This window comes from Ambystoma mexicanum, chromosome 7q, assembly GCF_040938575.1.
Source record: "Ambystoma mexicanum isolate Mex_15411 chromosome 7q, UKY_AmexF1_1, whole genome shotgun sequence".
NCBI classification, from domain to species: Eukaryota; Metazoa; Chordata; class Amphibia; order Caudata; family Ambystomatidae; genus Ambystoma; species Ambystoma mexicanum.
Genome location: NC_090941.1, coordinates 83,809,260 through 83,881,348, shown reverse-complemented (window position 1 = coordinate 83,881,348; position 72,089 = coordinate 83,809,260).

Below are 72,089 nucleotides of genomic sequence, written 5' to 3'. Positions count from 1 at the left end.
GTGGTACAAGGGAGCACTAATAGGTGGCTGTGGTGCATCACACACATTGCAAACACATACATTCACACTGGGATTAGAAGGGTAGCCTGACTCCGCTCCACCGACTCCCTTGATTGTGCCCATGTCTATCAGGGTGGTCACCTGCTCCTCCCAAGGTGTCATGTCTGGTGGTGGTGGTGGTGTTGGCCCTCCTCCAGTCCCCATGCTCTCGCTCCTGGGACAGGAGACCACGGACACAGACCTGCAAGCCATTCAGCTGCTTGCGGCAATCCTCCTCATCCCTGGGCACATGGCCCACCACTGACACCTTCTGGCTCACTTGTCTCCAGATCTGTGCTCACCACAGTGCATTTTTCTTGCGTTGTTGTGGCCCATACAGCTTTTCTTGGTGGCCTATCACCTCCTCCACAAGTACAGCAAGCTCCTGATCTGTGAACTTGGGTTTTCGGACCCTGTTCAGGGCTGACTTGCCCCTGGTACGTTCCTGTGACATTTTTCAGGCTTTAGAAGAGTGGATGGCTTACAGGGGCTGAGATTTTCAGTGGATTGTGATTTCCAAGATGGCCACCGTTTTATTTCCCTTGCAGGCCGATGACGCGTTTCCCGTGGAGCTATTAGCGCCGTATCTTGGTGGAAGCGCAATGCGCACTAGATTTATAGGTTCACAGCCACTTTTCCTGCTGGACGCTATTTGTGTTACCGCCAAGCATAGGTGTGTGTGCACGCCGACTCTTGATCTGGTGTTGTTTCCGCCAAACATGGGAAATACCGCCCAACTCGTGATGAGGCTGTTTATATATGAAAATGCCACATCATATACAAAATATAGTTTGTCTTAAGCTTTCCTACCAGTCCTTTGCTCCTGTTACCCTACTGCCCCCTACCCACACTTCCCTTTCTCCCAATCACGCCACACACACATGCACACTGTCCTCACACACAAAATGCCGACACTACTTCTTCCACATGCCCTCACATGCCCTCACTTGGCCCCCTCCTACTACACAATATAAGTCAAAAACACAAAAATAACAAGCTAAAACATCAAACTAAAATAGCAACCACTACTTCAACGTATACCCCACCCTAAATATATTGGGTACAGGAATTCGAGCCCTCTAGTTTTCCAGAGCCCCTACTTTCGTATCCTCTTTTTTTTTTTTTAAATGTGGCGCCATCTTCTTCCCTACCTCGGAAAGCATTCCACTTCTGCCAGGACTTTGAGCAGAAAAACGCATGCACACCCCTTTAACCATTGGCACAGGAATAAGCATTCTGACATAGCTCTAACACTAGGGCTCAAATTCAAGATGGCGTCTACCCTCTTAAATGAAGTCTAACTACACATGCGATACTAATACCAGGATTCAGTATGGGCAAACTCCCTCCGTTCTCCTGGCTCCCCTATAGCACCTCCTTCTATAATCTCCTCGTCCTAAAGCACCGAAGCACCGAGGGGCCTGGGACGTCTGCCCCTGTTCCTCAATATATGGTAGCTGGACTTAATTTCAGTCTTTCAAACTCTTTAAGAGTCAGCCAACTCTTGATGATGTAGAGAACTGGACAAAAGTACTTATATTTCAAATGTGAAATTAATGTATTATTCTCCTTCGTCTCTTAAGCGCACCGGTGCATGAAGTCAAGGAATCCTTACCTGGCCATACCAACTGCACGTCTGGTGGTTGTGCCGGCCTGGGATGAATGCATCCACAAGGTAGAAGCACTACAGGATGTTTGAAGCAGCATTATTTTATCCAACTACCAAATTTAAATTGTTTAGCAAAATGAAAAAGAAGATCATCGTTTTACTGCTGGCATCAACTGTAATGCTGCACTTTTCACTGCGCCCCTTGATTTCCCTCCTGTGTGTGCTTTGAATTTGCTTTTTTCTTTCCACTAACGCACATTCTTTTGTGCTTTTGCTGCCCTCGCAGCATTTCCATCATGGCCGCTGCCTTAACCTAGCAGCAACGGTTGTTGGTCTGCCTTTCCGGCATACGCGTTTCCTCGTGTGATTGGTCACAGCTGCCTTTGATTGCCCATTAGGGCCCGGCAGGCTTTAGCCAGCATGCCCACCTAAGGCCCACAACAGAGACCGCCGTCTACTCCCTGTCTGCTGCCAGGTAGCCCCCAGGTGAGATGCTGCTCTCCCTTTTGTATGCTTGCGCCCATTGAATTTGACCTTCTGCATCTTTTTGCTGTGGCCGCCCTGCATCATGGGGTTAGGCTCCACTAATGTGCCCATTGAATTTGAATTTCTGCATCTTTGTGCTGTGGCCACCCAGCAACATGGGGTTAGGCTCCACTAATGTGACCATTGAATTTGACTTTCTGCATCTTTGTGCAGTGGCCATCCTGCAACATGGGGTTATGCTCCTCTAATGTGCCCATTGAATTTGACTCGTGCATCTCTGTGTAGTAGCCACCCTGCAACATGGGGTGAGGCTACATGAATCTGCTCAACTATTTGACTTTTGCATCTCTCTGCAGTAGCCGCCCTGCAACATGGGGTGAGGCTCATTGATTTTGCTTACCTTAAACTCTTTTTGCATTTTGCTTGTGATGTAATTACCTTGTAAGTTTCTCTTCGATGTAATCGCTTTCTGAGCCGGCTTTCTGTAACCAGAAGCACTGTAACCAATCTCTTAAGCTTAAGCGCCTGGATACCTCTGTTTTTTTAGCTTTATAAATGAATTAATACAGAAAGAAAGAAAAAAATGTGTTACCTCTGATCGGAGTATGCAGATCGTTTTATATGTTTACCCGTGTTGGATAGATATTCCAAAACGTGCATATTTTGTCCTGTATATTCAGATGTTTTGAACTATTTTCTATGATACCAATATTAATGACAGCTAATATTATCTAACACCTAATAAAGTTTCCACAAAAACGGGTCCACAGCTCATCTCTTGATGTCGGCCTTGATGTATCTGAATGGTAACTCTGTTTGCCTCATAGATGCATTATTTGTGGCCTGCGGGAAGACTATGGTGCGTTTTGAGTACATTTTACACAATAATTCTCCTATCAATGTTAAATAAATAATTAAATAAAATACTTCCATGGTGTTCCCTGCATCTGGGTATACTGCTCTCAACATAGAGTCTGAATGGTGGTTTGTGTATGCCGAGAGGTGTCCTCTGGGCAAGAGGACACATTGCAGCTAGGGCGGCACTCCACAGATACATGATTATTCTCCTGTCACAGGAATCAACAGGCATCCAAGTATGTCTGGGTATTCAATGCTTCTCCAATAACTTGGCACAATCCACCAGGAAAACATTGCGACGTCATGTTGGGATGAGCAATGATTTTTCTGTGAAGGGCAATGAGTGGACCCATCTCTTCCTGGATGCCGTGTGACATAACAGCTCGGAGTGTGCCTTTGTTTTCTTGCTGTTGTGCAGCCATTGTACATGGGGTCCAAGACAAGGTTTTCTGCAAGCATGTGCAGCTATTTGAGAAGGAGACCTCCATAGGCCTCATTCTCAGGTGCTTGTTTTTGCGATGATTAGAAGAAATGAGCTGAAACAGTGCTTTGATTTAACTTAAGGACAAATTAAGTAGATATCGTCCAGTAATTAGAAAATGTAGATCAGTTTTATTTATTAAGCTATATGTTACAGAGTATGGACAGCCCACCAACGCCTCCATCATCCAGGTTGTTGTCTCGCAACAGACTTTCCTGGAATATAACCGTAGAACCCACACATGCATTCAATTCACACTACCATTCTCATATGAGATCACCAGTACCAACATACCTTATCAGCAAGGGGAAGAGGGAATGGCACACATCTCCTTCCTTACAAAGAAAGCACAACATGACAACCTCACACAAGCATGCAGGACAAGCAATCATTTGATCATCCTGCAGGCAAGTGACTACAGGCACAAGTCACAACCTCCAAAAGGCATGCAGATTCACCAATGACCACAAGCCCATGTGGCCGGCTTGCCATCATACATTTGAAAAAACAACCCCATTCTAATGCCATTCCATACGTACCAAATGTATATGCAGTTGGTATGTAGAGGGAAGGTGGTGACAAAAGGCAAAGGAAAGGAAGTAGAGATGTAAGTGCCTGCAGGGGCATATTTAGGCATTATGCTGCCCAAGGCCCAAATAAGTACATGCGCCCCACCTGCCTCCCCACTTTACTCCACCTCTACCAGTCTCTGGGGCTCGTTCCAAGTCGTGCGGTCCAGTAAAAAAAGTGCCGGTATTTGTGGATACCGGCACTTTATCAGTCCGCTTGACTACGGATTTGCTGGTTGGATACCTTGGCTTAGGTAAGGCAGGCGCCCTACCAGCAAACAAAGCACTTATTACCGGCAGCAGCAAAGGTAAATCACCTCATGGAGTTCTATGGGACTCCATGAATGGGGATTTACACCGCTCCACCCGCACCCCGGAAACGGTAACAGCCTTTGCCGCTAGGGTCTCTGCTGCCAGGATACCAGCAAGGTTGTAATGAGGACCTCTGTACCTTCACCAGAATCTGCCCCTTCAACAAACTGTGTCCGCATTGTTCAAACTGCACCCCTTCACTCCCATTTTGTCCCCATGTTGTCTCCATAACATTATATGGACGTTTTTAAAGTTGCAGGGATTGGAAAATTATTGCTTCCTCTATATTAATTCAAGCCTGTCATCTTCTATGTTATGCTAGTTGAAATGAAAGAGTGTTTTCAGATTTCCTCTATGCAAGATTTGGAGAAGGCAGTGTGTTCTACAGCTGAGTGCACTAGAGGTAATTGCCACAGCTCATTGTCTACTTTCGGTTAGATCTGCAAGCAATCCTTGAGAGTCAGTGATAAGAACATAACTGTCTGCCAACTGGACACAAGTGAGAGAAGGTTGGAGTGAGGAATCTTGGTTTCAATGCTTATATCTGGTTTCTCTCACAAATTGCCTGCTGTCACTCTGTGAGAAGCAGCTAGACTGTTCTGTAATATGAATGCAACATATCTACATTTCTACATCCCGTCTTGTCAAATGGTCAAGTGTACATATGAAATATATGCAAGTGGTAGAGGCACATTTTATATAAATGTTGAATGAAAAGAACTCAAACCCCTTCTCTTGGTTACAGCTCTGTGTTAGCAGGGGACATAATGGAAATAAGGCATGTTACCTGCTGCAGTCAATGTACCTCCAATCCCTTGGGCTGGAAAACCATGAATGGCAAAATCACAAGTGAAGTTTGTAAAGTCTGCTTGGGCATAAACGCCTCAGTAAAGACAGTTCAAAATACCAAACAATCCAAGAGTAAAATGGATGGGGCTTTCCAGGCAATATTACGTTTGTTGGTGTGGTTTAGACTATGGGTCTTGTCAGCTTGCGTTTAAGGTTATTTAAAATGTTTGTTAACTCCATAGAGTTGGTTGGACTGTATAACCCATAGGAACCTTTTGAGATTTGGGGGTAAACATTACAGTTTTGCAGTTGTTTCTCCTGGTAGTACTGAGTGTGAAACATAATGTCAAAGACACCTGATAAACCCGTCAGGAAGCCATTTGCCTGCTTAGCGCTGAGCTGCTTCTATAAAGAAGACTGAATGGATATCTTTACAGGACACCTTTACAGCTGTGAAACAGTGTGTATCTTTGACACACAGTTTATGTTCTCACCCTTGTATGGCTTTGAGTATCCTTTCATAGGTTTCTTGATGCACTTGCGCATTCAGACGATCTCATCACCATTTTAACTTCCCTATGATCTAGTTCTTGCGCTTTTTGGGCAGACAACAACCTCTGCAATATGGGGCCAGGGAGGAAAGTAGTGCTTGCTTCTGAACATCATTTTAGTGCAACCTGTGGGAACTCTGTGCTTGACTTAAGCATAGGCATGCGATTAATATTGTAAAATGTTGCATCATTTTTAACCTTTCTGTTTCTGATGGGAAACCCTCATTTTTACAACAGATTGAAAAAAGCATGTCGTCTATTTGAATATAAAAGTGATTGCTTCACACTTTGTATGTGTGTACTGATTAGAAAGAATTCCAAAGATAATGTGATAATGTGATAATGGTATACCCTGAGGAGAAAGGGTGAGTAGATACTGTTTGGCTGTGGCGAGTGGAGGTTTGTGCTAACCTGCCTTCTACAATCCGTGTTTCCTGTGTTTCCTGCAAGAGGTACCTGGAGGTGCCTGGAGGTGCCTGGAGGTGTCTGGAGGTGCCTGGAGCTGCGTGTGCCTTTAAGACTCCTAGTGAGTCAGACCATAAAAGGCCGCCTCCCACGCCCTTGCGGCGTAAGCCCTGAGGAGAAAGGGCGAGCAGATACTGTTTGGCTGTTTGGCGAGTGGCGTACGGTGTCTGTGAGGAAAACCTGCCATCTTACAATCACATGATGTCTGCTGATCCGGAGCCGGTTTTGTCATCACCCTGGACCAGAGCTCAAATAAAATACTCTGTTAGACAAGAAGACAGTGGGCCTCATTACACGGATGGCGGTAAGGGTTTACCGTTACCGGTATTTTACCGGTACCGGTAAATCCTTACCGCCTTACTACGAGGTCCCTTTGCGGGTTGGGGAATTTAATGCCTGCTTTTTGCAGGCGTTAAAAATCCAACCCGCAAAGGGACCAGGGAGCTAATTACGGTACCGCAATTTGCGATACCGTAATTAGCGCCTTCCCCATTCCCATAGAGCCCTATGGGGCAAAAATGGGAATGGGGAAGTGCAATGGTGGAAGGGGGAATTACCGCCCCGCCAACCTTGGAATAGGGCGGTAATTCCCCTTTCCACCAAGGCGGTGCCAGTATTTTACGGGCATGATCCATGGCGCTAATAGCGTCATGGTTCACCGCCATCCGTGTAATGAGGCCCAGTGTCTTTAAGCGCTCCAGACAGCATCAAGTAAGTCGTTACTACTCGTGTGCTTCTGTCATTGAGGATTTGTGTAAACCAGATGCGCAGGGTGACTTAGAGTTAACAGGGACTGTGGCAAACAGTGTAAACAGTGCAAACAGTGATAAAGTCTTAAACGAGCCAAACGATCTAAGTGGCCCCTTGCCTAAGGCCAGCCTGTCTAAAGACATGATTGGCAACCCCCCACAGGCGCGCTCTTCACTGCACCCTATACCCCAAGTAGTTTTCATCTGGACCAATCTGCTGATAGTCTCACCTCAATGGAATCAGGGGCCTCGGGGGGGCTGCTCCCGGCGCCAGCGTCGAGTTGTGATGCGGCGGTGCAGTCCCTCGGTGGTGTAGAGGGCCCACGGGGCGGCGTGCAGTCTCTGCGTGACTTGGCGCGGGTGGCCACCTCTCTCTCCTTTACGAGGCCATAAATGAAAACATGAAAGATGTAACAACTTTAGTAGCCCCAATGAATTCAAAATGGATTTATTTAGATGAGCTTCACAGCTTGCACAACAACAAACAGGACGAGGTAACACAAAAACTGCTGGCAGCCCTTTCTTCAGCAAACAACCTAAAACGCAACGATACATCGATAAAAAACTATTCGCGGAAGTGGCAAAAGAGGCCCTGGCTCTCTTCTGTAAGACTCACATGGTCACAGGAGTAAGTGATCAATCTTATCATGTAAAAGTGCAGTGTATGCCATCAATTAATCCACCCCTGTCTCCAAAGGCACAACCTCTGCTGTTAACTCAAGCATTGGATTCGGAGGCCGAAGCCTCAAAACAATGGCTAACTCTACTGGAAGATAATACAGGTAGGAAGGCCAATGGTCCGGACAGTTTAAAAATGGCACCTCCAAGACCTTCTGAGCTTGAGACAGAGGTACAAAAAGGCCCCCCAATTGATGATCCGACACTAACTCCAGTCAATGGTGACTCAGCTTGTGATAACCTCACATTAGAACACCCGGCAGAAATTTCATTCAACACTGCTTTTCATCAATCAAGCACTTCAAACATCAGCTCTCAACCTGGTCAGTGCTAACAAACCTGCGGCTGTCGACTCAGTTAAGTCAGCAGGTATGTTTCCTGTATTCAGTGGAGTAGAAGTCGTCCAACTGAAAAGTACGAATGTAAAAAAACAACAACTGCTGCTATTAAAGAAACCAAAAAATCTACCATGGCGAAAGAAGATCCAACTACGGGGTGCACGTACATTTTTGAGAAATATTAACGTGTCACAGATTGTAGATAATGCAATCAACACGCAGTCTCAAATGCATATACCAACCAACGTAAGCAACACCAAGTTAGTTGTTCCAACGGTTGCCTCACTTGATGAGGTAATGATTCACATCGATGACACCACATAGGCTTCTCAAGATGATCTCCTGAAACTGTCTGTATACAAGGATTTCGACTGTGGTGAAAGCGAACCGATCATGTCACAATCAGAAGAAATTGATACCACAAGAGTGACTGTCTCGCCCGAGACTCAGTGTGAGGCCAGACCTGCAACTCGTCCAGAAGGGACCAGTGCGAATTCCGAAATCAGGCCTGCAGTTTCTAACAGCAGCAGAACTTGTGCAATATTCCCGAATCCCGATACACTGCCTAAAAGAGATCCTGCTCCTGGGAGTCCTGTGTTCACTACGCTTTGGGAAAAAAGAGAGCAGCTAGTGGCTAGCTGGCAAATGAATCCCCCTGGGATCTTGAAGCCAAATCGTCTGTCTATGGACACTGTTTGTTTGGAACTAGAGAGAAACTCTCTAAGCACTTCAATTTTGCCAACAACAGCATCAATCTCTCGAAAAGACAAAAATCAGCAGATGAAAACAACTGGCAAGTGACAGAAAGTAAGCAAAGGGCACAACGCGGACCGACATCAGGACTACATTTTGGTGGTCAATCTTGTGTTGGAGAGATTAGAGTCATGCGATAAGCTGATTATGAATCGAACCAACGTAATAAGATTAATACATCATATTCCACGTCTACATGCACTGGGCTCTCGTGACATAAAAATTGTCGAGTTTCCTGATGAAAAGCGCAACGACAAGGTTGTACTGCATGTCGAATCTAACATAATTGCAAGTACAAGCCTTGATGCAGGAGAAGACTTATTGGGCCTCATTATACCACTTGCGCTCCCGGAATGAAGGGGGCGAGTACAGCACCGGCCCCTTTCCTTCCCGGAGCGCCAATTAAACCAGGCGTGCTTTCCGGGTCCCGCGAGGGGAAGAGGGAGGCAATAAAGGGCCAGATGTAATCTGTCCGTTATTACCTCCCTCCCCATTCCCATTGAGCCCTATGGGGGATCAAATTGGAATGGGATGGGTTCCTGCATGGAGGACTTACCGGGTCCTCCTATCTCAGAGTAACCCGGTAAGTCCCCATTGCAGGAACATGGTAATGGAGCCCGGAACGGAGGCAGCCATGGAGCTTATAGCTCCATGGCTACCTCCATTCTCGTAATGAGGCCCATTGTCTTTGGGATTTGACATTTTCAAAATAACGGATATGGCAACCATAAAAATGCCTGAGAATACGTCTGTAATGACGGCAGTTATATTGACTCACGAAACCCAATCAGTCACATCAGTGATGAAACAGCTTACTTCTCTGGTCGACCAACCATCTGTTGTCCATATTCCATTAAGCGAGCCTTCACAACAAACTGGGCTAGTATCCTCTGATCCCCACAAAGTTTCCTTGGTCGAGCCACTCTCAGCTCTAAGATCCAGTCCAATGGACACGATTTGTGTTACTATAAACAGTCACAGAGCTGTCGACAAGAGGGAGTCTGTTTTGTCAATTAGCCCTGTGCTCAAAGAACAAAGTCGGGACTGGAATTGGCTCGCGAAATCATTGAACGATAAACCCAGAAGCTAATGCCTGAAGAAAAGAGCCGCGCAAGTCTGCACTTTTGCATCATGGAACACGCGTGGCTTCCTCCTCCTATTCAATAATAACTGGCTACAAGATATCCGTCTCGCTTGTCTTCAAGAAACTTGGATGAGCAAGATGCCTGTCTCCTCAGAGTTTGAATGTGCCCTTAATCCTGCAAGCAAGGCAGAGAAGGGTCGCCAATGGCTGGCCTTCTAACCATGATCAAGCATTCCTCAGGCTATCGTCTAATAAAATCTATCAACTATTCGCCGTACATTCAAGTCTCGGAGATAGGCAAGATCAACCTCTCGAAGAACGAGGTGGATGTGATACAGGTGATAAACCTGTATTGGAATCATTGTCGAGCAGGTACTTATTCATTTATTGATCAAGTAACGACACTCATCGATAACCTGTTAGAATCTACACAAAGTGCCGGCATTGTATTATGCAGAGACTTGAACATTGATTATTTTAAGCCTCAGAAATCAGACAAAGCACAATTAGCAAAGAAATGGATTGAAGAACTAAATGCAAAAGGTTTATCGATGCTAAATGGCAGTACCCAAGGTGATATATCTCCGAAGTCAACGTGGCAGCGTGATGATCAATCATTAACCAATTACTATATTTTTACATCTGACACAGTGCATGCACGTGTGAAATCTTTGAAAGTCCTTTGCATGAATAACAGCAATCATGATTTGTTGCAAATGGAATTCCAAACGATCAAACCTGATCCAGGCTCCAAATGGTCAACGAAGGTCCAGGTTGAAGTGAACCAACTAAGACTGAGGTTGAACGAATGTCAGGTGGCTCATTTATGTAATCGATTTAAGAGTGAATTTCGGGAGGTTGAATATGCCTCTCTACTATCTCAGTTCAAATCAAAAAACATTGGTCTTAAACAACTGTCCTTTACAAAGACCCATTGTTTTGATCTTAAGGTCATGCAGCGCAAGAGACTGATGCGAGCTGAGATTCGTAGGAATAATCAAGGGCCACCGTGTGAAAGATCTGCAAGAAACCGAGCATCGAAACAATGCTATGAAAACTGGATAAAGAGGCACAAACATCTCTTTCAGCAACAAGACGCTGAGGCTAAGAACAACGGGAGTTTTGGCGCACTATTAACAGCATGGAAACAGACGCACAAGGGGGTGAAACAGGGGTGCCCTTTAGCGGCCGTAATCTTTATTCTTTTCATCTCAGGCATTGGCGATGCAATAAATTCTGTGTGAACATTTCCACCAAAGCTCCACCTGTTGCACGTTAGCTGGTTGCCTTATGCAGACGATTTGGTCATATTAGACGTAACCCCTATCGGTCTGCAACGAAAGCTCAAGGCAGTCCAAAATACATGACCCTTAATAAATTGAAGATTAATGCAGCTAAATGTGAAATCTTGTTGCTCAAAACAAGTGCTTCACAATATTCAATAGACTTAAAGTTCGCGTGGAAGCTCGGCCATGACTCTTTATGCATTTCTAAAAGTGTAAAATACCTAAGCAGGCTGTTAAATTCCAGCATTTACGACGGCCGTGGATCACGCAATCAAAGAGGAAATGTGGTCAATTGGTCTGTCAGGCACTGCTTTTACACAGAGGATTTGGAAAGTTCTCATTGATACAAGTACGAAACTTTTACGAACAAAAGGTGTCTCCAATTCTAACTTACAGAGCTGAAAACGCACTGGGTTACTCGCACGCTCATTGCGCAACTCTAGAAAATACTTTTTGGTCAAAAGGTTTAGGCTTTCCAAGTGGTATATCAACAGCGTGTATAATGTATGAACTAGCCCTAATATCCTTGCACGCACAAATTAGCTGGAACTTGCTGGCCCTATTTCGTAAATCACGAGCGAGTGAGAACTTTTTTCAATTCCAAATTCTTCATGACGCATCATCAAACAGAGCTGATATTGTCTTAATGTGGGTCAAATGCTGCGAAAAGCTTTTACTAGAGTATGACATCAAGTTGGAAACTCTTCATACTAATCCTACTTTGGCGAAATTGAAGATCTGGCAGGCAGATTGGAAGATCACGTGTGCTGAGAGATCTGCTTCTAGAGCGATGGGAAATTCACCCACCGAGGTAAGACGATTTAATGTTCTACAAAAATATCTGAAGCTGTTTCCGAATCCCAAAGCATGAAGACTTTTCATGCTGTTTCGCTTAAATGCTTTGAAAACTAAAGAGCGAACAAGTACATGGGCGTAGGCTTGAACCTTTCCTGACGTCTTTGTGCCAACGAAGTTCAGACACTCAAACATCTGGTGCTGTTCTGTCCTGAATTGAAAGATGTGAGATCAATTCATCTGGATCACTGGAGCGAAGAACATCCATTTTTGTGTGCTGAGGAGTGGTGGTCGAGAATGTATAACGGCACTTATATGAAACTAATAATGCCTTTGACGTCCCTGTTAGCAGTGATTGAAGCTAAGCTAATAAACATCTAGTGAGATCAAACTAACAGTGGAACAATAATAGCAGAGTTGAAAATGGTTTTTAACCACTTGGGGGGCAGCAACGTTGGACGATGAGATGGGAGGGATCTTTGTGTTGTGTGTTTTGTGTAAGATTTTAAGGTTTGTATGAAACCAATAAAATAAAAAAAATGTAAAAAAGGTTTTGGCTGTTTTGCATATTAAAGACCATTTTGGGAAGACTAGAATGACCAGAGAGCTTTATATTTGTCATATATGTCCATGAGAGTTGCATGACTAAATCACTAAATACCTTAAGCACGCTAGGTTTCCTTTTTATTTTTGTTTAATAAACAAAACTCATCGTAACAGTAAAGCTTTTGTAAATATCAAGCAAATATACAAGTATGGCCATGAAAACCTTTAGCTGTCAGAGTGGAATGACTGTGAACTGCTCAAAATTACCAACACTACTCCCAGTGTTGTGGATCAGCCAGACTAAGCTAAACATAATTGGCTGAATATTTAAAAAAATATAACCAGTAAACTACAATACAATGCTCCTCCTCAGACAATCTCCTGCCCTAGGCCTGGCCCTAATTGGACTTGTTGCACATAACTCTATGAGTGTCATGGGGTTGGCATCACCCCTGTCATAAAAAATAACCATTCTGCTCATTTTTCAAGGAGTCACAAAACAGCCAATTTGCATTTTCACAAACAACCTATGTAGGCATGTGTCAATAGGCATGCACAGCAATCCCTCACAGGAATGCAGAACAAGCAATCACCACAACCTCCTCCAAATGCCCCATTACAACATATGAAACACATGCACAAACTGTCCATCACAGGCAGTAAGCACACATCCCTCATGGTTACAGTTGTAAACTGCTCACTCTACACCTGGGTTCCACACCACAAACCACACCTTGCCTTAACTGCTGCAGTGTACAATACTGAAATGGCATAGTTACCAAAGGGGTGTTTCTCACATTTACTCAAATCAAAACATCCAAGCAATAGATTTAGCACACAAAGCCAACCATAACTGCAACAATACCAAGTACAAAGTATCTAATGCAATAAACGTTGAATAGAATTAACTCTGCATTTCTTAAATTGTCTTCCCACTTTGAATTGTCAATTCATTCTAGACTTCAACAATATTATACACAATTAGCACTGGTCTCTGGCAACATATATATAATACAAGATGCATACCCACAGGTACGGGTAACATACAATCACCTTCCTACCATCACCAACCTGACTGTACACAATGCTACAGAACTCAGAATTGATCCCAGTTTCAGCTCTGAGCACAGCACAAATGAGCAATATCCCAAAGCATCCATTAAGGTAACAACAATATGCTAATGCAACCTCTTAAACAGTAGCATTTTTGAAAGACATCATTTGGAGAACATTAACGCATTTAAAAGTCTATGGGATTCCAACAACATTAAAATAGCCACATGCTAATGTTCTGCGGTTTGCCTTAAAATCTCACCAATAAAACTACAAAAGTAATCCAAAAAGTAGTGTACACTGGGCAAGAAGTAACACAATTTATTCAGGGCCCCAGGCACAGATGGGAAAGCAATATTCACACAGAATGTGGAACAGAACTGCACGAAAAGCGCTGTCAAAGAAACACCCCTAAATCAAAATCTTTTATAATCATCTAAATGAATTAACATCAAAACATATTGACACATTTGATCCATCCTTTGAATGAAGATCATTGGAGCAAATGTGCCATTCCTCTAAAAGCCAATTAAAATGTGTGAGTTTATTTCTGCCAAAGCGGTATGCTTTGAGGCCTGTTTACAGCACCTCGATCTAATGTTGAACCCTGCATACTTACCTGTAACAGATCGTTATCGTTTATGTGCTATCTACTTGAAATTCAATTGTTTAGGGCATTCTCAAGTTTAATACCTACAATTATTTAACCATCAGTGAGTGCCCCTCCCCTTTTAGTGTGCTTTTCCCGCAATTGATATGTGTGCACCTCTTTTTCGCACATAGTTTGCATTTCCACCACATTATTCCCCCTTTTATTGATTCATCAATAACTACCTCTTTTTCCTTCCCCAGTCCCTCTTCTGCTAACCTCATTTTGTGTATCCATATATTTACTAATCTAGTCATATCACCTCTAACTTTTTCCCAACTCTCCAATGTGTCACATACCCATACACACCCCTGCCCATCCTTAAGACATGAGATCCAATATTCCTTGTAGTTTTCTAAATCCCCAGGCTCTGTTGTAACCCAATCATCAATATCATCAACTGAATTTTCCACTATTAGTTCATTAGTAAGCTTCTTTTTTTAATTAACTCTATCACCATTCAGGAGCAGCACAAACCTTCCTCTCTGTTTGTTAGTTTAGAGTCTTCAAATACTTTTGCCAATGCTGAAGGTGATGAACATGAAGACCAACGCGGGGACAGTCACTTTGAACATTCCTAAGAGCCAAGTAGGCACCCAGGCAAACAGTGTGTCGAGCCAAGTGTTTGATTGCACTCCATTTCCTTCATTTGACATCTTCTCATGGAGTGTCTGTATTTCATTAATAGCTGTTTGCAAAGTTCAATTTGGTGCATCTCCATTGGGCACTATTGTGTAGCAACTGCTGCCAATCTTGGAACATACCCCTCCCTCCAAGGCAGTATCAAAGTCCAAAACATAGCGATTTTGAAGTGCCAGCAGATGCAGTGCTCTTAATTCTTTTTTTACTGCATTCAGGCCTTTTGCAGTTGAGTTTGCCAATCGCAGTAACTCATACCATTTTGCATTGGCTGTAGCCTGCGCGCCTGGTAGCAATAAGGAAACAAAGAAAGTGATCGTTTTTGAAAATAGCCGATACTCCGCTGGAATCGCTGCCAGTCTTTTTGCACTCTTAAAGTTAATAATTGTTACTATGTTTCCTTCTACTACACACCCTTTGTATTGCTTGATCCTTATCATGCTGTAACACTTTCTCTTTCAACTCAATTGATTATTTTCTAACGGAAAGTCCCATATTGTTGTTGTTGCCTCAGGGTACCACCTGGGCAGGCCTGTGCAGTGAGACAAGCGCACAGAGGCTGCCCCAATTAGGAGGGAACTGGGCGTAGGCCTTCGATCCACAGGCCCACCAGATGTCCATTATCACTGCTGTCCCCTCTGCCACTGCTGCACTCCGCATCACCTTCGCACAACCATTGTTAGTACCTGAATGTATGGACCCACGGGACATTAAAACACAAAGGGAACTGTGGAAAGCTCTTCATGTAAACTGGTTGATGAGTTTCACTTAGCCAAGTCAATGCATGCAAATAATTTCCCCAAAATGACTTGCAGGTGTCATTCACCTTAGAAACCACATTTTCTTTGAACCCCATCAAACCTTCAGCATGACATTGCATTATTCCCCCCTCCCATTTCCCACTGTATTACACTTCCCCCTTTATTCTCATTAAAGGTCTTGTGTAACACAAGGGAAGACTTTGCCCCTGTTCATTAATGCACTGTAGTCGTTTATGTTCACTAATTAATTGCCCCCCCCCTTTTAGAGCCTTCTGTTATATATTCTACCATCGGCTTCTAGGTTTCACTTTTTTGGGCCATTCGATGTAGTTGCACATAGTTATCTGTATAAATGTCCTCCCCTTCATCTACCCACTCAACACACACACTTCTATCCCTGGAAAATATCCCTAGTTTTGTAGAGTGACGGATGCATTAAGCATCCTGCTTCCTTGTACGACACTGCCTGAGGAAGGAAAAGCTTGGATGCTCCTATCACGTGTGTAATTAGTGAGCAAACATAACATGTGCCGTTTAATCTTTCTCTTCCCAATCGTAACATTTAAATGTATCAAGCATTCCCAGATGTTAGCTCCTGCCCTCTTTTAGTCTCATGATGGAACTCCTCTTCACTTAACACATTTCTTTTGTTTCTTGTCACATTGGTTGTTAAAGGTATATCACCCTTTTCTTTACACAAAAAACATAATAACCATGTTAGTCCTATACTAACGCATATTAATATAATGACACTCCATAAAGTAGAAATTCTTTGTCGTCTTTTCATATAAAAGTGTCCTGAAAAACACCTTTTCCTTCTTCCCTTGGTGGACTTCTATAAAGTTTTATTGCTGAAAAAAAAGTTAATGACAGCTGATGTATACTCCCCATCATGTTGTGCCATGTACCTATACTACGGGGCAGCTGGTGCTCTTGGCACTGCGTACATCACTGATGTGTACCCATCCTCAGCGACCCTCTATTTTCACTGGCGTTGGTGTTGAGTAGATTACAATGTGTGGTCCCATGAAGCATTCCTCTTTCCACTTCCAGGTGTGATTTCTGATGAGATCTTTGTCACCAGGATATAGAAGTGCTGCCTATGGAAAGTCCCTTATTCGTTCATCTGCCTGCTCAGTTTGTGCCATTGTGTTGCTCTTTTGGATATATATTTAAGGGACTTTGTAAGTTCGGTGAGGTACATATGGAACTCTTCCTCCAAGATATAGCATCAGATATAGCATCAAAAATTGTACATGCCGAACAGTAAAAGTGTCATGTGTAGTGAGATGATGATCTCCTCCAGGTGAAGTGCGCAAAGCAAAGAGAGCAAAAGGCAAGCAGTATAACCAGAAGTTAGTTTAGCTAGGCATTTTTTTAGCAAGCCAGTCATTCTCTATGCCACAACTTTGGCCTGTGGGTGGTATAGCATCAGATTTGGAGGCACTCCACACGTTTCTCCTGATGAAGGCCACCTCAATAACATGCTTCAATCAAGCCCCCCGTGGCCAAAACACTACAGTGTCGATGATCTGTGACATAACTGTTTAACCCGTGTTGTATGTTTATATTTAGTGTTGTGTACACTGTCTGTTACATATACCTGGACTGACAGCAGTACTGGATAGCACTTTCTCTAGTTTTGTTTTACCGAATTGTTGTACTCACCTGTGCATTTGTCTAGGGAATTTTACCTCAATATTTCAGAGGTTGGAACACAATTGTACCCCCCATTTTAGAATACCACGTGTCCGTGTCACTTTCGTGCTTATCGAAAGTATTGTAAATATTTAAAGATTGTTTTGAAATAAATGTTTCCAAAACTACATGACTATATGGTGATCTCACGTTCTGATTTCTTTTGTTATTGATATATGTACCCTCCTGGGCATATCAGGACACTGCCAGGCACCCTTTAGATATATGTTTGCTGCACTAGTGTGCCATTGCTTCTTTTGAACCCTCCCCTCTCCCATCTTGCCAATCATGAGTGTACTGTAGATTTTACATATGCAGAATCCAAAAATATATTTAATGCATGTCCTTCTGACATGTTTATTGCCTCAATTAAGACCACTAACTCTGCTGCTTGTGCAGAGTAGTGTGCTGACAATCGCGGCTGGTATAAAAAGCTCAAACTCTCCTTCCTCATGTATTCCATTTATGTGCTCTACTACTGCTGAACCAGTAGGTCTCTGCCCTGAATTTGGGTCAATGCTTGATGAACCATCAATGAAAATCATGTCCCCTCCGTCAATCACTTCCTCTTTTACAAGGGGTTTCCCTTCACTTCTGTCCATGCATGCTACACAGGTGTATACTCTACTTCCACTATTGATTCTGCAATGAATTCTGCTGGATTAACTGTCCTGCATCTGACAATTTCTATTGCAGGATTTGTCAATATGGTTTCATACCCTGATGCTCTCTGAGTTGTCAAAGTTGATTTGAAACTTTCTAATACTGCAAACAATGCATGTTCCACGTACAAAACAACTGGAAATCCCATTATTATTGTCGATGCTTTTTCAAATGCGAACACAGCTGCAGCAAGTGTCTGCTCAGAAGGTAAGTGTCCTTGCATTACTGCATACATTGTCCCACTGTAATCTGCCAGTGGCATGTGTCCCTGTCCCTTCATTTGTGTCAGTACGTCAGTCATTACTTTACCGTCTGAGTGAGAGAACAAATTAAACTTCTCCTTGTAACTGAGTGTCACTGATGCATGTGCCAGTTCATTCTTGAGTTCAGAAAAATTCTGAAAAATTCTCATTCATCTCAGCTGTTCATTTTATCTAACCCATGCTCTGCAGTAATAACATTAGCCCAAAAACTGTTGCATTTCCTTCACTGTCTTTGGTTGGAGTGTTTTATGTATTGCTTCCACCCTCTCTGGTGTTATTTCTCTCCCATCTGCTGATGCAATCTGCCCCAAGTAATCCACTTCTGTTTGACAATACTGCAAAATGTGTCTGTGTCTACTTTGTACCTCTTGTCAGCTAGCAACGTTAGTAATGTCACTGAGTACTTCCTGCACTCATCTTCTGTTGTGCTACACACTAAAAGGTCATCCACATATTGTATCACCGTACTTGCTACCTGCAAATTGCTCAAATCCATTTGGATTACTCTGTTGAATATGCTGGGTCCCTCACAGTACCCTTGTTTGTTCAAATCTGGTCCCACGATATGTAACTATGGTAAGATACCTTGAGTCTGGATGCAGGGCAATGGAGAAGAAAGCATTCTTCAAATCCACTGCTGTGAAATACGTGCCTCTGCTGGGATGCTGCAAACAATTGTCGCTAGATTTGGAACCAGTGGAAATTCTGCTTCGATCACGTGATTGAGAGGGTGGAGATCCTGTATGAAACGCATTGGCATTTATCTAATTCTGACTGATACTCAAACTCTTGAGTTCAGAAATGAGTTTCTCCCCTTGAGCCCCTATTGCAGTTCAAACCCACGCTAGCATGTGCATGCAATAATGATGAGCTACCATTGAAATGCTAACATTCAGAGCCCCTCAGCTACTCCTACACTCCCTCCTTTTTTTACTGCTGGGATATAACCAAAAATCACTGCAGGAAAAATGAATCCAGATGCTCTAAAACACATGTGCCTGTCCCAACTGAATCCCCTCTTATCAGTTGAAAATAAATAACACGTAAATGATAAAATCCATATACGAGAAACATTATATATTTCCAGCATTGAGCAAAAGAATTTATCAAATCATTATCATTTTCAGAAAACATATATCCAACACAACTGTGTCATTGGCTTCAGTCAAATGCAAAAATCAGTAAAAAAAAAAAAAAAAAAATCAGTCTGTGATAAGAATGAATTTGTGATACACATAGTTTGTGATAAAAATAGTCTTTGCAAATACAGCCTGTAACAAAATAGTTTGTGATAAAAATAGCAAAAATAGTCTGTAATAGAAATGGACTTTGTAAGTAATAGTTTGTGACAAAATATCTCACACAGGAAACCGTTCTTGGTGAAACTCCTCCATTCTGGGACTACATGGGAGCTCTTTCAGGGTCATCTCCAAGTCTTTTGGGGTCATCCTCTTCACATCTTTTGGGGTCATCATCACCCCCTTGTTCGATCCAGGGGGATTTCCAGGGTCCCCAATACAGTGGTATCCTCCAGGGATCCAGCACTCCAGGGATCTGACGCTGACGATGAAAACAATTATTTTTCTAGATTAAAAAGAAAAAACACCTTAAGTGTGAATCACATCAAACCTTTTACTTTAATTTTTCACTGGAGCATCTGGAACTAAATTTAGTTATGCACACAAATATAAATTATAGAAATGACATAACATGCAGCCAAGACATTTTCCGAATTGCTATGGCAATTCTATATATTTTTTTTAATTCCCCGTTAGTTTCAACTCGCTCTAGTCTTTTCACTTCATGTTTTGGGTAAAAAGGTTTCATTTGATTAACATGGACAAATGGTGCAATGTTAATTGTCCCTCCTTTTTAGAAATTCTGTAGACCACAGGTGACACCTTACCTACAATTCGATATGGCCCTTGCCATGCTGCAAGAAATTTAGAGTTATTATGTTTCCCCTTCCCGAAGAAATTTGTAAATCTGGTCTCCTATTTCATATTCTCTCACAGATGCCTTCCTATCATAATATGTCTTTGCGGCAGCAGCCTTTTCCAAATTTCACTGCGCAAATGCAAATGCATGTTGCAAGTGCTTTTTCAATTCCTCCACATATTGATGAATTGTGTACACATTTACAAGCACCTGTTTATTTGTTCTGTAAAGTAAGTGTTGTGGCAGAACCATTTTTCATCCTGTCAATATTTCATGAGGAATGAGATTTATTGATTTAGAGGAGTCAACCTGATAGCCATCAGTACCAATGGAAGCCGCAAATCCCAACTAGATCCTGCTTAAGCTACAAACATTTTCAACATGTCAACTATTGATCTGTTACACTGTTCCACACCCGCTGAAGAGGAGAACCAGTAAGAAATGTGCATCTTTCTCTTCACACCCAGGATTTGCCATATTTGTGTCATCAATGCACTAGTGAAATGACTTCCACGGTCTGACTCTATTCTTTGAGGTAAACCAAATCTTGAAAAAATATGATTTGCAAGTAAAGTGGCTGCCGTTTGCGCACTGCAGTCTGGAGCTGGAATGCACTCCACCCATTTGGACATTAGACAAGTTACTGTCAGCATGTACTTCTTTCCCCTTGCTGATCTTCTTACGGGCCCGACATAGTCAATTTGTAAATCAGACCATGGGAGTGTCAAGCCCCTTTTCATCAACAGTGCTCTATGAGCAGGTGACGCAGGTTGAAACTGTGCATACACTAAACACCCTCTGGTGTAGAGCTCAACATCTTGGGACATGTGTGGCCAATAGGCGTAATCTTTTAAAATTTCTGAAGTTTTTTGTGAACCTCTGTCTCCTGCAGTTATGGAATCATGGGCATGATGTAACATCAATCCCCGAAATGGCAAAGGCACTACCCATTCTATTTGTCCTTCTCTAATCATCAGTCCATCATGCAACCTGATTTTCTGTTTGTTTCTTTTAATAACACTCTCAATTGCTCTTTCCCTCTGCAATCCTCTTCAGTCAGATGATTTCCTCCTGCATCTAGAAAATGGTTATAAAATTGGTCTAGAATAAGGTCTTCCTCTTGTGCTTTGATCAGGTTCTGATCTGGAGTATCAAAATGCCATTGTGCCACAGGCTGCTCAACTGCTTCTGGAGTCTTGGAGCCTGTTATCGCACCTACCTGTATTTAACCAAGAAGGTGTTAAATAGGAAATAACTCTCCCATTACAGCTCCAAGTTTGGCTAACTGCTCTGCCTTGTCATTTACCTTCTTGTCCTCACCTGCTGTTTTCAAATGACCACATATTTTCCTCCAGTGGATTATTAGGTCATTCTCTGACACAAGCTTGCCTATGGCTTGAATCACCTTGCCATGTTCAAGTGGCTTCTTGTTATAGGTGAACATGCCTTTCACCTTCCAGCCAGGTAAATACTCTACAAAGCTATTTCGCACATAATCAGAATCAGTTACTAGAACTGTTTATTTGAGTTTGTTTTCTACTGCTGTAGATATTGCCTCTAATACAGCAGCCAATTCTGCCACTTGACTACTTCTGGGACCTATCCTCATGCTTACTCTTGGAATGTTGTCACATTTAAACCATATGTTTCCTATTCCTGCTACCAGCTCTTTTTCTGTATCATTTTCTGCATGGTATGTGCATCCATCTACATACACAGTTAGTAGATCCTTACATGTTTCTTCATTGAATGCTTTGTGTGGAGATCGCTCAAATTCATTCAAACGTGTTTCTAGCTTGTGTCATCTTGTGTGGGGATCGCTCAAATTCATTCAAACTTGTTTCTAGCTCTGTGTCATCAGGTGCACATACAGCTGCACAATCATGCAACTCTGCTGGTCCTTGAGTAACTTGGCTCTTTTTATTTTGTCCATATTTCACTTCTACAGGAAATCCCGGAAGTGCTAATGTCCAGGAAGTAATTCTTGACAGGGCCAAATTCCCTGATCTGATTCTCTTACTTTGCAAAAATTGTAGAGGCTGGTGATTTGTTTCAACAATCACCCACTCTGAATTATGGGGCAGAAATGTTGTAACGTTCAGACCGTGGTCAGAAGCACTTTTTCGCATTCACTTAATTTGGTCTCTACATGTGACAATGCTTTGCTAGCATATACAATTGTTTTGTTATTCACATCATGTTTTTGATATAACACTGCTGACATGCATTGATCAGTGAATCCTATTTCTAGAAAAAAATCAAGTTTTTTTATTGGGTATGCTAAACATGGTGCTTTCATTAGACACGCTTTTAGCCTGGCTACTGCGTCATTTTGTTCATTTTTCCCATTTCCATGGTACACCCTGCTTCAATAATCTTGTTAAAGGTTGTGTAATCTCTGCATAATTCACAATACAATTCCTGTTGTAACTTGTCATTCCTAACAGGTTCTTTAAAATGTTCAAATTAGTGGGATCTTTTAGTTTATGAATCACCTTCACCTTTTTCTTTTGTGTGTTTAACCCCTATTCTGTTACTTCATGACCTAGGAAGTTTACCCCTTTTTACATCATTGTGCTTTCTGTAAAGACACTTTTTCCCCAGCCTTCTGCAGCTGACTAAGCACATGTCTAATCTCATTGAAGTGGCTTTTCATAACTTTATTTTTGATTAGCACATCATCCACAGAAAACTTGCTCAGGAATATCCCAAACTCACTCCCACTATTGACATACCCAAAAGGTGTCCGGGACCATGCATATTGTGATCTGTCAAAAGAAAATGCAAACACATTTTGAATATCTTCAGCCAGTGGCACACACCAGTATCAGCTGTAAGGTCTAATATGGTAAACACCTTTGACCCGTGAACCTGTGCAAGACCCAGATCAATAAATGAAGGAGCCAACTTGAAAGAGGTACATTTTTGTTTAATTCCCGTAGATCTGCACACAAGCGCCATTGGCCATTAGGTTTTAGCACACATAATATAGGGGTATTTGATGTACTATGAATGGGCGAATGATTCCTCGAGATTCTACATTTTGAATTATTTCACTAGTGATTCCAAACATGCCTGGGGTAACCTACATTGTCGCACAAATAATGGCTCCCTACCATGTCCTTCTGGTAATGTGGAAACATGCAAATTGGTTGACCCGCAATCATATGCATCTTTGGCAAAAACCTGTTTGAATTCCATAAATATTTTTCTCAATTGGCCTTTTTCTTCTTCACTTGTGCAATCATCTGCAGCTTCAATTTGCTCCTCTACCATTTTAGAAAACTCTGGGAAGTCCTCCAAAGGAGGAACCTCTGTACTTTCCTCTAATCGTGTGGCAATATCTCTTTGGAGGGTCGCTACACACAAATATTTTGGAACATTGACCTCCATTTCAATATGCTACTTTTCTCTTTTAGATTCACTTAATTCGAATAGAATACAATCATCTTGATGACAGCGCACTACTTCACTTGGCTCATAAGGGTACACAGACTGAACTTTAAAGATTCCTTTAGGCTTAGAATCCTGTGCAGTCAAATAGCTTTCAGGAATGTTCCCAATGACTATGTTACTTAAATCGGCAGTGTAATAAGATTTCTGTATTGCCATTCCTTTTGCTGAATTCTCTTCCAAAGGAATGTATTGACACCCTTTATTGTCCACCAGAATTTGAATGGGTACATCCCCAATCCCTATCAGTGGTGTAGATTTGCATTCTAACGCTTGCTGCCTCATGGATTCATTTGACAAAAAAGAAAGGAGAAGATTCAAGCTTTGAATCCTCCCGTCCCCTGCACACTATATAGTGTTGGATAAACCAACTACTGTAATCTGAGGATAGAGATTTAAATATAGAAAATAATTTTCAACAACAGTAATTTTTGTAAAACACATTTGTGTATATATATATTTTTTTGTAAAGAATACATTGCATACAAGAGACAGTGACAATGTTATTGCACAAAGAAGAAATAATTGGAAGAATTGTTGTCAGTAGTCCGTTATTTTCAAGTGGTGACGCATTTCGAGGGAAAATGCCTCTTCTTCATAGGCCTAAAAACAGACTATTAGTGCAGGAATGGAGATGTGTGTCTATTACTGCCACCCAAACTGGTGTGTACACGGATGTACCAAGAAACTGCTTCCGAAGTGATGCTGTAGATCGGCAAGGTGATTATAGTTTTCAGTAAGAATAAAGTAACAGGAGCCAGTTCAATCCCCTGCCCTCATATTCTGTCTTCCAGCTGAAACCTGCAGACTCCCGTCTTCCTGCGTCGCTGCGCAGGCGTCGTCTACGCGGTGTAAACCTGCACGGGTCCGAGCTCGCGTTCTCATGGATTCATTTGAGCATACAAATGTATCAGAACCTTGTATCTGTTGTCCCTTTCTGTATTTTAACACTAATGTAACTTGTCTGGTGAATGCAGGAATGGTAACGTCCCTTTTTACCTGCAGTTCATCTGCATATGGTGTAATTGGGGCGCAATGTTAAGCTTGTCTTTTGTCTTTAAATTCAGGCTCCACCTAACCTGGACCAAACCTTTTCATTTAGAAAGTCCAACACCATACACATTCTGTGCATGATGTCATTTCCCAAATAACATTTGTTTTGTGTCCCGCTCGCTATCCACACATTGGGATGAATACTCTTCAGACCAATTGCAATCTTTAACGTGCATCTTCCTACAATTAATTGTCCTGACTCAGGGTCATCTAGGCCAAAAATGAGTTCATTCTTTTTTCTGAACTTTGGGATGTCTTCCCTGTCAATTTATAAACTTTCTTTCATGCTCAAGCGCTAAAGTGGCTTCAATCATTTCAGGATGCCCATTCACATGGATATGAATCCATGGCTGCCCATCTCCCATGTGCATTTCTGAAATGGTTGAAATGTGCATTTCTTCATTTATCTCTGAAGTGATATTTGGTTTGCGTTTTTCTTCATTTAGATTAAAACACAATGTTTTTTCATCTATTTCTGTTTGCCATTTTTTCTTGGGGTCCAAATAAATCTCCAAAGACTGCTTCTCGTTTCCTCCTTGCATTTTATCCTGACACATGAGAATGACAGTGACGATGGGCACACAGCCATCTTGAAGATATACTTCTACAGCACTTTCTGTTTTAGCAACGGTATAGCATTCTTTTACACTGTTGTTTTGTTTCATTATTTTCTTAGGTCTTTATGGTTTTTTAGCCAAGGACCACAATACTCCATTTAGCCCATCAAACAGAGGCGACAAACACTTCAGGCAATTTATCCCCATGAGAAAGGTTATTTCATTGATGGATGTGATCAACACCTCCTGTCTCATCTGATGCTTTCCTATCTTTATGTCAACCTCAGTGATACCTTCGATAGGTTTTCTTCCCCATTGAAGTTGTGCACAGGGCCTTAATTTTGCCTCAACTTCGTGAGATTTTGTGGGGATTTCCCCTCATTGATACTTTTCACTAGTTCTTTTGACATTATTGTTGCTTGGGCACCTGTATCAATCATCGCAAATGCATTGCATTTTTCTTCAATAGTAATAGGAGCATAGTACATATCTTCAACCTCTTCTAGTACACATAAAAAGTGTCATTTCTGCTGATTTCAGGACTTACTTTCCTTAGCTCTTTTTTACTCTTTGCTAGGCAAATGGGCATATTAAATGACATCTTTCCCTCCTTTTTGCCCACTTCATTTTGAATGTGTCTATTCTCCTGGGCTCAGAACCGATTTGCAGTGTAGCCACTGACTGCCCCCTGACATGGAACCACTAGTGTTCACACCCCAATTTCTTATTGTACTTTTTTCATTGTCTGGATTCTCTACACTGCAACTATTTGACTGGATATTTTGACAAGTGTCGCGTGACAGCGTGTCAACTTGTGGCGCATGACACTTATCTGTGTTTTCCATGGAGCCTGTCATTTCTGACCCTTGGAATATCTGTGGTTCAAAATACTCCTCAGGCGGCTGACTTGCACTCTCCGTTTGAGATACTGTTTCCTCTATGTGGGTATCAACAGTATTCTGACCATTACTGAGGATAATCTATATGTTGATCCTAACTCTTCGCTTTGTGTTTTATTTTCACATTGGATGTTCTTTTCAAATCTATTTTTCTGTTCTTTGGGTTTTTCTTGTTCATTTTCCCCTTTCTGTTCTTCATTTTCACACACCTGGATAGTCTGGTTCAACTTTAAATTGAACCACACTCCCTTTTCGTGTGTGTTGAAAATCCCTGTCTCACTTTCATTCGTTTGTTTTCTTATTTTTAAATCAGTAATCAATTCAGAACCGTTATTCGAAGGTGATTCACGGGCATCTATGTTTTCATCAGTGCAGATATTATTAACTAGTCACTTATTCTCGGAAAGCACAAAATTGCTCCTATGACATTCTGCAGCTTCACTTGGTAGTTGCTTTTGAACTGCACATAACTTTCCTATCTGTTCAGACACCATTTTAACTTGGGCCTCTAAGCATTGAAACCTGTCCATGTCTCTAAATTCTTCTCTTTGTGCCCTGGACTGTTCATGATTAAACTCACCCTTATTAGGCCTATTCTGGTACCTCTCAGGAGATTGAGTTCTATTTGTGTTACCACTGAATTCTTGTGACATAGCAAGTGGAGAACGTGGACTGACCATCCTTTGACCATTGTCGACTGGTGGCGGTGATTGGTTATATTGGCGATGGACATCATTCATATTTTGTCTTTCATTTGGTAGAAATTGACCCCTATGCTGGTTTGCATTTTTAATGAATCCATCCACATATCTTGGTATTTCTTGGTGGCCATACTCCATTGTATTGGGGTCAAATCTACTCTGAGTCCCTAGTGTCTGGTATGGGCCATTGTATATTTGATTTTGATTGTCATTTAGACCTGACATGTCATGGTGAAATCCCACTCTGGGAGAATTATCCATATACCTAGGGCTAATGTAAGAATTCCTAATGCTGGGATCAATGGATTGGAATATAGGAGTTTGGGGTGATGTCCTCTGTGGAGGCATGCCCCTTTGGCTAGGTGTCAAGTTGTTTCTTGCCTGAGTTTGGGCTGATTCAAGTGGCATCTTTACAGATGTTACCTCCCGAATCACTGGCTCGGGTTCTTTAGACTTTGGTTTTGTCTCCGTATTCTAAGGACCTTACTCTTTCTGACCAAATATCACTTCATATAGTTTGGTCCTCGCTTCTATTATCCATTCTATTGTTTTTTCCCTGTCAAATTCACAAATTAATTGGGATACAATTTATTTTTAGAGTCTGTAAAAGTATGTAGTCTTAAATTCTAAAGAGTTAGGGTTAAAGGCTACATCAAAGCGTGAAAATGCTCTTTTCAAATGTTGAAGGTATTGGCAAGCAGACATATCAGGCTTCACTGTCATGGTATAAGCTGCTTTTTTGTCATCCTGTATAGACTGATAAGATGAGAACTGATGTCTAACCTCTTTCTCAAAGTCCACCCATGACAAATGTTCCTGTTCATTGAGAACACGAATGACACTAGCAGCTGCTGGATATAGGGTTAGGTGAAAGTACTGTCTATATTGTTCCCTAGGTATCTGGAGGGCTTTAGATATATCCTAAACAGTTTCTAAATGGCCTTCCATGCAACAATTGCCTCCCTTTTAAAAATGGTTTAATCAAAGTCTTTATAGATTTCATAATTTTGATAGGACATTCTGGTGTGTGTCTTTCTGTCGCTCATTTCTGTTCTCTTGTGGGCCAGAATGATTGTAAAAATTTGCAGGTGATTCAGACCCTCCCATTGGGTTATAACCAGGTCTAGCCAGAGGAATAGCTGCTGGTGCTTGTTTCCTTGGCTAGAGCTGTGACTGAGTTTGGTTCCATTGAATGTAGTACTTTGTCGCCTTTCCTGAGATTGGAGACTAAGTATTTGCTGTTCTAAGTTCTTGCACTGTCCATGAAGCTGTTCTCCCTCATGACAGAGATCAGAATTCTCATTCATGACCGTATTGATTATTACTTGCAATTCACTGGTTTGTGCATGACACTGATTAACCGCATTGTCCTTTTTGTCATTTTCTTCCAGTAATTTTAATATCTCCTGTTCCACAGCATGGAATTCTCATTCATTCTCCATTTTATCTTTTCTAAGGCTTTGTATTTCCGAGATAGCAACATCTTTGTCTTGGCTTATTTCATCTAAACTTGCTTTGAGTGGGTCAATTCTTGCTCACTTTCATTGAATTGTTTTTCTTTCTGAGCCAATTGAGTAGCCATATTGCTGCATTTAGCTTGCAATTCTGTGTTTAGCTCCCTCTGTTTTAATTCTGCTTTTAACTGCTGCACCTGATCACATTCATTGTCCAAACTGCATTGTAACTTGCTAATAACTTCACTGTCATTCCCTTGCCTCCTTATGTACCTATGTAGCAAACACCACAACTTTGCACAAAATCTGATGATGCAGTTTTTCTCCTCCTTGCATTCTGGTGCTTGAAATAGCCTCAGAAGGCACACCTGCACAATGCTTCCATCATCAAAAATGTTTTCAAATTCCTCCCGTTCTACCTCTGTAGTAATTCTGTCTTTCCATATTGTCGCATTTTCTGAGGTCCAACCTGCATAAATCTTTGCCTCAAGATATTTAGCCAATTAAGAAATCTCAGCCTGGATTTGGGACATGGTGACACTATTATATGAGTCAAATAAGTACACAGTACTGCACCACCTCACAGCACCAATTCCATTAATGAGTACATTATATGGTTATGCTTTAGAATGCAATGCTACGCCCAATAACTGTTTCAAAGTTTCCCAGTGGCCAACGCACCAAATATGTTGGATGTATATTGGGGTTATGTCTATCACTTTGTGTTTTTTTTTTATTATAGTGGTATTTGTTGGTATTTCTATAATGGTAATATATTGGAGTGCTCAAATTACAGGTTGAACCACAAAAATGACTAACAATGGTGAAAAACCATCTTAAAATCAATAATGAAGTTTTAATCAATTATTAACAGAGTTAAAAAGTTATTAAATCACAAGTTTGTCAAAACCAACACAAATGTGGCATGACTGGCATTAAGCATAGGAAATCGTTAATTTTAATCAACGATTAATATTCACAGATTAGCATGTGTACACCCTAGAAGACTATTATTTTGTACAAGTCTCTCCTTAATATCAGATAAAACAATGTATAACTCTGCTCAAATCCAGAGAGTTATCGCAACATGTTTCTGTTCATAAGCAATTAATCAAGAACATTCATTAGGAGGATAAAAGGTCACGAAAATCCTCGTTCAAAAAGCAATATCCAATTTTTATAGAGCTGGATTAGTCCAACCTGTAGGGTTAAAAAGAAAGGACAAAGGGTAAGCTCTATGTCGCTAGTTTACTTTGTTAGAGTCACAAATATGTGAACTGGAGAACCGAAAAAGGAAATTGGTACCTTCAATGGTGCTTGTGGGGGCTCTCAACTTCATTTGTTTAGTCGAAGTAGGTTGATTAGTAATCCCTATTATGAAACTGAACCTCACATTTTATTTATCACCTAGCGCATATTCAGCTTGCAAATTTAATTTCCCATTTAAAAAGCATAATGCATTTTCCAAATCTGCCTTCAGGCTATTTCTACATAGACTAATTTGCACTAAATGTAATTAAGGAATTCAGTTACATGTTACTAGGGTTGGGTTAGTATGTTAATTTATATTAGTATTAGGTATAGTGCAGCTCAGTCAGTTGAAATATCAACCTGAAGCAATGTACAATTTTAGGCATGTGCTCTGTGCATTGGCATTTATTTAATTCTGTCTGAGACTCACACTCTTGATTCCAGAAATGAGTTTCACCCCTTAAGCCCTTATTGCAGTTCAAACATGCTAACATGTGCATGTTAAAATGATGAGCTACCATTGAAATGCTATCATTCAGAGCCCCCCAGTGACTCCCACAGGTTCCAGCCTCCCTGACCTCGACATCTCACTCCTGATCACACCACTTATGAAACCCCTCACAAAATGCATCATCCTAGAAGACCTCATCCTCAGATATAATGATGCCACTAACCCGAAAGCAACTTGCTCTCACCGACATGACCTTCACCCAACTCTTAATGGTCCCCACCCATTCCAAAGGATGCAGCCTGGATTGGATACTCACGGCCAAAGCAAACATCAACAAATCTTCCATTGAACCATTTCTGTGGTCAGACCACTTACTTATTATCATGCATGCCTGCTCCAGGCACTCGACCTGCATGCTCTGATCAAATCTAAAATTCCTAAACCTCACAAAGGCAACAACACCTGGTTCTCCAAAGAATTGGTACTCCTAGAAAGGGAAAAAAAGAGCTAAAAAACACCTATGCAAAAAACATCCCTCATCAAGAACTGCCAGACTCTCGGCACTGCAGCCTTTAACAACAAGAAAACGGTCTTCACCTGCAAATCTAATAATTACAATGATAGAATTGCTAATGTGAGCTCCAACAGTAAAGAAAGATTTGCAATTCCCATAGAGCTGGAAACTCCCATCCCACCTATCGCTGGTATGTGTTCCAATAAAGACTGGTGTACCACAATAAAAGATGGGCTCACTCATAAAGGTGACTCACTACTAACTAAGATTAACAGTAAAAAGGCCCCACCCTCTAACAGAGCACCTGCACTTGACCCTGATGCCCCCCCTGATCGGAGTCCTCACAACCAATACCCCCTTTTTCAGATTTAGCCATCAACCCAGGAGCAAGTAGCAGTCTCTATCAGGACGCTTAAACCCTTGAATTGCAAAGGTGACGCCTGCCCAGCCAACATAATGAAGCTCTGTCACTCACATCACTGAGTTTGCTAATGCTTCTTTCTCTCCTCGATGCTAAAGGGATCATTTACACCAACTTTGCTGATGATACACACATTTGTATCCCTCTCATGGGTGATCATAACACTTACACTATCAAAATCAATGCAGTTTAAAGCACAATTCAGAATTGGATGGCCATGCATAACTTGCGCCTCAATGATGAAAAAACTGTGCTCCTCATTATTGACTTCGCACACTGTCTTAGACACTTGGATGCTATCTTCTCTTCTTTTTACATTGAAGGATCGTCCGTCCCTGTTCTTAGCAAATAAAAACAGTCAGAGTATACCTGGAAGCAGACCTATCCATGTCCAGACACATTAATGCCCTTGCATCGTCCACCGCCTACACAGCTAGAATTATCTCTCTGAGTAGACAGTTTCTCTCACCGAGCAACTGTCTCACATTTGCATGAGCACTGATTCTTTCAAAACTCGACAATTGCAACATACTATGCATGAGTACCTCGTCCGACAACTGTCCAAACTCCAACTACTCCAAAATAAAGCAACACGCTCTGCCCTCTGCCTCAAATGCTCTGATCACATCTCAGCCACCAGACACGACTCCCACTTGCTCCCCATCAAAGCCCAATTGAAATTACAAACCCTGTCCATCGCCTACCACTGCATTGACAATAAGGCCCCCTGTACCTCTACAATTGCATTATCCAAACTGCTCATGTGCGTGCACTTAGATCTAGTTCTAGGATCTCGCTGCGTACCACGCAGTAAAAGAGCAAAAGTGCAGGTGGACCCATCTTCTTCGTCGCGGCACCCGCACTCTGGAACTCACTGCCTGCCCTCATCCTAAACGATTCATTCCCCACCTTCAAAAAACTTGTTAAAATAAAACCTGGCTGTTTGATAAATATGAGTAACTGCTGTCCTCGGTATTTTACCCAGGAGACCACCATGTATTTTATTCTTCGCACCTTTGTATTGTACCAACGCTGATACCTTTAGGGTCTGGGCGTTTCAAAAATGTCAAAAACAAATACATAAATACATCATCTGTTAAAAATGACATATTCAAAACTTGGAAAAACCGAAAACAACTGCAACATCTTAAAATCTAGACACACCCAACACCCCAATGTAAGTTTTACTAAGTCCATAATTGCTTACAGAATATATACAAGCACCAATTCAGAGTTTCATTTGTTTTTGATTTAAACAGTGTCCCTTTGAACCCTTGATGAAGAGGTTTGTGGGAGTTCGTAAGAATGTGTTGTTCCATCTATGCATAGATTTTTCAGTAAGTCCCATTAAAAGGTATCAAATACAGCAACGTAATTGTCATGTGGAAAGTCGTAACACGAAAACACACGTAATTAATTTCTAAATAAAAAAATAAATCAAAAAACAGAAGTATAAAGAGTAGCCAACTGGAGGAATCCGTCATGTTTTTAAAACAGAACCGACGGAGAGTCGTTCCCTTGTAATGCTGAAGTTGCGCCATTATATGAAGGAAACAGGAAATCCAGGGCTCTGTTGCAGAAAAGTAGATGCAGAGACACTGAGGATATTTCTAAAATGAAATGGAATACCTTCGGCAGTGCTTGAGTCTCTCAAAGCTCCTCTTGAAATCTATTCATGATACAAAAAAGGTTTCAATCAAGTACGTTTAACTTGAGCTGTGCTTTCTTGAATACAGTTTTTCGGCTTCACTGCTAAGTAAGAGGAACTATAGTTTGTGCAAGAAGCCACTTATCTGTAAAGGAGAGCACAATTTCAGCTGGAGCTCCCGAGGGCAGAAATCTATGCGGAATATTTGGTTCTTGGTTAACAGCCATATCTAGGGCATTGCTTGTGATGCTCTCAAGATGCTAGCAAAAGGCCTCTTCCTTCCCAAGTTGACTCCCATCTGCTGTGAGATGCTCAGGGACGGCTGTGAGAATGTTAATTGCGCAAAATTAAGCGAACAAGAAAATGATTTCCCCTTAGTCATTCAATGGCATCAAATGATGTCGCAAGGCCAAGAGAGGGAAAGCTGAGACAGAAAGAAGTGCTTGCAGGAGGATGTTAACAAAAGCTGACATGCTTCGTTTCACGTTTGAGCAAAATGGTGTCAGGAGAACCCTTAAATAAAAATGCAGCGAATTGGAACTTTTGCAGGTTCCCGCTCTGAGGACAGATTATCAAAACTTTGCTCGGGCACAAAAAAATTGACCAAATCAATGTAGCACAAATTCTTCTCATTTTATAATTCGGAATGCACCCCGTAGGTATTATCTATCAATGTTTCACTCGGGCAGATGTGACGCAAACGGTTTTCTTTTCTACGTGTGCTCCATAACACGAACACCCAATGTAGTAAACACATTTCTTTTGATGTTGTATGCAGTTAACATAGTAGAAAAAAACAGCCTGATTGTTTTCTATTCTTGTTTTGAAGTAATACAGTTTGTGACAATGCCTACCGTATGATCTAGCCGTTTGCTTAATTTTTAGCACTGATGTAAATGTTAATCTGTCCAATGGTGTTACGAGTATATTCCCTGTTCAGATGCTTCAAATGGAATGCGTGTCAGGTAAACTTTGCATTAGAAAGTCAAACTGTACTTCGAGGATTTCAGGATCACTCAGTGGAGTCCCAGTAAAATCCCCTCCCTTCTCAGGACTGCAAAGGAGTGGAGTCAAAGAGCATGTGGTACCGGGCAATAAAATGAGGGATAGAATTGGGTAAAGAACAGTTAAGGCATGTGGAGACCCCTCATAAGAGCACCACTGTCCATTTTATGTTTACCAATTTTAACAGTGCTACATGTGTGATTCTCAAACCATGGTACTGGCTGACACAAGGTAATAGACACACACTGTTTCTGGTAGAAGGGACTGTCAATCTTGACAAATTAGGAGCATTGGGACAAGCTTTAGAGAAGCTGAAGGGAAAGGCAGTGGGGAGCATACATGAAATGGCTGGAAGAGCCAATAACTGGACAGAATGCATACAAGATTAAAGGTCTAAAGGACACAGATGACAGATTGAGTGGACACATTAAGTTGCTCCAGAGCAAGGGAACTGAAGAGCCACCTGGGCTAATAGGTCCCAGATAATGGACACAAAGACAGATATCGGACAGGATGAGTGAGATGACAAAACTGCAGAGGATATCATAGATTTCTTTACTAGCATATGCATGGCATGCAGACAGCACAGCCTGCAGAACAAGTGGCATGGGCGTTAGTGGCCTCCCACCCACCTGTCACAGCATAACACCAAAACAGATGACACCTGCACCAGTGCAGCCAGGGCCTATCGCTACTCTCATGACTCTGGGAAGCTTTTGAAAATGGAGAGGTGGTCTCAGGGATTTGGGACAGTATCCCAACCTCCATGAAACTAATGTCTGTGAGTTTTAGACTGAGTCCAAAGTCGCATGGACCTCTTCAATGTCTTGCCACAATCTAGTATTATGATCCATTTCAATTCGGATCTGCTGTTTTCCTCATGCAAGCTGTTCCCTAGACACATTCAAACTAGCCCGACTAGTGTCAAATGCTCTAGTTTTGGAAGCTAGTGCTTCTTTCATATTTTATATTTCCTTCTGGGTGAGTCTTTTTGTTGCTGCGAAGTCTGTGTTTGCTGTGTGGATTCCTGACTGATAGTCTACTTGTATTTTATATTTTTTTATCATGTGAGAAATTGTATTTGTTCTTTTAAATATTGAAAAATCGTATTATTGATAGTGTTAAATTTATATAATATGCTGGTTTAATAATTGTATGTGTTAAAGGTTTGTAAGAAACCAAAATTACACAATAAAAAAACAATAGTCTGATAGTTATTTCATTCTTTCCTCAGTTGTTTAGGTGTTCAAACTCTGATTTTTTGTCATGAAGATTTCTCTCGGTAGTTCTCTCAATATTGTCTTTCGATTATACATTTTCCTCTATTCTTTGTATCAATTCCTGCACAGCTACCTTGCTTTGATCATGTTATTTTATGTGGATTTATACCGCGCACCACAGCCATTTGCATGGTCGCCACAACGTAGCTCTGTGAGAAAGGTGGGTAGGGTTTGTTAGTGAGGGAGAGAGGGATTGGAGAGGCTCATCTGTTGATGTCTGCAGAACCTGAAGAAACTGGTATCAGTGCATGTTAGATTTCTAGGTGTGCTTTGTTATGTGCACTGGGCGTGTTGTGTCCGGAAGGGTGGCGTTCAGTGCCTGAGTTGTTTGTTGTCTGCAGATATTGTGTTTGTAGCATGATTAGAGAGGGTTGTGTGCTTTGCGTGTTTTAGCGATTTGTTTCACTAGCCCTCTGGTTGTGTAGTGCATGAGAATTGTGGGGATGTGGAAAAGAGAAGGGGCTGGCTAGTTGGCTGTTGGTGATCTGTGGGTGTTGAGTAGTTTTATTGTATGTTCTTTATTCGGTATTGTCCCATGATTGTTTTGGTCTGGGTGTATGGTTTGTAGAGGTATGTGTCTACGCTCATCTCAATGAGTTGAATAACCATAATTTCCTGAATGTTAGGTAGTCTTCCATTGTGGCTATCGGATAGGAGAAAGCAGTTCCTCCGAATTTCCTTTTCTCCATTTCATCCCGCATTCACACATATGTCAGTTTCAAGGGACGCTGATGTGATTGTTGAATAGTAGCATCTTTCTCACAGGTTAACACAGCCCTTTGTTTCTTAATCATGTTGTTGTCATTGTATAGCTAATCAAATTCTGCCTGTGAGTCTTTTTCCTGGCAAGTTTTACATTTATATCTTGCCACTGTTTCAGTTATATTCACAAGATTTCCTAATAAGCTATAAGCATCAATAGCATGATTGGGCCTTTAATTCCTCGTGTCCAAGTAGACACTGATTATGAATTTCATAAAGGCCTATGAGTTCCACCTCTAAACACTGTTTAGTTTCATGTACCAATGCTAACTCAGGAGAGGCCTCTTGAACATTTTTGTGTAACACAGTGCAAATCGTGGGAGCTTTCTGCCAATCTATTCTCTGCCATGTAAATGCAAAAGAAAAGGTGTGCAGAAAGATATACAGGATTCTGTTTTCCCTCAGCTTCTGTAGAGGTCAAATAACAGTTTAGGAGGGCCTTATCTAGTGGGCTCTGCTGCACTCAGTATATCTGGGACTCATTTTCAATTATGTGTTTCATTTATGACTTTGATTATCTCAAAATCCTGCACCTACCATTGATAGTGCAGAAAATATCTGATTATCGCATGGTAGAGAACCACATACAAATCTTCTCTAACATCTCGTGGTGTCATGGCTATTCAATTAGCATAGACAATATATATTCTAAAAAATCACATTTCTCACTTTCGAATACAAAATCATCATCACTAGCTGTGCATGCTACGGAACCCACAAAAGGGACCATCTAATTCCATGTACCAATGAAATCTCTCACACATGTGTGCTTCTTGTGTACATTTCGTGTTACTCACTACATTAATGCATGCACGTCGATAATCCCCCATTTATGCAAAATGCTTATATGTTTTAGTGTTGGATCACGCAGATGTGACGTGCCAATCTAATGTTCCCATTTACACAAACCATCCCCACTCTTCAGGGCAAAGAACAGACAGTTAGGTAGACAAACTCGAAATGTATTTAAAAGAGTAATGCAGCTACAACAAAGTCAGTTTCCAGATTTACCCTGGGGCTCACTACAATATTTATGTATCCAATACCAGAATCATTAAACACACAGTGTTACCTGCATAAATGATTATCCCTATTATAAGTCCACAAAGGACATAACTTTATGATCTGTCAACATAAGGCAAAGTCATTAATGTATTAATTTGAAACCACTTTGTAAAATATTTGTTTTTCTACGGTAACATGACAAGAATGTTATCCGAGAAAAACAACATCAATTAACATTCAAAATATATCTATGCACCAGCTCCCCTGTGCGGCTTGTGAGACAGTGAATATCCTAGCTATATAAAGGCTGATTGACATATACACAATGACCGGCCAGTATGGGACTATGTGTTAAGCAACGTACACGCCACATCTGACTTATTTGCTTTGGCTCATGTAATTCTGAATTGATATGATATGACATTTATAAAGCGCCTTTACACAAGTGTTTCTAGGCGCGACAAGAAAAGGAGGGGGGAATAAGGGGGGCCAAAACAACAATCTTACTAGGCCCTGTATCATTCAGATCATACAAGTGCAGGGAAAAGGTAGGGAAGGAGTGCCAGGGGGAAGGGGAAGGGAGAAGTGCATACAGGTAACTCTATAAGTTCAGCCATGGGGTTGCGCATAAGCACAGAGAGAAGGGACTGTAGGGTTGCATGCAGGTACAGACCCTCAAGTGCTGGGGTGCACAGAGACAGTGCAAGGGCAACTGCACATACAGGATCCTGGGCCCGAGTTCAGAGGGTAGCCAGGTGACAAGTGCATGGAGCAGTCAGGGACATCAGCAGGGGAGTGGAAGAGAGAAAGCGGAAGCAAAAAGTAGTCTTGAGTTGCTTCCGGAACCGTAGGTGGTTCTGCTCAAGTTTGAGAGAGACAGGGAGGCTGTTCCAGAGGGAGGCTCCAGAGGTGGAGAGAGATCTGCCCCCCATTCTCTGCTTGGAGAAGCGTCTGACCCTCAGAGAGTTGAAGGTGGATGAGCGGAGAGCTCGAAAAGGAAGATGTTTTGGAAGAGAAAGTTGGAGGTAGTGTGGTCCCAGGCCCCAGAATGTCTTCTGGACAATGCAAAGGGTCTTGAACTTGATCTTGCAGCCACAGGGAGCCAGTGAAGATATTTCAGAGCTGGAGAGATACAATCCCTGTGCTTGAGGCCAAGGACAAGTGTTGCAGTCCTGTTCTGGATAACCTGTAAAGTTAGAAGAGTAGAGGCAGACAGATTTAGAAAGACGCTGTTGCAGTAGTCCAGCCTAGCGAGGACCAGAGCTCTGGAGACAGTGAGCTTCTGGGGGAAAGTGAGAAAAGGAAGAATACCTCTGAGGAGGTGAAGCTGATAGTTTGACTTCTTAGAGCCATCAGAAATGTGAGGAGAGAAGGAGAGGGTGGAGTCAAAAATGACACCAAGTTTCTTAGCTTCACAGGAAGGAACAGGAAGAGGGCCCAGAGTGGGCGGCCAGAGAGAGAAAGAGGAAAGGAGGGAGCAGGTAATGTTCTCATGAATCCATATGTTCTGTTCTGAACCCATATTTACACTATATTCTCTAAATGTGTGGGTGCAGCTCTCCATAGGCATGTGTAAGTGGCTTTCCTAAAGGGTGGATTTGTTATTTTCATTTATTTTTGTGTGTGTGCAGCTTTCCTTGAGCATGAATGTGTTGCTATCAATCTAGAGACATGCACATTTTTAAAGGGGCCTGCATATAATGCGTTCAGTCTCGCTATATTTCTCGGCTGGAAATGTACTAGTCTCCAGTAACAGGTACTTATTTGAAGACCCCCTTCCCAAAGTACTCTTGATCGGTTTAAATGACTACTTTAAATGAATCTGCTTCTACATAAACTATTCTGCATTACTCTGAATGCATTCAATTTTACATTTCGCTTTCAGTACAATGTGGTCTAAGTCTTAAAGATAGCACATCACACTTTATTTTCAATCTAACTGACACAGAAATCTTAACACCTGTGTTCCTGTTTTAAAAACTGCATTTCCTGACTATTACATTAACTTTGTCCTCCCAGATTGTACTCTGATTAATTTGGACAATGCAGGGGTTTTATTGGGGTTGGTTTACCTATACACGTGTAACCTCTGGTTTTAGAGAGTCAGCAGTGGACCTGTGATGGTCCTTTAAGTGCATTTCCCAGTGTTCCCGGCATGACTACTAAAGGCTCCTATCCCGCAAAGCGGACCGAAGTGGTGCAAAGTGTTTGGCAGTGTTGGACAAGTGGACCTGTGCTTATCCTTTAAGTGCATTTCCCAGTGTTCCCGGCGTGACTACTAAAGGCTCCTATCCCGCAAAGCGGAGGGAAGAAGTGCAACGTGTTTGGCAGTAGTCGCCGGGGCCGATGCAGTCTGCTGCATAGTTGCTTTCGCAGCGCAGTGGCTCATTCTGCCCACACACCATTTCATCTTCCCTTTTCCCTGTGGAAAGCCTGAGGTGGTGTAGATGGGTGCCAACCCCTCCCCACTTCAACTGAGTACAAATAACATGATAGGCAGATCAATGGTTCCATTAGTACAGAAATTAGGATTGTAGTGCCTTTATTTTTAGGTAAAAAGTGCACATTGTGCAGCGCAGATTTGGGTTAAAATGACCCAGAAAGTGAAGGGTGCTTTAAGTATCACACATATATCATGCATATTTACAAATATATTATGAAAAAGAGATACAAAGTGAGAAATGCTTAAATAATTAAATAATGGCTGTCTGTAGGGCAGCACAGTGGCAGACTGGGATTTATTTCAAAATGGATACCTAATCACAAAATGGTGGCTTGTGTTAAGAACAGGGTTGAAAATCCTGACTCTTGCTGATAAGAAATGTTCTTTGGCAGAATCTTGCTGTGAGATAAGTGAACCTGGAAGGTTATTCTTCCAATTTGGCAGGAAAAGCAGACAAGATTGATGGTAGAGTCAGATAAAAGCAAAGGGAAATTACCAGTTTGAACAGAACAGCTGCATTATTTGGTATCATAATTGAGTTTATATTTATTTCTTCATGGTATAAGGGCTAATTAAACTTGGCAAGGCCTCAAGAAGCAGATAAGGGATTGACAGTGATGTGATGAAATTGTTCTTGGCAAAATATGGAAAGGAGGAAAGGGAGGTTATTTTTCTGGCTAAAAGGACCTATCAGATACATGAGCTAACAAAGTAGTTATTTGCATAAGGGTGCTGTGTGATAAGGCGGTGGAAATGAAGGAAGATCAGAGCCAGGACAAGACCTCTAGCAAGAAGCCAATCAGACCTTGGGGGATGAGGTCATAATGGAGGGAGGGAGGTCACAGCCTGAGAGAGACAGACAACTGGGCCAATGATAATGCTCTAGAACAAGAAAGGTTCCAAGAATCTCATCCTGATGCAGGCTTCTGGTGTTTGTTTTGGAATTAGAGAGAAGAGTTGGAGGAGGGCCTGGGCCTGAGGAGGAGGTGACCTATGAGTGGGCCTATTGACCTGCGACCATAACAAAGCACTGGTTCAAGTTGCACCCGTTGTGCCCCGTTCTGTTGTAACCCGTTTATAGAGACTTGATAAGAAATGTATACAAAAGAAGAAGTGCCCCCCACGGCACCAGAGACCCAGCTGGAGGCGTCTGTCATCCGACAGCCTCATCGAAGGAGCCGGAGGGTCCGCGGCTCCCCTCCGTAGCCCCCACCTTCCTGGAGGAGGAGCCGAGGCGCAAGCCTCTCCTGCTGACTGACGTGCCGGCAGGGAGAGGGGCCCGACCCTACGAGCGAATCACAAGCGTCAGGCGAAGAAACAGCTGACGGCTTGACGGAGCCCTGAAAACAAAGTCGTCCTCCGAGCGAGCGGAAGAAGGAGGAGCGCTCGCAGCTGCTGTAAGTCACTGAGGAGGGAGCCGGAAGCCAATGTGAGCGTCGAGTGAATGAAAGGAAGAGTGGATGAACAGAAAGGCAAACGACCGTGCTAACGGTTGTCCGTGAAGCCTTTCCAACAGGGGCTGAGCCCAAAGGAGGCTGGAGCACAACCAGCACCAATGGGGGCGTGAACTGGAGACCTCCTTTCTGGAAAGCAATAGAGATATGAATAGGGAGGATTGAGAGACAATATGAGACTTTAAGGAGTTGAAGATGAGTGATCCCTAGGAAAACAGTTTCCACAGAGTAAAAGACAATAGAGTCCCATCTCCTGGAGAAAGCTCCCGAACACTGTTAGCCTCAACAGAATGGTTGTGACTACAAGTAAATAGTATCTTTGTTTTTTTTTAAGTAGGAAAAAGGGAACGGCATGTTGTCCCCCTTTTTCCCAAAATTAAAGAAGTCTGTTGTTTCTACAAATAAAAGTCAGTAAGTCTGAAGTGTTGAAGGCTGGTCTTCTCATTTCCTAGTCCCTACTTGCTGCATCATCCAAATAAGCCTATATAAGTAGGTTGAAGGCAAAATGTTGGTGTGTGTTTTTTCAGAAGTGTCTTGTAACCTCGAATAAAGACTGCTGTGGAAACCACCTGGACACCTGTTTCTTTTGTCCATGGTCTTTGCCTAAAAAATAAATTTACAGATGCCAGAAGCTTCATGAGAAGAGATCCCCCTGTTCACATGGTGACCACAATCAGGGAACCTAAGGTTTTTCATTAAGATTCAGGGACAAGGACCCAGGCTTCATGTTGATGTGCTGACAAACATGGGGAGATGCCTGAAGAGAGATAAGGTGAGTGGCAAAACTGCAGTGTGCTCTCATTTCTGTCTGAGGTGTCGTGTCTCCCCATGACCGTCGGCATGCCACACTTGGCATCTGTGAATTATGGTATGTATTATGAGGGACAGAGGCAAAATAAAAACAAAATATGTTTATGTATATATTAAGGTGATTGTGGTAATTTAAAAGTAACAGGAAATATTGTGTGAGAGAGAGAGATATAGGGCCTCATTACAAGTCAGCCGGTCTGTTTCCGGGCTGGCTCATTCTGAGTCCTACAGGCGGGAGGTGTCACTACCACCAGGTCTGACCTGGCAGAAGTAACACCACCCACCTGCAGGCGGATATCGAAACACCGGCTCTGTCATAGACGGAACCCGTGTTTCCATGGTCCCCATCTCCTATGGGACGCCATGGGAATGGGGATTTACTGAATTCCTCCTTCAGAATTACCGGGTCACCTGGGTTGTAATGCCCCGGTGATTCCAGCAATCAAGGAGGCGGAATGGTATTACCTGTCCAGTGGCAGCCTGCCGGTTTTTCCGGCATGGCTACCGCCAGACTCGTAATGAGGCCCATAGTGACTAACAAGTCCTGACTGAAGGAGTTTCAGAAGAGGTTGTCTTACACTCCATTCAGGGTAAAATAGGCCATGTGCAGGACATGTCCAGATACGATGACAATCTAAACCCTGTGATCAGTGTATTAGTAGTAGTAGGAGTGATCACCCAGGTTTAAATGTACAGATTCGACTAGTTTGACTAGTTTGTCTGTTTGTTTTGTGAAGTCATTTGAGGTGCAAGAGTGATTGAGCATAGGAAAGTGATTGACGCCAATCAAAAGAAAAGACAGGCTGTTGAAATTAAAGGTTTGAGCGGTGATTGATGGGGCACACTCATATTTGTTGCCTGAGATGTTTTGGAGAAAAAATATGCAGTCAAATTGTGACTCTACTTTGCACCACAAGCGAGTGAAGGTAGGTAAAGGGTTCAAATTTGTATGCATACAATGAGAAGCCTTTTCACAGACTGAAATGTTTTGAACAGTAAGAATTCAATAAGAGAAAGATAGAAACGAAGGAGAAAACATGATAAAACATGAAAAGACATGTAGGAGAATCATGACTGGGAAGAAAGGGCGTAGTTAGAAAAAAATCTTTAAATTGAGTAATGAGTCAAAATCTGACAGAAGGTTCCTTTTCTGTTTTAGAAAATTAAGGTTTAGCAAATGAAGGTAATTTGGTACATTACATGTTTAAAAAAATAACAAGGCAGAAACATGGCTATTTTTTATAAGGTGCACAGCAGCTGATAAGGATCTACACACTGAGATGTACAGTAAAATGTATGTTCCAAACCGCAGTGCTTTTGAAGATTAGCCAAGGCTCCTTGCGCTGACACAAAGCCAAGAAGTGATTAAATAGTTGCAGAAACTCAAGGCTGCGTGCATTTTTTTAAAGAAAAGATAGCTTTGCAAGTCAAAACAGCTATGTATCAGTTTGAACAGAGAAGCAGCAATATGCTGTTGACAATATATTTTATTAAACATTAGCGAAATTGTCAGAAACTGTCAGAAACCTAGAGAGAAATGATGTATTTATATTAACATTGATACAGGAAAATACATAAAAAAGCCATGAAGATATGATTGAATCAAGTGAAAATCAGTGGGGCCAGTAGTGGGTTATTTGTGTACTCTTTTTGAAAAATTCATATTTTTTGTACCAAGCTGTAAGTGAGCCAGGACTAACTCTGACCCCTTGGAAAATTTGTTTTGAATCAGAACTCCAATCATTAAGTTTTGTCTTTTAATGATTCTTTTGATAGATATATGTAATGCTTATGTTTTTGAATAAGGAAGCTCAGCTGTAGGTCTGTATGACAATCTTCAGTTAAGGACATTGACAATTGGGTACGTTTTGAAAAACAGCATTTATTCATGGCATTTGTGCATGTTTATGAAGCCAGGTACTACAGAAGCACTGGATTGAATTAATACATTGTGGGATAATAAAACCCCTGGTTGTTTAAAAGTTATGCAAAGGTAGATATTTGTAAACATGTTTTGATTTTGCCAAAGAAACCATATGTTTATTTACTGTTTTACAGTAGAAGCTGTTTCCAGTTATTGCATATGTATGAACTAGGGTGGTCCCATTGGGTCACTTGTTGGAAGCCACACAAGTCACTTCCCATTGTAAAGGGGTTTGTTGCTTATTTTTGGAGTTAGTGTTGGATACTTTCTCTGTTAAGCACACATTAGAGTACCCCTGATTTGTTAAAATTCATTTTGAAGCAATGTGGACATTTGCATTGGTGATAAATGGGACATTTGAAAGGAACATAGATCATGAGGCATGCACGGGCCAATTGCATGCATGGGGAAGAGAGGGAAGGTATTTCACGAAAAGGTTTCAGTGTGCTACAAAAGGAAAGACAGATTGCAAAATGAAAAGCACAAGAGCATGGGTGGATGACCAGAACAGTGAGAATATTGGTAATAAAGGATAAAGAGAGGAGACATCGGATGTGCACCATAATACAATGCAGAGTCATGGGGATGTTATACATGCAGACTCAGGCATGAGCACCAGGGCCACAGCAGATTGGAAACCAGGGTCACAGCAGATAGACAGGCTTCAAGAGGGGGGACAGTATTTCCCACACTGCACAGCATAACTACAATGTAGAGGCATTTGCAGAAAAAAATATGTCTAAGATCACACAATTTATGAAGCGCGTCGCTGAGAATAAAAATGTGATTATGAATGCAAATTACATTAAAAAAATAGATTAATGCAACAAAGAATGATATTAAAGTAAACACCGTGAATATTTATGGGAATAGCAAGAATAAATAAGACAAAACACCTTTTTTAGCAAAAATATTAAAAGTGCATGTATAAATGCAAAAATGTGTATTTAGAATGGGGAAGCAGTAAGTCATGGGGAAGTACTGTCAAATGTAGAGAAAAAGGTATGATATATGTAACAGTATTGAGAAGAGAGTAGTTCAAAGAGTATTTTCTATACACACACACACAAACATGCATACATGCATGCACACCCACACATGCACAAATGTACATGCAGACACACAAACACATGCACACACACACATGCACACGCACAAACAAACACACATGCACACAACCCCCACATGCACACATACACCCACACACATACACTGACGTACATGCATGCACATGATCTTGTGAAAGTATAGGCAATCAATGGATTGCAGGCTCAATTCACATAAAAACACACATAGGTAGTCAGAGTAGGAATTCAATATTGCAATAAGAACACACACACACTCATATAGGATGTTTTTTGGTTTACATTAGGAATACCAGTTAGGAACATTCTGTTTTACTAAAATATGATATAAAAGAAGCTAGACTTTTTGAAAACTATAAATGCAAGAGAGACAGGGATACTAGGCTTCACCCAAGATCAGACATTGTATCAGACGCAAGCGCTGAGAGTGTAACAAACTACAATAGCTAGAGCAAGTGCAAATTAATCCAATACAGGGCAATCGCAACAAACCCCCAGGCAGACTCAGCAATATGCCTCGCAGGACAATTATGCACACCCAGAATAGGAGGTGCCACTGTGGTAGTAGGAAATCCTTACACGGGTACAGGGGTATGTATGTATCCAAAATAGGACAACTCACAGTGTGCCTTTATGTGTTCAGTATTATCAGTGAGACCAGACTCCCAAGAGGAACCAAGGTTTGATGTGAACTATAGGAGGCACATTTTTTTCATTTTTAGTAGACACTCGGGCTACTTGTTCATGTATACAGGAGGAAAAGTATCCAATGTCGAGAATTGCCATAAATGATCAAGGGTTCTCTGGAGCTACAAGTCAAGCTCCTTTTACTGATGAATTACCAGTCTCTGTAGGAGAGTATGACATGTCTGTTCCATTGTTGTATTCACAACAGAAACCAGTTAACATTTTGTGAAGGGATTTTATGACAAAACTTAACAAGATGATTTCATATAGTGACCAAGGGATAGTATGTTCCACTCCAGGAATACACTATTTAAACGTGGGTGAATTTATACTGGCATTTACAGGGCAGGTGTCTCTGGAAGGCGTTCCAGTGAAGCCCGAGGTTTTTTACCTTATGGGGTGAGCATTTTATTAACATGGCTACCTGGTTTAGTGGGGAAGACTGTGTGGATAGCTGATGTGCTTTGTTCAGACCATAGATACCTAGGGACGCAGAGGGGGGACAGCTAATCCCTCTAGCGTTAGAAGCAGCCATAGTACGAAGTGAAATGGTGATGCTCGAATGATTGGACGATGAGGATAGACCATGGAGGTGAGTGATGGCTCTCAAAAAAGGATATAGGTTGACTGACATTATTTATGACGACATGTTTAGAGAAGACTCAACAGATGATGAAGTGGTGTTTTTTATGAGCGTCACATACTGAATAGTAATAGGGAAAAGGGAAATCCCACAGCGAATGATAAAAATGTGGCAGCGACCAGCATATTTTCAGGAAGACTTGGAGAGAGTGCCAAGTATCCTGTGGACCACAGACCCTTATGACATGGATCTATTGAAAGGTATAGGGGAACAAAATAAAAGTACATACATGTGAGGAATTATAATATGTAAAATATGAGGGTTTGTGTTGTAATTAGACTAATTAGTGCAATTTAATCATAAACAGATAAAGCTAAAAGCACTAAAGTAAGAAGTTCAAAACCAAAGGTTGGTGTCAATTCAGGGGATCAGGACTTGAAAGTAAGTCTTATGTAAGAAAAGTGGGGGACCTTATTGTCCTACATTCCTGAGTTGACTCTGAATATGCAAACACACTTACTGCAAAATTAAATGTGCTACTATCTCTATTGATTACCCAAAAATAAAAGAAATTTGGGCCTGGCCGATAACGAATCCTGATGGAGATGAATGGAGGCAATGGGGTAACTGTTATATATGTTTGTAGAATGCCACTGGCTCAAGTTCCTCTTCATTGAGATCCTCAAAAAGGAAGGAGCTGCAGCCGGATTAGCCACTGAAACTATTCAATGACCTGTCGAAGTACAAAGATGCTGGGAAATTTCTAGGTGATTCCTCACCAAGGCCGTCCTGATGGACAAAGATAGCCCTGCTCCACTGGAAGGAGACACAAAAACTCAAAATCAAGGATTGTCTGGAACTGATGTCCGAAATGGTGACAATGGAGAGGGTATCTATGCAGGCGAGGGACCAACCATATCACTTTGAGGTTACTTGTCGGGTCGATTTCTGGAGCTCCACAAAGAGAAATGTGCTAAATGTCTGCAACATGTAGCGCTACAGGAATATTTTTGCTTTATAAGAACTTATATGACACCGAAATACTTAGTACATTCTAGTAAATTCTTACACGTCTGAAGTAGAATTTATTGAGAAAATCAATAAAGAATGGTTGCATGGAGTATTCTGGAAAGAGGGACTGAGCGAATTCTGTGTTATGATGAGTTGAGGCATGCCTATCGAAAGACCCCATACTCTTTGGGGTGCTAATCAGCTTCTAGGTATTTGCAATTGGGGGGAGTATATTTATTGAATGGAGCCCTATTGTTCCATTAAGGTGAGTAATTACAATGCTTAAATCTGGAATGTAGAGCTATATACACAAACTGATATTTAGGATGGTTCCCAATCATTACTTGGGATAATGTATGTCCCACATGCATGGATAGAGTAGAGATGTGTGATGTGGTTTAGTGGATGGGGTGTGCATGCTATAGCCTGTATCTGGAGAGGCCTGTTTATGCAGTGTGTGCATATCGCTGACCAGTGGTTGTTGGCAAGGAGGTGAAAATTAAAACAAATAAAAGCTTAGGTTAGTATGACTGATAGGGAATGAAGAGGTAAGGGTGCCAGAAAACATGACTCTGGGGTGCATAGCAGCACCATATGGAGTAACCGTGGGAGACTTAGAAGAAACAAAAGGCTTACAAGACATGGAAAGCATGAAAGGTATGGACATCATTAAAAGGTATGACTGCCTCTGAATGTATGCGAGGCATTAAAATGCTGTAGAATGCATTACTACGGCATGGAAGCATCAATGCAACACAGAGCATTAATGGCATGGAAGGAATCAAGGCATTCAAGAAACAGCATGAATGGAAGGCTTGGAATGCAGTGAAAGTAGAAAAGACTCACTGTGTGAGATGGCATAGTGACATAAAGAAATCCAAGTAAATCCCACTACTTTCATTGTGGGCTTTCGGCAAGTGTGGAATACCAGTTGACAGAAAAGAGAACTTAGTGTTCAAAACGACACTGTATCACTGTTTTTAACTGGCGCCCACTAGCAAGTGTGGCCTGAGTGTGGGAAGAAAGTATAGCATAGTCTTCAAGCTACACAATGACATTACCTTTATGTGGGGCTTGCTGTCGGGATTGGCCTACCTATAGGGATGTGGACAGTGAAGAGTGAAGTGAATAATATCATAGTCTACGACTCCCTAAAAGAACAAGTAATAATGATGATTAGTACCCGGTGGGGTGGTGGTGGCCTCCCAGCCAGTGAGGAGGCTTAGAACAAGGTCCTTACCACACAGGGAAAGACCCCGCTCTGAGACTCCTCAGAGCGGGAGGCCGCCATCTTCCATTGCCAGGAACGAAGTGCATGCCTACATCCCCTGCCCCTGCCCCTTCTCCCAAACTCCCACACCCGTTTTCCACATATCTGCTCCCCTCCGTACCCCAACTCCACTTACCTGTGATGTTCTGTCGCATGCTAGCGCCGGGCACAGTACTGTTTGTGCGATTAGCCACCATAGAAAGGTAAAAGGGACTACTACTACGTCTAGTCCATTCTGTTCCCTGGTGGGCATTTTCTTTACATTTTTTTAATGGCCACCATGGAAACGGAAACCATTTTTCTTTTTTTCTCAAGTTGCTTAATGGTTTCATTGCCCTTTCCAAACTCAAACTTCAAAGAGAAAATGCTATTAGTACTCCGGTACAATGTGCCGGGGCAAATAGCAATAGAACCCTTGGATGGGGGACATTACCTATCTGTTAACCTGTCGCTCAGGCTTGTAACTGACGCCCCAGAGCATTTCCTGGGGCTTACGTTAAAGCCCTCGCTTTGCTCGTGCTTGTAACTGACGCTGCAGGGCATTACCAGACTGGCAATACCTCCCTCCTCAGGTTCTATTGCTTTAATATACATTACCAATCTCATTCATTGGGGTAGAGTTCAGAGGTTGGACAAAATGTGGTTATCTGCTAGGCAGAGGAAGAGGTGTTAGCCTTATGTGTATCCCAGGCCAAGATATTGTCAAGCTGGGTCATATTTGGATGTCACCCTTGTCTTCCTCTTCCCTTTGATGAATTTGTCCAGTAGTGAGGGTACTTCAGGTGAAATGCTGAACAAAACACATATTGGCGATGTCTGGTGATCTGATTATTTGGACAAATTCGGGGTCCTGACCCTAGGTCTGTCCCAAGCTGAGAAATGAGCAAATATGATCCCCCTCAAATGTAACCCTTACTTTCTTTGCTCTTTGATGGTTCCCAGAGTGCAGGATGTCTTGGAAGACTGGCCCAAGAGAGTGTCAGTGATCATAGGAGAGAGTTCAGAGAACAGGGGAGGTAAAATGGAATGAGTGGGACAGAGAGTGGTGGGAGTGGTGGGAGGTGGGGAGCACAAATGGAGCAACGGGGTGGAAAACGGAGCAAAATGGGAGGCTAGGGTGGGTGGAGAGGGGAAGAGTGTGGCAAGGAGGGAGACATAGGAAGAGAGATGAGAGGAGAAAAGTGGTGTAAGAGATCAAGTGGAAGGTAGGAGTGAGAGAGAGGCAAGGGTAGGTGAGGAAGAGAGGAGATGGAGGGTATAGGTAAATGGAGAGGATGGAGATGAGGGGAGAGGCAATTGAGAGTGAAGGAGAGGGTAGGAGCAGAGAGGAGATGGAGGGTGTTGGGCAAGAGAAAGATTTAAGGGAGTGTAGTTGTGTTGAGGGAGACAGGGGGTGGGAGAGAGGAGAGAGTGGGTGTAAACAAGAGAGAGAGAGGTTGAGAGGAGGGTTTGTGGTGGTGAGAGAGAGCGGGCAGGGGAAGTGGGTGGGTCAGTACGAGAGACAGATAGAGTGAAGAATGGATGGGAGTAAGAGTGAGAGAGAATGGGTGATGGGATATAGTGGGAAGGATGGGTTTGTTTAAGCAAAAAGAAAGGGGATGGTGAAGTCAAGATGAGAGGGGTAGGTGGATACAAAAGATGCAAAATGAGAGGTGCAGCTGGGTGGTGTTGGTTTGGGCGAGAGGAGATAGGACGGCGGTGGGTGGGAGGGATGGAAGTTTGAGGGAGAATGAAGTCCAAAGATAAGAGGGAGAGCAGGGAGGGAGAGAGTGTGTAGGCTGGGTTATAGATAGAGAGATGAAGGGAGAGAGAGAGAGAGAGAGAGAGAGAGAGAGAGAGAGAGAGAGAAAGAGAGAGAGAGAGAGACAAAGAGAGAGGGAAATCAAGAAATTAGCAAAGAGAGGGAAGAGGAAGAGCAGAACTATGGTATGCAAGTACCATGCCTCAATGACGTTTATGAGCCCAGGCAAACACAACTAATGCTGCCTAGAAACATTGCTCAGTTGACATGAGCACTTCATTTGTTCTACCTCATTGCTTCATGCAATTTGTATTGTGGCTCCTTCTATTTCGCAATCACGAGTGGATTTTCATTATGGCACTTTCTACGTTGTGCGAAATGGCATCTTAATCTCTTTCCCTTTTCGCCTCGATCGTATAACTCATTAAATCCATTGATTTCCCCAATAAATAACTCTTTTTTTTCTAAAGGTGCACAATGTTGGAAACGTGATAATGTCTCTGGGCTTTTCAGTATGAGATGAGGGATTTCACATTTCGAATGCAAATGAGAACTGCTACCCAATTTGTGAACATCATTATTTAATATGTGATTTTACATCCCTGCCCACCTGAAACATTCTTTAATTGAATATGTTCTGCACTGCCGGTGATTAATGCTAAAAGAGACATAAAAGGCGGCGGTGGAGACCCATTTCCAAAGTCAGCAAGCTGATTATAGCCATCCCGACCCTTCCTGAGCACTGGCCTTCTGCATTTTACGCCTCGTTCAATAAAATCAGTAGTGCTGAGTTTCATTTCTAAGCAGCCTGCCATATCGTCTGAATTATGTATGGTCGAATTTTTATGTTATCACTTTCACATAATCTATGTTTCAAAGTAATGAGCACTGAACTTATAGTTTACTCACATATTTAATGATGAGGAATGCCATATATGTTGCAGTGAAGATTTAGATCGCGTATATCAGATGGTTTCTGAAAGGGTACAGATTAAAAAATGCATTTAGAATAATAATTTTCACACAAATACACACACGCTAACGTTTTAAATTAGATCTGCAAAGTCGTGAAATGCATTTTATAGGATGCAAGCAGCTTAAGATCTTTCTCAAAGAATGGTTGGTGACACCACAGGCAACTCCAGATATGATCATCATTTGAACCCCTGAGATCATGACCAGTGACATCACTATTTATATTTGTTTATGTTGTTATTAGACGTTTTTAGAGAGAGGTGACTAAAGAGGGCCAGCGTGGTGTATATGTCGCACAGCAGGCGTTTGCATTACATTTACGTAAACACGTTTGAAACTTTCCCATGGCAGAAAGACTGTGGGCCCGATTCATGGAATCAGGCGCACAAATGGCGCAAGGTCCACGTGCCGAGAAGGTCGCGCCGATAAAAACTTGTGCAGCACGAGTATTCATGGATTTCAAGATGCATCAGTAGCTGTCGCGCAAGTATAGCAAGCTGCGCGAAGAACGCCCCCAACACGCCTCCACGCACACCAAGAAGCTTGTGAATGCCTAACACCGGGCAAGCCTCCGCGCCATCCCTGGCCAGCATCCAGCACCCTACCAAAATCATGCGTCAGCAGCTCACAATCCCCGGCCGCACCCCAGCGTAATCACGCAGAAGCACCTCGCTATTCCCGGCCACACCCTAGAGAAAACGTATGTCCTCCCACGCAAGCCCAAGCCGTACACCAGCAAAATTGCAAACCCCCTTGTAAGTATAGGCTACACATGTTTAAATTACATGAATCCCCACACACACTCTGAACCCAGACTGCACACATAACCACCCACAGCACATTAACCACTGTAGTGCACACGCCATCCCCAGGCACCCTCACCTGTGACCCCCACAAGGGACACCCCCCAGCCATTGGCGTAACACAAAATGTGGGGGCCCCTCTGTGAGCCATGCTGAGGGGGCCCCCCCAACTCAGCAACAAATCACTGGTCGCGCCAACCTCTGGGCCGGCATAGATTATCATGCTTGCGAAATACACACGAACGTGCTGCTGAAGGGATATGCCACACACTGCACTAGGAGAAAGATATAAATATGTCTTTTAATGCAGTATACAGAACACTTTCTGAGAAAAATTGCCTAAAAAGCCAGAGTTTTTGCAATTGTTTTGTAGGGTAACACCAATCCAATAGATGCAAGTCACCAACAGTGCACAGGAACATTAATACTTTGCTATTAAAAATGCCATGCCACAATGAAAACATGTCCAACTGGCTACACAATGTAGACCAGTGTAGACACGTAATATTGTTACAGGAAAGCATGCCAGGCCCCATTTAGACATACCTAGACTGGTTGCGCCAAAATGTCAGTGGAAGCATTAACACTCATCAAGAAGAAAACACACATTCAAACCTGTGGCCTCTAACAACACGGCCAAACTCTTTAAAATCTGCAAGGAACTGATCAATCCTGTTGCGGTCTTTACCTCTCCTTTTCCCTCCCAGGCCCTCTGTCATCTCACTTCTCTGCTAAAACTCCTGTCCTTCGTCTCCTCTCCCTCTCCCTCTTCCTCTCTCAGCCCCTCTTTGGCCATCTCTACCTCTCTTCCTCCTTTCTCCTCTTTCTCTCTGACAACACCTGAGAGAGGTTTTTAGACAAGTCTGATCTATGAAAGTGTGATCCAAACAGGTGCTCCCCTGCTCCTCCAAAACCATCAAGGACCATATTGACACCCTCGTTCTCGCCTTGGCTGATTTCTGTAATCACTCTTTGCCACTGGAATGTTCCCCTCTCCCCTTAACCACTCCCATATGCACCCACTCCTCGAGAAGCCATCTGCTGATCCTGCCTGCCCGACAAACTATCACCCAATCTCCATCAGCCCTTTCCTGGCCAAACTGTTGGAAAAGCTGGCCATCTCCCAGCTTACTCTACAAACAGAATCTGTTGGTTGTCTCCATGACCATCAGTCTGGCTTCAGAGCTGCCAGAGGCACGGAAACCGCTCTCCTGAACACCTGTAAAGATCTGCTCTCTAACCTTGATTCCAGCATTCCTACTGTCCTTATCCTCCTTGATCTTTCCTCTGCTTTCGACACGGTCAACCACGCCATCCTGATCAATCCTGATCAATCGACTCCATGAGAACCTGGACATCACGGATCAGGCCCTTGAGTGGCTGACTCCCCCCTCCACCCCTTCTAACCTGGTTGACTCCCGAGCATGGCCCCTGTGTTGTCTCACCCATCCCCACCTCTGCTGAGGAGTCCACGTCCACCTTCACCCACTTGGACTTCCCCTCAGCAGCTTTGGCCAATGGTCCAGACGCAGCACCAGCCTCCTCGCTCCCCTATGATGTTGTGTCTAGGGTGCGTGGTGGGGTGTTGTGCCTGTGCTTGGTTGAGGCACGCTTGCTGCCTTGCTCCACAGTACTGTCTCCGCCCTCTTCTTCCAACGCAACTGCGGATAAGGAGACATAGAACACAAACAACAGGGTACTGGACCAATGTGTGCATGGCAACACAAACTTGCACATGAAGTACACTGGTAAAGGGAACAACCATCATCCTCCTCCACAACACACATGTACATGCAATGCACACACACGCACATACATGCCTGTCTATCCCAACAGACAATCACCTCCGGGGACATGGCACTATCACAAGCTCTCAATCGTGCATGGTACACACACATGCATCATGTGCTCATACACACGTCATGCACACACATCACCTGACAGTCCTCAAGCAGTGCGATGAGCAATCACATCAGAGTACCGTCAATGGCAATCCCGTCACATCCGTGCGTCACACATTGAAATTCACCTGTTTCATCCAGCCTTGAGTGATGGCCAGTCACACAATCACATCTTTGACACATACACATGAACACCATGCATGCACATGAGGTTGCCAACACCATCTCATCTGTCACACTTGTCACATGGGCATTTCTCACACATATGTAACAAAACACGTGCACGTTGTGAAAGGCAGCAGTGCAACGCACAATGCAAATCTTATCTGATCAAAATTACGCATGGTTCACTGCACACATGTAGAGCACTGTCTGGGTCATGCATGCAGAAATCCGTACAAGAGGCATACTTGCTGTAAGCCTAAGGTGCTCACTCCCAATGTACAGGAACATGCACATGCACTGTGGAGCTCAGCAACAAATGGACACTCACCTGATGACTCCAGGCATGGCTGCAACTCGCTGACCTGGGTGTGCAGTGCTGTGTAGAACACGCATGTTGGTGGTGTGAATCCGGCACCTGCGCGGTTGCACTGGCCTGGAGGAAGCACAGGGCCTTGTTGTGGGTTCTAGATTTTAGGTCCTCCCATTGCTTGTGCACATGTCTGAAGGTGCGGGATGCCACCCCTTCCACGTTGATGGCATCCACGATCCCGTTGCAGATCAGCTTACATCCTTCCTTGCCGACTTGTGTTGGTGCATGGAAGAGTAATTCAAAATGCCCCAGGACCTGCTCCACGAGGATGTCAACTTCCCTGGCAGTGAAGTTGACAGCCCTCTGCCTCGCTGCCATCAGGTTGCCACTTACCTCTGAAGATGTTGGTTGAGATATGGCAAACCCCGAGGCAGGTGTAGGTGGGCAAGGTGGTCCTGGGGCTGAGCTGTGGAGCGGTGGTGATGGAATGGCACGTTGGGAGTCTGGTGAATCAGCTGAGGTGTTCACAGGGCTAAGGACAGGGGCAATGGCAATGGCCAGACAACAGGCACTCAAATGCAGGGCAGGTGGGCAGCAGGCACACACAGTCGGCAGGCAGCAGCAGATGTCTCGGTAGGAGGCAGCTCAGTGCAGTAGCAGGCAGGCAAAAAGGCTCGTAGGCAGAAGCATGGGTCTTCCATGTCTATTGCATGGGCAGCGAGAAAACAGAGTGACGGTTTCTCTGCATGTTCGGAATTAGCATGGACATGTAAAATCAGAGGAAAGGCCCTCAACGCGTAACTTACGTGACACGTGCTAGGCGTTGGCGTGCAGATCCAAGATAAAGGAGCGTGTAAAAGAAAATCTGACCATACGTGCGATTTGGAGTGGACGGACGAGTGCATTACAGAGATTTTTTGGGTGCCACACAATTCATTCACTACTGTGACATTATGAACTTCTTATTTTGGTGGGGGATTTGCCTCTGCGCACACGCGCATGTACTTTTTTTTCCGAGGCTAACGGTGGGTCGTGTATGCATTATTCATACTCTGGGTGCCCCTGTGTATCACGTACCTCCATTATTACCATTACAGTAGCTTTCCTGTGCTTTGTGTACCCATTTTTTGTGTTGCTGGGTTCCACAGCATATCACGTAATGCTCTTTCGTTTGCCGGGAGCAACCGAGGTGTCGCATACACAGATTTGTGATTTTTGGGGTGCCTGTGCGTTACGCGTCACGTATATATTTTCCAATGGGTAATATTTAGCCTTGCTGGACCACTCAAGTACATTTTACATAACGTACACTGCCCCCTCACTCCGATTGCCCAGGATAATTGCTTGGTGTGCCTTCCATTTTACAAGTCCATCTGTACCATGAGTAGGAAGGCCACAAGAGGGAACAGCAGCAGAGGTGGCTGGGTATTGGGGACATACAGCAGAAGCTGCTGCCCCCACCTCCAGGGGGGGCAGGGGATCTGCAGAGAGAGCTGTCACCCCCCCCAACAGGTTCAGGGAGCTGCAGGTGCAGCTGCTGTCCCACCACCCAGGATCAGGGACCTTTAGTGGTCCCTGCTGTCCCCACCACCCAGGGACAGGGAGCTACAGCGGTAGCTGTTGTCGCCCCCCCCGTACACGGAAACCCAGGGGCAGCTGATATCCATCCCACAAAGAGGAAGGGACATCCATGTAAAGTTCCTGTCCCCAGCACCCAGGTGCAGGGACCTGCAGGTGCAGCTGATGTCCGCACCACCCAGGGTCAGGGAGCTACAGTGGTAGCTGCTGTCCCCCCCACAAATACACAGACACCCAGGAGCAGCTGATATCTGCCCTTCAAAGGGGAAGGGACGTCCATGTAAAGCTCCTGTCCCCAGCACCCAGGTGTAGGGACCTGCAGGGGCAGCTGCTGTCCCCGCCACCCAGGGTCAGGGAGCTGCAGCAGCAGCTGCTGTCCCCGCATCAGTGGGTGATGGCATGACCCAGGCCACTAGTGGTCCAGCATCTTGTGCCCTGAGTGGTCCCAGCCACACAGGGTCTGCCACACATGCCAAGAAGGCAAAGCGTGCACAACAGGAACAGGCTCAACCCCAATGCATGGCAGAGGACACCGCCATGACAAGGAAGAGGAGCTTCAATGATAAGAACTCCAGATACTCGTGGACTATGTGCGCAAACACCACCATGACATGTGCACGCAACCAGGGAGCACACAAACGCCTGGTCGGCGTATGGTGCACTGGCAGCGAGTCATAGATGCCATCAACACATTAGGGAATGAGAGGCGCACCGCCACTCAGGTCATAAAGCGGTGGAATTACCTCCACCGTCGCACCAAACACAAGCTAGGTGCCAACCTCACCTCTGCTCTGACAACTGAAGGGGGGGTCACCACAGGAGCAGGAGCTCACACCACATGAAGAGGCCATGTGCATGTTAATTCATGTGGATCAGGTGCAAGGCATGGGAGGCCGTCCAAATTATGAGGACACGTACGGTGAGTGATCAACCATGTACATCATGAATATGTGTATCTAGTTTAATAGAAGTATGAATGTGTTACACTTGTGCCTGCATTTAAATAACTGCCCTGGGTGAACCATGTCATGGGCTACTGACTTGTGCACAGTGTACTGCATAGTGGATACAACCCATGTGCCGTACATCTGTTGAACATGGCTTTGTGACAGTAGTCATCACCAACCGTCATTCACAAAAATATATTTTCTACATGCCACCACAACGTGACATCTGGTCAGTTGCATCAGTGGTGTTAGTGACTTTACTATCCTAGACAAGTGTTTGTGTCTGAAGCATGTGTTACACATCATGGACTGTATGTTGTAGATAGTCCATCCACACATGTATGTAGGTGGTTACATGCTACAGATAACTTCAATGAACACTGGCAGCGGGTGTGACAGAGTGCCATGAGTGACATTGAATTTGTATACACTGTGCACATCCCCGCTGCAGCTATGGCACTGACCCTGTTGTCAAATATTTGGCAGGATTCATCCATGTTAACCTCCCATACTCAACGCACACTCCATGGGTCCATGCCCATGTCGCTCTTGTGTGTCACTGTCCCCTCTTCCTATCTCCCAGTGCATATAATTACTCTCTCCACATCACACACCTAGGACTCTACACTCAGGCCATGTCCACATTGTGTGCACTCCCTGTTCCAGTGGTACACTGGTGTTTGATGTAATGGTAGTGGACTTGGCCGTGATTAAGTGTGCATGTGTTCACATGTACTGTAACAGCATGTTGCATAGCCACATTATGAGTCACATTTAGCATGTTTTTGTCAAATGTTTGCTGTGCCATGGGACAGAATGTGCTTCCAGAGATCCATATATGTTTGAAATGTGTCCAGTGGCTGCATGGTCAGGGACATGGGATTTTGTGGCAAGTCTGCATACGCCATGATCTGAAAGTGTTTGTGCATAGTGTGTGTATGTAATTCATGGCATGATAACATACATGGCAATGTGTTTCACAACATCATTGTGCTACCAATTAATATTTCAAATGCAATTAACCTGATTCTTCATGTCTTTGTATGTCCTTGTGCAGGTGATGAGGCACTAGATGTAGGGAGGTGGTAGAGGAGGAACAGGATTCTGAGCTGGAACAGACCACCAGTGGAGGACGTGGTGTGGCAGCCCATGCAAATCCACTGGTGCTACAGGCCATCCGGGGTATGGCTCAGTACGACACTGACTCCGATAAAACCAGTAGCTCTGATGCTGAACGTGATGTCCAATCCTCTATGCTGTCAGAGGTGAGTGCACCAAGTGTTGGAGATGTAGTAGCCTGTGCATCTCCAGGGGGTCAGGTATCCCCACAGGGCCAGTCAGTGGTGTCACATCCATCTGTGGTGGTTACGGCTGCAAGGTTATGCTCCACAGTATTGGTTTCTGGTCCTGGGACGGATGTCCAAGGGAGGGATGCAGTCATGCAGCCACAGACATGGCATCACATCAAGGGCCATTCTCCCTTGGGTCAGGCAGGCGTGGGCCCTGCACACGTGGTGTACGTGTGCAGGCTGGGGAGACAACATGGGAGAAGTGATGTTGAGTGTTGCACAACAACAGGGTGCTGCCTATGAGATGTTGGGTGAGGGCATAGATAGGATGGCCAATTCCATGATACCTCCAGAAACACAGGTAGAGCACCAGCTGCAGGCATTGTGGTCCACATGCCACTCACACAGGCTGCACATGGAGGCCAGCAGCAGGAGTCGATGGGCCGATCTGAGGTCTCTGCAGGCATCCCTGCTTAGAGGGGGTTGGGCCCACAGGGAAGCCCTGAGGCAAGAGTTGTTGGCCATCAGAGTTTCAATGGAAGTGCTAGAGGCAGCCCACAGTACACATTACCAACAGGAGATACAAATATTGAGCCGGACCATCTCGGAGGAAATCCCTGTATCCTGTGAGGTGTTGCATGAGGACCTCTGAGGCTTCATGTTGCAGATGCATTCATCTGAGTCCCGCCTGGTCGCTGCTACTGAGGACAAGGCCAGGGCAATACATGGTCAACCTCCCTTACCACAACCACCTTCTGATTCTACACAGGAAGGTGGCCACATCAGAGTCATGCCTCCAAATCCAAGATAGCGTGTGGTCCATGAGCACATGGAGGGAATTGTTTTTTTCAACATCCACTCATGAGGGAGTTGACATGCACCCTTCCCTTCCCGCCTCTTGGGTGGGCCCCCACCCTCCCCGTCCAAGATGGACATTTTTATTCTTGGTTTTATTTTGTTTTTGTTTTTTACACCCACCTGGTCAGATGTTGGCATATCATATTTTGTTTGGCCCTTTCCTGGTTGTACTATTTGTTTATTTTTGTCTTAATTGCCCTTGAGGTGTGCCATTAACTCCTCATGGACTACACATGTGCTGTGGTGTAAGTGCAGGCATGCCTAGTGTAGTCAATTAGCATGTTTGCATGGTGGTGCACAGGATGGTATGTGCAGATAATTATAGGGCGGTTGTTCCGTTGCACGTGTGTGCTGTGTCAATGGTACTGCACAATGGCTGTTTTAAAATGTTCTCCCATGTTGTTCCAGTAATCCGTGATGTGGCAGTGACTGCTGTCGCAGGGGAGACACCCTGCACCATTTGAAGTCCCCCACCCCATACCCTCCACAAGACACTGTCCTTCCTGTACCAAATTAGGAAACATACTTACTGGTGATGGTCATGTGGGATTTACACCATGCAGGCACAGTCATCTGGTAAGCTTTTGCACTATCTTGCATGTTGAGCATGCATCATTGTTGGGCATGTTTGCTGCATGTGTCGATTGTTTTATATGTCCTTTGCATGCCGACATGGCAGTATGGTAATTTGATTGTTGCTCATGTCACTTTGTAACCTACCTATGTGGATACCTCTATGGGCGCACCAACTGTGCTGTGCAGCATGTCATTGTACATCTGAAAACCAGGCCATGTACTCCTCGATCTGTAATTTCCTTGTTATTACCTCTATGTGTCAATCTCTCTCTCCCTCTCTCTGGTGTGGTACACTGTACTCCTGTACAAACCACTATCGATAACCATTCACCCTGTGTCACCCTGTGTTGCTCCTGCACTGTGTGTTTTATGCATATTTTCTTTCTGTGATGAAGTATGATCATGCATGTGCCTGTTGTTTGTGCTGTTACTTTGCATTGCATTCCATTTCGGTAAAGCGTCGCCTGATGGTGTGCATCGTATGCAAGGCAGGTGAGTTCGACGGACAGGTGAGTGCATGTCATTTGCTGACACTTTGGTGGTGTTTGCATGGGAGAAGGGCACTGTGTGTGTTCACTCTGGATTGACTTACCTTGTGCACAATCATTATTGCTTGAGGGGGCATGAATCACACACGGGTGATTCCAATGATGGTTATGGTCATGTTCATCAGATGCATTGCTGTGGCCACTGTGCACTGATTTTGTTAACTGTGCTTTCTAACTGTGTGTCCAGCTTCCATGGTTGTTTGGGAGTATGTAGCATGCTCAACAGTTTGCGGATTGTGCCAGGTGCAGATATTTGGGCTGACGTGTGCCTCATTCAACTTTTATCAGGTCTAATGAGTGACACATCAGATCCCTAGCAGGGCTTGTGGTATTAGGGATGTTTGTCACATTTGGCAGGTCAAAATTAGGGTTCATCTATTAGTGAGTGCAAAAGCATCCGGAAGCCACAAACGTGTTGCTATGTCTGATGGTATGTGGGCTATTTGGTCTAACAACACATCAGGTTTCGTGTTGTTAGTGGGTTTTCTTCCTGTTCTCATACATGTGGCAACATGGTGTATGCAGCTTCTACTGCAACGCATCTGGGTGCATGGTGGTGCTGCATTGGAATAGATGCAGCATTACACCAGTGCTATGCGGTGACAATGAAGTCTGCATTGACCATGGTCTGGTGGTTAACAGTGTACTTTTACCATTATTTAATAGTTGATGAATTAATCAATTTGTTGGTGTTGTTGGCTTATGTCTTCCATTGCAGCTCCATTGGTGTGTAAAAGCACTTTGTGACATCAAGCAGGGTTCTGGCAGAGGTGCAAGAGGTGAGTGGCTGAATGATTATCAAGACATCCACTGTATGTTCTCCAAGATCTCCTTCACAGTACCTTTGGTATGCGCTCGCAGCACATGTCTTGCTAATACACTTGACTGACTGAACCAACTAGTGACAGGCTCTTCAAACACAACCCTACACATCTCGGCACCACCTGACACTCACATCATTTTTCATTCTCCTCATTCACTTATGTCTCCTTTGAGTAGTCAACTGAGTTGACAAGTACATGAACGTGTCATCCCTATTGGTGTACAGCTGTTCCTACAGAACCATCATTGCCAACATCTCTGCTCTGTCTAATGTCTAATGCTCTTGCTGATCTATGCATAATCTCCTTTACTGGTGCTTGGTTTCAATCCTCCATCAGGCACTCACATGAGCACAGCATCGTTAATATGACATATGCGCAGCCTTCCTGACCACCAACATACTGGGGAATAGCTTTATGCACCTTCCGGGAGAAACTGCTTGCCAAGTTGGTCCACACACAAATGTACACCCATTAGGGCATTCTTGGGGATATACGTCAACACCAGTGTGGATTGAAACAGTCCAGAGCAACAGGCACTGGGGTCACATGATGAATGGTGTCATCCCTCCATTCATAATGCCCTGCTATCCTCATCATTCTTGATGTCTCAGGAGGATAGCTCAGGGGCAACATGCTCACCTTGGAAGCAAGACAACATGGAGCACCACAGGTTTGATCCCCAGGACCGCGCTAAGAAATCTCTGGGTATCAAGCGTGTTATAAATAACATATCATATCAGGTCTCATATGCTTTTCACAGAGTGATGCATTCCATCCTCATTGTGATGCTCCATGAATGGACAGTTTACTTGCTTATGTCATTCCAGAAAATCAATTCCATAGAAACCCCATACTATGTCCTTTCTTCTACCCTACTTTGGCCGTCATCTGTGTCACAATGCAGGTGTCCATTCCTTTTCCATGCATCTTTGACATACACATTTGCCTGCTGCAATGCATATTTGAATCATTCTCCAACTGATTAATGTGATATGATATGATATGAAATGATATGATATGATATGATATTTGATTTGTATCGCGCTCATACACAAGTGTTTCAGAGAGCGACCAGGCAAAAGGTGGGTGGGGGGGGAACAGGGGAGAACACAACAATGATCTTACTAGGCCCAGTGACATTGAGAACGCGCAAGTGCATGGGAAAGGGATAGTGTAAAAGTGCATGGAAGGGGGAGAGTGGAAAGTGCAGACCAGAGGAGACACAGATAAATAACAATAACTAAATCAACTAGATAATAGAGGCAATAAACAGTGGTAGTGCAGCCAGCAAGTGGCAAGTGCTGTGTTTATGGCAGCAGCTGGGTAAGTCTGATAAGTGCAGAAAAATAAGAAAATGGGGGAGTAGGGGACTGTATGGGTACAGATACAGTCCTCAGTGCAAGGGGTGGTCAGGAGGCAGTGCAGGAGGGTGGCAGGGTGAGCAGATACCTGGGCCCAGGGGAAAGAGAGTGGCCAGGTGCACAGTGCCAAGAGAGCAGATCAGCAGGGGAGAGGGAGAACGAAGGTGAGGAAAAGAGGAAGGTTTTGAGGTGATTCCGGAACCAGAGATGGTTCTCCTCAAGTTTTAGAATGGCAGGGAGGCTATTCCAGAGGGAGGCCCCAGCCGAAGACAGAGACCTATCCCCAGCTCGTGTCATGACCACTATGAGAGGGCACATGTTGTGCCACAAGCAGGCTCCCACCAGAACCCTGAGGGCCTTAAAACCACTGTAAAAGGGCTCTTAGATCCAGTCTGGTACCTTTGGCACCAGGCTCATATGTAGGAAGGAAGGGCTGTTCAAACTAGGTCCCATTTATGTACATGGGCCTTTAAATCCAACATGGAAGCACCAATACAGTCTAATTCTAAGCACCAAGCCATGCGGTCTAGTGTTTTGGGTGTGGCAGGCCTGGAACTAATTTCCCTGGTACTACTTTACCTGGGCAATATAAACCGCACCCTGACCGCAGAACACGCTTCGAGTTATTCTGCAACCCGCAGCGTGACACTCACTGTGTCCAGCTCCTGGTGTTCAGCATCTTCCTGTAATCCTGCAAGAACAAGAACAAGATTATTCTGTCTTACCTGAGAAAACACCATCCAGCACTCAGCATCTCAACTGGGCTGCAATCTGTGGAAACCGAGAGAAGAAGAAACATCACTCACCTGTGCGTACTAGTTTAAGGACTTCCAGCGAACCGCTACCACAGCTGCTGTTCAAACATTGCAACCTGCAATAACGAGAAAGAGAAAAACAATATTAGAACGCACGCTTCCAAAACATCGAATTCCATCAGTCTTACCTGAATTCCATCGCGCTACGCCACGCTTCCATCCGGAGCACCACAGCAACATCTGCAAAGGAAAAGAGAAATATTCAGGTTTGCTTTCAATATTAAACAACCACAAAGCGCTGTACTTACCTTAACAGACTCTGGGGGCCTGTTTTTCATCGTGCTCTCATCCACTCGCAGCACCACTGCGGAATGTGAGGAGAAGAAGAAGAAAACACAGGTTAGCTTTAAAAGACAATAAAGGTGCTGCGCTTCGCGCTTTCGCTTACCTAGAAAATGTGCCTCTCCATCCAGCACGCCAGCATCAAGACCTTTGTACCTGAAAAGAAGGAGATAAAGACATTAACGAATTCCCACCATAAACAGAACAAAGACTTACAATTAACAAACCTACCTGCCTACCAGCAGATTCGGGGTCACAGCAGGCCTGGGCCAAAGGAAGGCAAACTGCTCCAGTGAAGCAACTTGGGCAGCTCGCCAACAAACATCAACCGCCCCTGCACAAGAAACGCAGGACGGAAAGCTCACCCCACAAATAACTAGTTTGAGAAAATAACCCAGTAGGAAGGAAATCGGTCAGAGAGCGGTGGGAGATTCACCCATTAGAGACAGTTATCACACATCCTCCCTTCTGTAATTGCAGATTTAGTATTCAGCACTGGGCAACTACGCATCCAGGGTTCCAGATCTCAGAGCTTTCCAGATGCCCCCGGGGATATCAGGTGAGCGCAACAGCTTGTTTCTATATAAAACGACTGCCCATGAGAGAGTTAGAGGTAGAGGAGCGAAGAGCTCGGGAGGGGAGGTATTTGTGGAGGGATAGCTGAAGGTATTTAGGACCCAGGCCCTAGAAAGCCTGGTGGACAATGCAGAGGGTTTTGAATTTAATCATTGCATCCACTGGGAGCCAATAGAGAGATTTCAGAGCTGGAGAGATACGATCCCAGGGCTTGAGGCCAATGAAAAGTCACGCAGTCCTGTTCTGGATTAGTTGCAGAGGGCCGAGAGTAGAGGCAGGTAGATTTAGAAAGAGGCTGTTACAATAGTCCAACCTAGAGAGAACCAGGGCTTGGGAGACAGTGAGCTTCTGGGAGAAGGAGAGGCAAGGCAGAGTACCTCAGAGGAGGTGCAGTAGGAAGTTTGACTAGTACACACTAATACTGGGCTACTCTTCAGCACTTTTCCTAGTGATACACTGGCACCCTTATTCACCATGTCTGCCTCACAGCCATCCTGGACTGGTGCCCTCAAAAAGACCTTGGCTTGTGCACCATTTACAGAATTGCGTGTCCCAATTGGCTCATTTGCAGCCTACTTCTGCCATTGACTCTGTCCTTCCTACATATGCTCACTCCCTGCACACTCATCCCGAGGCAGGAATGTTGGATTAATCTTCAGATACCCCCTTCCCTTGCTGCCACATATTCCTGTGATTGTCAAAGAGTCTGACTTGCAGGTCTTGATGCACACAGTTAATGTATACTTCCACAACGTCATGCAGAGGTGCAAAGTTACACGTGCTGTGGTACTCTCCATGCTACACTACTGCAACATCCAACTCATGAGTGTTCCTTGTTCTACCCTGAAACAGCTACAGCTTAGCAAGTTTATCTATGCGTGACTCGTCAGTTTACTCAGGGCCAGGGCCAACGTCTATCCTGCAATATAAATGCTTGTGAGGCTTACAAACTCTGCACTTATTAAATTGTGATACCAGGATATCATCCACATGGATGTCTGGGTTCATGTACCGTCTTCTGCGCTTCATGATTATATACTGCCCTTCTGTACTCCTGCATTCCTCTGGCAACTACCTGTGTGTGAAGCACTTAGGTATCGGAAGGGATGGTGGTGGGTCCATTTGTTCTGTGTGATGCCATCAGTGTAGTATACTCACTCTCCCCATACACTTCGAGCAAGCACTCCTTAAGGTCACATTGATCATGTATTCCTTGCTCTTCTCCACATCCATCTCCCACTCTATTACGTGCATTTGATGCAGTAGCGTGAATCATGTCCATGTGCCTTATGTGTCGTTGGTGCCCTGACCCAGCACATGCATCATGTGAAGTACTGTGTATATGGTGCACAGGGTTCAGGGATCAAGCTATGGTGTGGTTAACCTCTTTACTTTCTGCCCACCCATACCACGTGCACAACAAAATCTTTCATTCTTCTATGGCTCTTTCTAACTGTGGCGCTAAACAGGGATGTGTTCTATCCCTGTGGTTATTCTACGTGACTTTGCACGTGTGATTGGCACTTTCTCCTCAGGAATCAAGTGTGATGTGTATGGCACAGTTTATTTCAGGCTACCCTCAGCCGCATCATCTTCATCGCTCATATCTGACTGTCTGTCCACGATTCAGTCAGAGTGTGCTCAAAATAACCTCTGCCTTGACGTCAGTAGGACTGGGTTCATTTGCATTGTGGCCCCAGAACCAGCTTTCACATTTTCTATGTGGCCAGACTCCCTTGGCCAGAGAGCCACAACAGCATGCACAGATATGACTGATTGTGGTCATGTTTGCCTCAAATCTCTCCTTCTCATGTCCCATTTCTGTCATCTCTTTGAAGTACAACTATCTGCTACACCTACTCTGTGGTACTGCACCATTTCTGCTTTCCACCAGCAGGCCATTGTCTCCACAGCCCAGACTTTAGCTAGGCTGCACTACTGCAATTGCCTCTTGCTCAACCTCTGTGATTCCAATCCACACCATTTGTAATTCATTCAGAACAACACTGCAAGGATTATGCTTGATGTCAAGGCCAGGGACCACATCTGTATGCCAATGATTGTCCTCCACTGCCTAGCCGTGGCTGAAAGAGTCGATTCATAGAAAGTATGCATTGTACACAGTGCTTTGTGGGGCCTGTGTACTATGTATGTGCTAAGATGAATACCTCAATGCTGTCCCTCCAGAGCCATATCATCATGTTACTCCAACCTTCTTCAGGTGTGCCAGTTCTGGATGCAGATCTTTTGAGGGTGATCTTTATCATCAGTAGCGGCCACCCAATGGGATGCCCTTCCTTCCACCCTCTGTTTGGGGACTCATATCCTTATGTTCCTGGAACTCCTAAGGAGTTTCCTCTTCTACTTTTCCTTCTCTCTCCCTCTTACCTGCTAAGCGATCCCTCTGCTCTCTCACTCTCTCCATACTTTTTTACTTGCAGCTTGATGACTGGCTGCTTGATGTACCTCAGGGTCTCACAGGTCCCTGTCACCCCCTGCAATGTTTTGTGCATTTGCCTGCGGGGACTAAAATAGTGTCATCATTGTTGCACTTGGCAAATGACCCTAGAGAGCTGTATCTCTCTGCACTTAACCAAGCCTCTACTGACTGGACGCACTTGGACCACCCCAGAACTTGTTCCCACCATACAAATGACACTCCCCTGTAAATGTCTGTGCACTTGCTCCTTCTGGTTGCACCATGCCTGTACGGTGTCTGTCTGTTCCAACCTGTCCTCGGTCCCTGCATGGTGGCACATTCATGCACTTGATGAAAATGTAGCTTCATCATCAGACATAATCACTGTTGCCACCACTGTTGATTGTATGACATGCACAGAGACAGCCTGGAGTGACTATTATGTTTTCAGTGATTCTATGGCACTGTAGGAGTGGTCTTTTTCACCCCTTGTTCCATCCATCCTTTAGCTCTTTGGGACACCTGCCTTGTTTATCAAGCATTTACAAATATACTTTTGCATGACGTCCCATACCATGACACAGTATAATGATCATTTTACATGATATATCGGATGGGTTGAGTGACACAGAGGTGACTTAATCAAGGTTTGGCATGTTGATAGTAGTGTCATTGGGATACTTGTGTTGGTTAGAGAGGAATGTGTTTTAACTTTTAAGGGATGCACACAATTTTGCACATCCAGGTGCACATGTTCAGGGCAGTTTGGGGGCACAGTTGATTGGCCCATTGTCATCATTGAATGGCACCTGGAATGTGGCATGGTCGTGTGCACTCCACAGGGGATGGAGTTTAGGTGAAAAAAGTAGCCACAAGCTGGGTACGGGCAGCCTCTCCACGTGCACTTTGCCCAGCCATACGCAAGTGGCGTGCCTGTGGGTGTGGATGTGGGGGCATCACCATGTCCACTGGTACCCCAAACTGTGTTGCAACATTATGCAGGACACATGCTGCCACTATGATCCTGCACATTACTGGTGGTGCATATTGCAACTCACCACCAGAGTGGTCAAGGGAGCAGAAACGTGACTTGAGCACTCTGAATGTGCGCTCCACTATGGCCTGAGTTGCAATATGGGCAGTGTTGTATCTTGCCTGGGCAGGTGTACTGGGGTTCCAGATTGGCGTCATCGTGTAGGTGCTCAGAGGGTAGGCACTTTCCCCTGGAGAGGTGAGAATGTTTGTCATTGGCATCTATTTGTCAGTGTTATTTGTCTGTGTCTAACATGCATGCATGTGCAGGGCCATTTATACTCCAATAAGCCATGTGTTGCCATGCCTCCCAGCTTCCAGGGCCCGGTATAGGGGTGACATTCTGAACATGTAACTATTATGGGTGGAGCCTGGATAGTTTGCATAGACAGAAGTAATGATGCCCTTGGCATCACATACAACCTGAATGCTGATGGAGTGCCAGTGTTTCCTGTTGAGATATATATGCTCTGTTGCCCTAGGTGGATGTAGAGCAACATGGGTGCAATCAATGTTACTGAGCACTTTAGCGAAGTGCGCCACCCCATTTCATGGACCATGGCCTGCCTTTCAGCAGGTGTTTTGGGCATATAGATGTGCTGAGTGGACTGAGGGGCGTGCAGTCATTATTGCCAACACCTGGTGTGGGCAGCGTGACTGAGTGGTCTGTGAAATGCCCCCAACTATAACAGTGGTCTGCTGAAATGACCCAGTGGCCAGAAAATGCAGCACAGTCAGCACCTTTTGGAAGGGACTCAGTGCTTGGGAGCACATGGTGGGTGATTTAAGGTCATCTTCCCACTCTGTGACCAGGTCTGAGATGATATGAGGGGGAACCTATACCTGGCATAGACCTGGTCATCAGGCATCCCAAAAAGTGTGATGCTCGGGTAAAATATCTGGGCCCTAGTCATCATCCTCCTCCTGCGGTGTCCCACAATCACTGCTCCAACAAACGGTACATTCATCGTGGCAGTATACGTGCGTTTGTTAATTGCGCTTACTTTTTATGCAGTTTCCGGTGTGCGCTTTGACATTTCCACCTGCTATCGCGTGGCGTAGCAGTTTTCGGGATTTGCACTTACTATTTCACCCGCTGTCAATCCCTGTCTGAATCCATTAATACAGTTTCTTTGCGCTTATATGGGCACCGCGATTGTTCGACCTTATAACCTCTCTCGTACCACCCACATTTTGGCTTGTTGTTCCCCATTCCACATGTTCCTCCACCTTTTTAGGTGGCTGCGTAGACCCGGACGGCCCTTCACTTTGGTTCTCGCGCAGGGCGTACGTGCTGTCACATTTACATGTCGGACCGGCATGGATTCCTCGCAAGTCCCAGGTAAGCCCTGCACAGTGTGTTCCAGGAATCGCTGAAAGGGCGATTGCACGCGATTTCGCACGCAAGTCCCAGCTTTTCCATGCAATATATTCCATGAATCGGGCCATGGTTTTCATACAACACACACAGGAGCACATTTTTGTATGAGCCGTAATGTCAATGGAAGACGCAAAAGCCTTGCGTAACGCTCTTACGCCTTCCATTGAAGCCACGGCTCATTTTCAATCATTTGTATGGTGGAAAAGAGGGACAGAACACAACTTGCATTTCTACCGCCTGCCTTCCTCTCTGCCATGCAAAACATTTGCACTAGCCAGTGGAAATTCTGGAGATCCCTATGGAGTCGGCTGGCTTTATGCACCAGCAGATGGGCAGCATTTCATTGTAATTGTGAGCTCTGCTTTCTATGCGAGCATGGTATGTGGCGCACGCAATTAAAAGTAAACGCTGCCTGGCATGCGCACATGCCACTCAGCATTTACTTACTTTGCATGGCAGAGAGCCGCCTACATGTATGTCAACATGTAACGGCTCCCCACCGCCAAATTACTAATTTTGATGAAAATAAATTCCTAAGTGTTGTTATCATGGAGGTATGCATGTACATTAAAATATTTGACAAAGCCTAATGAATGATCTCTGCCTTGGTTTCCATTATGTCATTTTCATGTACTTGAATGCATGTTGATGGGCTCCATCACATTAAAGTTACTGAGTCAAGCATAATAGAGTAGGCAAAGTCTAACATATCTTATTCTGCTTTTAGTGATGAAGGGTGTTTTTCTTTAATTCCATTATCAAATTGTTTTGCCTCTGAATTATCAAATGTTGATTGAGATTTACATGGCAAACACCATGAAACAGTTTATGTTTGGCAGCACAATCAGCTACGTTGGGCAGCACATTTTTGCTGTGTGTTTCAGACTTACGTCATGTTGTTGGGATTATTTCTGTGCACTGCTCCTTTTATCACAGTCTCAGGGTACTCGGGTGGAAATGATAGAGACTGGGTGGGTTTGGTTAGTTGGAAGGAGAGGGTCTAAACTCTGCATGTGTGACACTTTAAAGGTGTGATTTGTTAAGAGCATTGAGACCTTGTTGTCCAGAGAGGGACCCTCAGGCTTGCATTGTGGGTGTGCATTGTCTGGAGCACGATTGTCAGTTGTGGTTAACATGAATGCGTTGTGTATTGTCTGTAGAGATGGTCTTTTAAAAATCATGTGTGGGTGGTTAATTTGAGTTTGCGTGTGGTGAGTAATGTAGGAACAATGAGGGTTAATCAGTATGGTCTGTGGTTGGTCCAGCAGCTGTTCATTAATGAGTTTAAGTTCATGAAGTCTCTTTTGGTTGCATTGTGTTAAGAAGTGTTGATCTACTTCATGGTTTTAGCAGGCTGATGCGCTGTGAAGAGTTCTTGATATGAAAGAAGACGAGGTAGTTGTTCTCTGAGTGTTTTAACGGTGACCTGAAGGTGTTGACATATTCCATCATTGGTATCTTTCTCTAAATGATTTGAATTTGTTTTGAAATGGGTGGTGGGAGATGGTATGGCCAGTATTATGTGTGGGACAGTAAGATGTGGCGTAATCTGTCTGATTGAGCGTAGGTGATGGAAGCCATTTTGACTGTTGCATTGTTTTGGGCTTCCAGGGGAGGACATTTGTCCATTATTATGCAGAGATTCTTCCTCACTTTAGATTTCTTTGGGCAGTTTCCCATTCCTACAGGTCAGCTAGGGGTCTTTTAGGGGTGGTAGTGAGGTCATCACTATTTCTTTTTTTATGGGTTGAGGTTTATGTCTTTAACCGTCATGCATTCACTTACTTGTCTGAGGCAGTTGCTCAGGGAGTTGCTGGAGTTTTCCTCACCGGTCATTTAATATATAACTTTAGTGTCATCCGCTTACTTGTAAGAAGTGAGCCCATATGTTTTTATGATCTTCATCAGTGGGGCCATATAGATAAAGAGGAGCAGTGAGAGTCTCAATCCTTGAGTAACCTCACTAGTTATAGTCTGTCGGTTTGAGCCTGAAGATGGAAGCCACGTCATTTCTCTTATGTCCATTAGGAAGAATCTTATCCATTGAAAAGGTGTCTGCATTGGTGGCTTATGAATTTTTGAACAGGAGGGGAGTAAATGTATGTGATGAATATACATGAGCGACTGACTGCAGCAAGTGATCTTGAACCAAACAAGATGATTTTGTTTTATGGGGTTCCCCCTAGAATGTTCTTCAAATAACGGGCTAAAATGGTGCAATTCACAGCACGTTCTGTGAAAATATAGTTAAAAATGTCACACAGTTTGCAATTAGTTTTATATGGTAGCACAAGACAACCCCCAATAGGTGCAAGTCACCAACAGTGCACAGAACCATTTTCCAATGCTTTTTCATGATGCCTTTGTACACAAGATATGACAGTATATACAAAATGTCAATGAAGGCTGTGCCCATACAAGTCCATGCATGCTTAACCAATATATGTCAGTATTATTATATAAGGGCACAAAGCTAGTAAAAAATGCCATGCCACAGAAATCAAGTACCAAGCTGGCTAGGCCAACGTAATCACACTTAGTTTTGCTTTTAACCTTGATGCTAAGTACAAAAATACCATGACACACAAAGAATGTATGCCCAGACTGTACCCACTAATGTAAGCCAGTCTAATCACATACAGCACTCATCATGTTTGCTTTACCCTTGATGCCAAGTAAAAGGTAAAACATGTCATGCAACAGTAAGAAAGTAAATGCACACTGGTACCACCAATGTAGGCCAGGCTAGCCACATGATAACACTTATGCTGTTTGCGTTACCCTTGATGGCAAGTAAAAAATGCCAGACCTCATTAAGAAGGTATATGCATACTGCAATAAGTGATATACGTGGCTAGACTGGCCTACATTTGTGGTGTCAGTCTGAATATACTTTCTGAATGTGGCATGACATTTTTGACTTGGCATCAAGGGTAAAGCAAACTTGATCACTGTTATTATGTAGACTGGCCTTCATTCAATGTAGGCCAGTCTAGCCAAGTAATACCTATGTTTTCTTTACCTTTGATGCGCAGTTAGGGAAGCCTAGCCACCCAATACCACATATCATGTTTGTTTTACCCTTTATGCATGGTAACTGTGCATAACATAATACTTCTAATGTTTGCTTTAACCTTGATGCACAGTTACTGTGTCACATGACTTGGTTACGTGACCTAAAGCCCACCCACCTGTCAAACACTGCTAATCTTTTGGTGCCTGCTTGTTTTGCCACCCTTTCTTTCTCTCCCTCTTTAAGCAGTCTGCCAGCCTCTTTTCTTCTACAGTTGGTGAACTCGGGCAAGTGGATCTAGGCCATGTGACCTAAATCCCACCCACCTGTCAATCACTTCTCATCTTTTGTTGCCTAGTTTTGCCACCCTTTTTCACCTTACTTAAGCAGCCTTCCAACCCTTTTTCTTTTGCAGTTGGTGAGCTGAAGCAAGGAGATCTATGTCAAGTAACCTAAACCCCACCCACCCGTTTAGGCCTTCCCCTTCCTTTCGCCTCTTAACTTTTAGTTCACAAGACGTATCTCACCCGAGCATCACAAGTAAAGGGCAGTCGAAGAAAAGGTCAAGACCTGTTTGGTCCTATTAAGGGCCTGCTAAGGGCCAAGGGCCAGTTAATCTGCTTGTACTATACCAGGTAAATATTACCATGATGTCTAAACTCACCACAAGCTATTCCCATCCTCTACAGGGATTGCACAGCCAAATGCCAAAGTTGCCACATGCAGCTCTCCTGGCAAACCTCATACATTTTCCCTGTATACCCCAACAACATGTACCTTTTATTCACATTGGCCTAATTATTATGGTTAATGCTCGCTCAGCAGTTGCACACTCTGCTGATATCGCCGCCCTAATAACAAACGATTTTGATACCCTTTTCTTTACTGAAAGGTGATTTACACCCTTCTCCCCGACGTCTTT